The sequence below is a fragment of the Panthera leo genome, chromosome C1 (assembly GCF_018350215.1).
Source record: "Panthera leo isolate Ple1 chromosome C1, P.leo_Ple1_pat1.1, whole genome shotgun sequence".
Lineage (NCBI taxonomy): Eukaryota > Metazoa > Chordata > Mammalia > Carnivora > Felidae > Panthera > Panthera leo.
The window spans coordinates 36623971-36694016 of NC_056686.1; the positions used below are offsets into that span (position 1 = coordinate 36623971).

At 53.9% G+C, this 70046-nt stretch overlaps 1 protein-coding gene and 1 long non-coding RNA gene across 2 annotated transcripts; one reads left to right on the forward strand and one right to left on the reverse strand.

Moving 5' to 3' along the window:
- Positions 1-21219: 21219 nt before the first annotated feature.
- On the reverse strand, positions 21220-38070 carry LOC122227985. The gene is made up of 3 exons (XR_006206339.1): positions 37734-38070; positions 27422-27548; positions 21220-21406 (listed from the first exon to the last, which is right to left on the reverse strand). It is a non-coding gene; the product is annotated as an uncharacterized LOC122227985 (long non-coding RNA).
- A 2671-nt stretch (positions 38071-40741) lies between these two features.
- DMBX1 (diencephalon/mesencephalon homeobox 1) lies at positions 40742-60525 on the forward strand. Its single transcript, XM_042951628.1, has 5 exons — positions 40742-40904; positions 53113-53278; positions 56231-56409; positions 56668-57016; positions 57965-60525. The coding sequence occupies exons 2-5, from the start codon at positions 53125-53127 to the stop codon at positions 58405-58407; spliced, it is 1125 nt and encodes a 374-aa protein (XP_042807562.1). The 5' UTR covers positions 40742-40904; positions 53113-53124; the 3' UTR covers positions 58408-60525.
- Positions 60526-70046: the final 9521 nt, after the last annotated feature.

Sequence of the window (70046 nt, forward strand, 5' to 3'; positions counted from 1 at the left end):
GACTTCTCCACCAGACAATGAGTGTGGCAGGGGCAGGGCCTCGCCCACCTAGGCCCTCTGGAGGGAGCTACAGGGAGCTACATAAGTATTTGTTGAATGAGTGAATGGAGGAGTGAGCTGGTCTAGAGGGGACCTTGGTTTGGACTGAGGCTTGGACCAAGGCCCAGAGTTTGCAGGACAAGGCTGAGTGCAAAGCACTCTGTACAGATCATGTGGAAGGCTTCAAGCCACCTCAGTGCTTGGGTGAAGTCACCCAACTGAGTGTAACCCTTGCTATGCAGGGGATGGGGTGAGCAAGGGAGGAGCAGGGGCAGCAAAGGTAGGGGTAATGGTGGGTGGGGTGGGGGAAGCTGAGCCCTAACTCACCAGCACCAGCAAGTTGCTGCTGGAGCCCCCAGGACTTGTACTTCCAGATCCCTGGAATCTTAGGCCACTGCTGGAGGAGGTGGGGGATAGGGACCCCCCAGGAACTCTGAAGGAGGAGTGGGGGTCTAAACTGGGACAGAGAGAAGAGGCTGGGCTTGGGTATCAAACAAAACCCTTCTCTTCTAGCTATGTGACCTGGGGCAAGCCCCTTAACTTCTCTGAGCCTCAGGGTCCTTAATCTAGAAAATGGGGACAATGCTATCCACTTTCTAAGAATGTTCTCACATGTGCATAGCACTTTCCCAAGAGGGAAAGTAAAGAGTGAGAACAGCTACTATTTATTGAGGCTTACAAGGTGCCAAGTGCTATGATTAGTGGATTATCCCTATCTGCCTCCCAACCACTTTCCCATGTTGTGAAATCACTTTGCAGACAGGGAAACATGAAGAGGGGCTGGGACTGGGAAGTGGTAGCATCGAGGGTTGAAGCCAGGTCTGACTCCAGAGCTTCCTTAACCCCTGCACTACAGGACCTCCCAGACTAGGCCCAGTGTGTCCCCTGCCCTTTTCCCTCGGGCCCGTCCAGCCTGACTGAGCCCAGATCTACTGAAAGAGCTGCTGCACGGTGGGCAGGAGAGCTCAGGTCCAGCAGAGGTGGCCCCTGGGGTCCTGTTCCCACCATGGCGTGGGCTGGGCCGAGGAGTCTGCGGCCCTACCATGCCATTATCAGGCAGCCAGAGGGGGTGTCTGCAAACACCAACGCTGGGGTTCCCGTGACCGCTCGCCTATTAGTGGCTGGTGGCTTCACAATGATTTATTGGGGCTTCTTCATTTCCCCTTGGTCTGCTATAAACATATTTATACCACCAGAGTGACCGATAAATTTCCCTTATGAATCCCGTTATCTCCCCCATTAACCATCCGTCACCTTTTATGCGGCCACAATGGGCAGGGCCAGGGCACAGGGGCTGGGTGGGAGGCCCGAGGCCAGCGCAGCCTGTGGGCCCAGTGAACTCTTCACCTCCCCCACTGTTCCCCAGACGGTGGCCGCTGCTGCCTTGGAGCTACCTCTAGGATGAGGATATGGGCCAGGAACAGACTGGATGAGGCCCTTTGAAATGCGGCTTCCTCCTAGTTCTCAGAATAGGGAATTGCCTCTCAGGGGCTCACCTGAGTCTCTCCCACGCAGCTCTGGCTTTGTCTCCTCTAAGTGAGCAAGAGTCTTCTGAAGCTGCTGCCACCGCTCTTCCTCCTCTCCCTACCCCAAGCTCTCACTCTCATCCTTCCAAGTGCAGCAGAAAGCTAAGACACATCTAGCCAGAGGGCTAGATGCCAGCACCTTGGCGTTTGCCAAGCACCTCCTCTGTGCCAGGCATTTTAGATCCATGATTTCATGTGATCCTTACCATGGGTCACCATGGAACACCATGGAGTCCTGGAGCCAGGCCTTTACAGCTCCATTTGCCTGATGAGGAAGTAAGTCTCAGAGACATTAAATGAAGAGCCCAAGGTCACCTAGCCAAGGGGTAGAGCTGTGATTTTGGGCCTTTCTGGCCCTAAAGCTTGTGCTTTCAACTACTGCACTCTCCCATCTCTTCAGATGCCCTGGGCTAGGAGGGGTTAATCCAAGACATTTTTCAGTGGAGAGGGCTACTGAGCAGGGAGGAAGGAGAAGAGAGAGGGGAGGGGATGGGGCCTCAGTGGAAGGCTGGCAGGGAGAAGGGGGCAGGGCAGTGGAGTGGGGAGTGACCTTGGGCACCTGTTGAAGTCAAGCTGCTGGGAGTGGGGCAAGGTTTCTAAGAGCCCTAAGGTACCTGTCCTGCCCACATCTGGCAGGACAAGGGGCTTGGCACACAGTCTGGGCTAGTAGACTGGGGCTCAGACCTTCTCAGCTTATGACTAGGGTAAGGCCTCCCCTTCTCTAGGCATCAGCTCTTCTGCCAGAGCCTCAGCATGGAGGGTTCTGCCCTTCGAGTACCTGATATATCAGCTTCCTTGGGAGATGGCTGTGTGTGTGTGTATGTGGGGATACCTGAGACTCCTGTTTCTTCCACCTTCACCCACAAAGTCAGCCAGAATTGCTGAGAGCTCCTGGGGAGTTAAGATGACCCACATTCTCCAATGGAGAAGAATCTTGAGACTTAGGTGGACCAAAGTCCTGAGTCCTGGCATTGCTTCTCTGGCCCAAGGAGAATGTTATTATCCCCGCTTATAGATGAGGAAACTTAGGCCCAGAGGAGGAAGGTATCTGAGCAAAGAACAGAGCCCTGGGTTAAAATATGGTGACTAAGAGGGGACTCAGAGGCATTAGGGCCGGGAGGTAGCAGAATTAGGCTGAATAGGGGCGTGGAGTATAGTCTGCTGGGTAGGAGGTGGCCATGGGTCCGGATGGGGGTTTAGTTCTCTGAAGGATGTCTAATTACTCTTCTCTTCAGTAACATTCTGGGTGGCCTAGGGGTGACTAGGGTAGGGGGGGATTATGGGTTTAGTACCCCAAGGAAACAGATTCTCCTCTGACTTCATTTTATTTTTTGAGAGACAGAGAGAGACAGATCGTGAGAGGGGGAGGAACAGAGAGAGAGGGAGACACAGAATCCAAAGCAGGCTCCAGGCTCTGAGCTGTCAGCACAGAGCCCGATGCGGGGCTCAAAGCCATGGACATGAGATCGTGACCTGAGCCGTAGATGGGCACTCAACCGACAGAGCCACCCAGGCGCCCCTCTCCTCTCACTTCAAGAGGAGGTCATTCTGGCCATTTCCCTGCCTCCTTTGGTCCAGAAGGAGGAGTTGTTGGGGGTTGTTATAAGATCTAGTTGGTCTACTTCCTGGCTCCCCACACCCCAGAACCTTGGGGAAAACAGCCATGCTGGGAAGAAGAAGATCTGCTGTGCAACCCAGAGCATGTTCTTGCCCTTTCTGAGCATCATCCCTTAGACAACCTCCAGCTCAGATTCCAGACTCCCTGCTACCATACTCCAAGGGGACACTCCTCCCCTCAGACCAGAGCTCCTGAAGGGGCACCAGGACAGACACAAGCAGGCCCCACAGCCAGACACTCTCACCTCTCCCACGGTGGTTCTCAGCCTTGCTCTGTCTCCTTGTCTCACCTGCTCTTCTTCCCCTCCCCCCATTTTCCCTCTCTATCCTACCAACTGTCTGTCTGTCTGTCTGTGTGTCTTTCTCTCTCTGAGCTGGCAGCCCACTCCCCCACGTCCTGTCCTCTCCGCAAGGTTGGAGGGAGGGGGCGCAGGGCTGGGAGTGTGTGTGTGAGTGCAAGCCAGCGCTGGAGCTCCCTCCCTCTCCCTCTCCACCCTCTCCTGCTCCCCTTGCCACACACACACACACACACACACACACACACTCTCTCTCTCTCTCTCTCAGCCATTTTCAATGTCATAAATTTCCCCGTCTCTCTCCTCCACTCGGCTATTACCTGCGCCTCCGTCACCGCCGTGCGCTCGCTCCCAGATGGGCTAGGCCATCTCCGCTCCGCAAATGACTCAGGGAGAGAGAGGCAGGGAAGGAGGGAGAGGAAGGAGCAGAGAGAGACGAAGAGAGATTGAGAGAGAGTGAGAGGGAAGGCAGCAAGCAGAAGACAGGAGATGGAAGCAGAGAGGGAGAGAGAAGCAGCCCCCAGGGGCTCGGCCTCCTCTTCCCACCTCCTCCAAACACAAAAGCCGCTGCCAAAGGGGTGCCTGCCGGCCAGGAAGTCCAGGTGCCAGGGCAGGAGGGGGTAGTGCCAGAGTCCGGGGGTGGAGTTGGGTCACCCAGCTCTGCCCTTCACCCAGTGAAGCTCCCTCTTCAAGCTTCCCACAGGCCTCTATGTGTGCTAGTGCTGGTGGCGAACCAGACATCTGGAATTCCTTCCTGGGTGACTCACAGCCAAAGGGGCAGACAGACAGGAAGGTGAGCCCCCTTACTATGTGCTAGCCCTCCATGGAGACACTGGCAGGAGAGGGGAGGTGTTCAGAGTTCCCACAACCCAGGGTAAGCTGCGCCTCTCCCTGCAGAATTGGAGGGGGTGGAGGCTCTCCCCTAGACCTGGCTTCTTGCCACCAGTGTGGAGCGCCCCCCTCCACTCCAAGCTTCAGAGGAGCTCTTAGTTTTCTCTACCGGTTCCTGGGATGAGAATAGGGCTGGGAAGACTCAGGCGGTCTGGGGGGGAGACAGCATGTCCAGGACCCCATAGGATGGAGAGTGAGGCAGAGGGGGGATCTAGGCGGGGCTGGGTGGGGCTGGGTGGACGTGGGCCTAGGCCCAGAGCTGCTACCAGAACCATCCCCGCCCCCTCCCCGAAAGGTTTCCTGCTTATATTCTCAACACCTCCAATTTCTTTTAAAAATGCAGAGATGACCATGTTGCTCTTTTAGTTCAATCCTCCCACGTCTCCACAGCCCACTGGAAGCAAAACCTGTACTCTTCACACTGGCTTAGGAGGCCCAGTCCCTTCTGGCACCACCCCCTCCTGCTGCTGCCCTGACTTCTCTCTCCTGACAGGGCCTAGAATATGCCCAGAGCCTTTGCACTCACTGTTCTCCTCTTTCCACAGGGCTGGCTCCTCATCCCTCAGCTTGAATGTCACCTGCACGGAGGAGCTAACCCTGACCACTGCATCTAATGATGGGTCACCCCATTAACTCTATAGTGGCCTTCTGATTATTTATTTTGTGGCACTTTTTACCTTGTGTCAGTGTTTGCTTACTTCTCTGTTTACTCGTTCAGTGTCTGTCTCCTCTGATTGACGGACCTTGCATGAAGTAAGAACCATGTTTGTCCTGTTCATCGAAGATAGTAACTACCATATCGTGAACCCAATGAAGTATTTGTCAAATGAATGAATGAATGAATGAATGAATGGAGTTGATGTAGGTGCATCCTCCTCACCTTGGTTTGGGTTGGGATGGATGTTGGGGCTCAGCTGATGGCCATAGGGTTGCTGTCCATCTGGCAATTTTGAAATCCCAGTGCACTAGATTCCATTCCAACAGGGAAAGGCATCTTGCCCTAATGTTGGGAATTTAACCTGTAAACAGGGTCAGGCCTCGTTGAAGGGTTTTCCTCTACTACAGTCCACACATCAGAGTCCCTCCGTCTGTGGGTAAACAACACACACCTTCGCAGATGCTCAGACACACACACACACACACACACACACTCACCACAGGCATCCCCATACCTCTGTACAGAGTAACCTAAGATAAGCCACCCTCACATGCATACGCAGAATCCCCCATAGATGTCTGAATACATCAAGGCATACGTACAGAGGGGAAGCCCAGTTACCCACATTCCTGCACGCACTAGACACAGCCCTACAGGTATATTTGTGAACAGATGCACACATAAACACACATACCTACAAATATGTACTTATGTGTGTAGTAGACACAATCACAAAAACCAACATAATTAAACACTAAAATGACATCAGTGGAAGCATGCCTGGGTGGCTCAGTTGGTAGAACGTGTGACTCTTGATCTCGGGAACATGAGTTCGAGCCCCACATTGGGGATAGAGATTATTTAAAAATAAAATATTAAAAAATGACATTAACGGAGAAGACACCTGTTCACTTGCTAACTGACTCAGGAGTCCACACCGTGGAGTTAACAGACTGGGCCGTGAGCTGCCCTCCAGCGTGGGATGCACTATGCTGAGTGATCCACACATTCCCACCTCATTCCTCACCTCCTCTGCCCTACTGCCCCAGCTCTCATGGTCTTGTGAGAGGCTCAGGCTCCAGCAGACTCAATCTGTGGCCAGAGGCAGGGCTCAGCTGGAACTGGGGTCAGGACTTGGTCTGTGGCCAAGGTCAAGGTTCACTGGGTGACTGGGGTCAGGCTCATCTGGGACCAAGGTCAAAGGTCAGTCAGAAGCTGAGATTTCCTTGATGTCCTGTGTCTCTGTTCACAGGTGTGTCCCCCACATGTGCTATCCCAAGGAGCTGCCTGTGGGAACGAGACGCAGGGTCCTTATCGTGCGTGGGCCTCCGTGGCTGGTGAAAGGGGGGGCAGGTGGGGGCCGGCCAGGCAGATAGCTGTGAGGTACGTTTCCATCTCCGCGGGTCGGGCGGGCGAAGCCATTTCCAATCTGCTCTCTATCATTTTCAATATCATTAATCCCAGACACTCTATTTTCCATGCCTGCGCAGCCAGGCCCCCGAGTGTGCGCCGTGTAAAGTGACACATATTCATCACCGGCTCGTGGCGCCGGCGCCGACGCTGATACAATATTAGTGTTGCCCCCCCGCTCGGGGCCCGCTCCGCCCGGCTCCCCGATGGCACGAATCCATCACCTGGAGCCCGTGTCACTTTCCCCAGCAGCCACATTTGTTTGGGCACTTAGGAGGTAATTGTGGCACATTAGCCAGGGCGGGGAAGGGCGCTGGGCCCTCAGGAGGAGGGGAAGCAGAGGCATCTTCTTCCACAGCCTGAGCCCACCCTGGTCTGGTGCTCTTGGCTCGGGCTGGGGTTCCAGAAACGTGGGCTCTTGCTCAGCCTTGGAGACGGTGCCTCAAGGAAGGTCCCACGTGAGGGAGGTCAACTTGGGCCCCATCAGGAAGTCTCAGCAGGGTTTCTCAGCTCCTCTGTGAGCCCCAACACTGGGGCTTGGTCTAGATGTTGTCCCAAGCTTGGAGGTGATGGCTTTGAAAGCTTTTCTTGCCAACCAGTCCATATCCCAGCACTGAGACTCAGGAAGTGCAGTTCTAGCCCTCCTGGCTCTATTTCAAGTCACAAATGGGAGAGGGCGGTGGGAGGGGGAGCAGGAAGGAGGAGACACTCCCTTGCCCTTGGGAACCCAACTGTGGTGGAAAACCTGGCCCTGCCCCCCACCCCAGAACCTGGGTCTGAGAGGGGAGGCTCTTGGTCTGAGAGGGGGTGGCATGGCCCAGCCCTCAGGAACCCTGTCTGAATCTAGGAGGAGGGGAATGTCACCAGCCTGAGCAATAGATGATGGCCCAGGGCCCAGAGTTTTTGGGAAGACTGCCTGGAGGCGGTGAGCCAGACATACACGGACAGCCTCTGGCCACTGGGAGGCCCAGAGTGGCTGCAGTGGAGGGAGGAGCAGCGGCCAGGGTCATTGATCTGGGCAGGGGCCAGGCTGTGCTGGGGCATGGGTTCTCCCTCCTCAGTCCGCAGGGCTAACACCCATTAACCTCGTCAGCAGACAAATTGCCCGTCTTGTCAAATTCCCATTTAAAATGCAAACTCGATTTGACAGAGTAAACGGAGCGGAGGTGGGAGCGGATAATCCAGTGGAAGCTCATTAACAGGGCCCAGTGAGAGGGGCCTGCCAGCAGGCCCTAACACACCGGCCCTGATGAACCTCCTGGCCGTTTAACATCCCACCACCTGCTCAGCGCCCGATTTGCCTGCCCTACTGCCTAACGCCCCTCAAGGAGTCTAGGGACCCCAGGTGCCTGCCACTACCCAGGGGAAGGTACATCCAGGAAGCAAACAGAGCTGGGAATCAGCCTCTGCCTCTTTGCCTGTCTACTCAGTGGCCTTGGGCAGCAACGACAGCAACCATTTGGCCCCCAACCTGGGTTCCCATTGGAACCCTGTACGTATATTCTCCTACCTGGCCTCCCCCTCCCCTGCCTTCACTGTAGGGGTCCTGCGAGTTGGCATTATTAACCCAAAATGAGAAACCTGGGACTCCAGACGGTCGCCCAGTTAGCAATAGGCAGGCAGAGTGTGGGTTTGACTCCCGACCCATCAGTCATCAACAGTGACACTTGTAACCACTGCACCACTTGGCCTTCCTGCCTTGTGAATGGCTGTCCTCCCCTCTCTGCTTGCCTGGTTTCAGTGCTGTCACAAGCTGTGTGGGTCTAGGAAAAGTGACTTCCTTTGAGCCTCATTTTTCTCATCTGTAAAAAAATGGGCAAACGACAGCTGCCCAGCCCGAGGGGTAGGGTAAGGAGAATTTTAGTACATACCTGGTTTAATGAAGACATAACCACCCCTACAACATCTGCAGATAACTTAGCCCCAAATGGAGGTGTCTTGGGGCAGGTGACGGTTGTGCCCACCAGGCCACTCCTTCTGTCCTGTGCTGCAGCTAGGCTGCTGCAACCTGTTTCTGATAGTTGGAGCAAGGGTTGATTAAGAGGCCCTGGAAGGAAGCCTCCAACCAGCCAGAAGGCCACTGCCCCACCTCACCTCTGGGGCGCCCAGCCTGCTCCCCCACAGATACTCACAGAGCCCCCGAAACCAGACAGGGGCAGCACCTGTTCCAGCCACCACACGGAGTGCTGCACCATCTAGCTGTGCTGGGAGCCGAAGCTGGGTGACCTTGGGTGGGTGTCCTCATTGGGTCCCCTTGCCTGTTGCTGCCATCACAGCAAGAGCTTCCTCACCCTCAGTCTCTGTCCCCCACCCCATCAGTCCTTCGCAGGTAGCAGAGCAATGGCTCTTAATCTCACCACTTTCCCACCACCACTCCCTACCACTCCCAACGTAAAGTCCAAATTCCTCAGTTGGCATTCAAGGTCCTACACAATCTGGCCCTAGTTTACCCTTCCAGTCTCTCTCATGGCACAGAGTGCCCCGAGCCCTCCCATCTTTTTGCCTTTGCCAGGCTGTGAGTGACCCTTGTATCCTTGGCTGACACTACCTCTGGACTCAGCATCCACCCTAGGGGATCCTGTTCCTCTTCAGATCTTCTCCATCCCCCATCCTTGCCTGACTCCAGCAGTGAGCTGAAGAGACCCCTGTGAGGCTCTGGACCCTGTCTGGGGGTGGGGGTAGGGGTGGGCTGCAGAGGAAGAGGCTGCTGTGGTGGGGTGGGGGGGCGGCGGTGTTCTCAGCCTCCCTCCAGTTGTCTGCAGAACCATCCTCTGAGGCTGGCCTAATTCCCTTCAGAGCCCGGCTTCCATCTTCAGGGTGGTGCTTAGGGAGCTGAGAACCCAACGTTAATGCCTAAGAAAGTCGTGGGTGGATTAGAAAGCGAGGGGGATTAGGGCCAGAGCTGGTAGCTGATGCAGGAGCGGAGCCCCTCCCCCTGAGGAAGAGGAGGCTAATCCTGCTTAGTGACTGAGGAGCCCACAGTGCTGAGGAGGGGCCTTCTTTTCTATCTGGGCTGCCTAGACCTGCCCAGGAATAAGCCCTGGCCCAGCCCAGGCAGGGGCAACATGAAGACACTCTCACCACCTCTGTCTTCCCAACTTTTGGTCCACTGGTGTCCCCCCAAGCCACATCTGCCTGGTCCCTCACTCTACCCCAGCCCTCCATGTGGCTCCAAACCTTTTCATCCTGCGGTGCCCATCCAAACTGCCTTGTGTGGCTGCCCTCCCAACTTTTATAACACCCACAGCTTCACAGACTGAGCCATTCCACAGAGACTCCTGGTGCCCCGTCCGTCCATGTCGCCTAGTGCTCCGGGAAGCTGCAGTGCTTCCCGGCCTCCTCATTCCTGCAGCTGCTGACTGTTGGCTACTCATGGGTCATGGTCAGCTTCTTCTCTGGGGAACAGCCTTCAGCTGCCTCACCCAAGGTACACCCTTTCCCTGGGGGCGGTGCACAGGATGACTGGCCAGTGCAGGAGTACAAGGTCTGACCCCTTACCTCAAGCTTCCTGTGGGACTGGCTGAGGCCACTGTCGCAACTGAATCGTGCGGATGGACCTCTCCCTCTGTCTGGTCCTGCTGCCACTGCTTCAGAGGCTTGTTCCCCAGAGCACTGCTCAGCAAGCCCCTTGCACATTCTCTCCCTGATCGCTTTAGGAATTCTCCTCCTTTACTGGCTTTTTCAAGTTCCAAGGTCAAGGATGGAAGATTAGGTTGGTCACTGAAGGGCCTGGATTTAGGGGCGCCCGAACTAGATGCTCACAACTCAGCCAGGCGAGGACCAGCAGTCCCTTCCCTGAGAATTAATCCTGCGGGGCTTTGATTTCAATGGTTTAGGAAGTCCTGTGGACTGAGTAGAGAGGGAGGTCTTGCCCCGGAGCACAGCCTGGGATCTTGGCCTGAAAGAGGAGGCAGATTCTGTCTGGGGAGCTGACTGAGGAAAGAGAAAGACACTTGGTCTGAGAGTTTAATCTGAAGGGGGAGGCAGCTCACATCCTGTGAGCCTGGTCTGAGAGGACAAGTAGAACTCTGACTTGGGAGCCTCGTCTGAGGGGGAAGGAAGGAAGGACAATACGTGAAGAGCCGAGTTTGAGGAAGAAGAGCAGGCTCTGGACCAAGAGAAGAGGCAGGACTCTCCCCAGACTGCCTGCTCTCCACCACACTGTGCATCTAGGTCTTCCTTTGCCAGGCCTGGCTCGCCTTCCAAGAAGTCAGCCAGCTGGTGTGATGCCTGAATGTGGGAGGACTAAGTTTCTAAGTTAATGACCCAGGTGTGTGTGAGGAGAATAGGAAGGACGTCTACTACCTGGCTCCTTAGTTCCATGAGGCTTGAAGATGTGGCATGTGGGAATACAGAACATCCTGGATGCAGGGCCTCTGAGAAATTCTAGTCCTGGAGTAACTTGAGAGCCGGGGCAGGAATCTGGAACAGGACAGACTGACCTCTGAGAGTCAGTTTGCAAAGCGGGGGTCAGTCGGTGGGGGGGAGTACTCCTACTCTGTTCCCTACCTTTGATGGACAAATGCTAATGACATTACCAGCGATTGACCAGAAACGAATAAATAATTCAGTCTGGCCTGAAAATGGGAGAAAAGTACTTAAATGCTATTGACAAGCCAGTCCCTGGCCTCATTACCCATGCAGACTCAGGCCTCCACATCGACCCTGCCCCCCAATTTCTTCAAACCCCACTGTGGGCAGCCTCAGGCCTCCCTCCCACCAGCCTGGCCTAAGTTGAATGTGTGGAGAGCAACGTGAGGAGACCAGAGGAAGGGTTAGGGTTTATGGCTAGAGGCACCCCCAGAAAGAACCCCAAGCAACCCCCCAAGTCCTTCCCCTTTCCTCAAACCCTTGCAGCAGCTTCTGTTCCCAGGAAGGGTGGTCCAACCCAGCCCCAGGTGCACGTGCACAGGGAGCACAGGCGTGTGCTTACACGCACATGCGGAGCCCAGCAGCTGCCGCATCCTCTTCCAGGACAAGAGGAGTGGTGACCCCCGGGGCGGCTGTCAGTCACTGCGCTCTCGGGGGTACAAACTCATTAAACGTTTCCCTGCCTGGTCACAGGGGCCCAGTCCCGGAGTCAGGCCTGGGGAGGAGGAGGAGGAGGGGGAGGAAGAGGAGGAGGAGGAGGAAACAAATGTGCAGCTGATCCTTTAAAAGCACATCCTGTATTGTCTGACCCCTGGAGAAGAGAAGGGGATTGTGGAGGGTGGGGATTACCCGGGGAAGGGCCTCATCATGGGTTTCTCCCGAGTCTGGGATTTCCAGCTCCTGTAGCACAAGGAGCTCCCCCCAAGCAGTAACTTTGCAAAACAAAACCTTTTCATGTTCTCTAAGAGTCTCCCTCTCTCTTCCTTGGCTGCCTGGGCCTGACTCCCCTTCCTGGGGTCTCCTCTGGCATCATCAGGTCTCTTCAGGGGGACCTAGAGAGGCTACCTTCCTCTGGCCCCATCCCTGCTGCCCGCACGTTTATGCCAGTCAGAAGCCTCCTGAAGGCTCGACAGTCAGAAGCCAACGTCCAGTCCACAGAGAATGGGGAGCCTCAGAGCCCCTCTGGCGCAGCAGGCAAGCCACCTCCTAGCAGGACACAGTGATGGGGAATTTGGGAGGGAGGGCTGTGATGTAGGCCTGGAGGTGCTGGATGCCTCAGAAGGTATGAAGGGCCTGGGTCAGAAGGCACACTTCAGCACAGTCCAGGATGTAGTTCTTAAAGGGACCCTGTCCCTTTGTGAGCCCAATAATTTGCTCCTGGGTGTGGGCAGAAGCTCCAGTGGCTTCCTCCTTGCCTATCACAGGTAGCTTGACTCATTCCCTCACTTCCTTTGGAGACTGGAACCCCCACGCTGCAGTGTGTTCTGGCTGGGGTCACCAGTCCTGGCCTCCCTCCTGGGCTCCTCCCTCCTGGGCTCCTCCCTCCTGGGCTCCTCCCTCCAGGGCTCCTCCCTGCCGCTTGTCAGAACCCTGCCCTGACTAGGGCCTGAACTTCCCTGGACCAGCTTCTCCCTTCCAATTCCCCCTCTCCACAAAATCCAAGGGCTTCTCAGCTTTCCCAGGCACTGTACCCCCTCCCACACTCCTCTGGAGGGAGCTGAAAAACTCTGCTTCCTGCTTGTCATCCATAAGGCCCTTTCTCCTCAGTGTCTCTTCCCCCACTGGAGTCCCACAGGGAGTCATTTATCCGGATCGACTGGCTCTCCTCAGTGCAAACATTCGCAGGAGCATTAACAAGCCTAAAACCCAATTAGCCTTCAATTACTCAGGCCTCAGCCAGATTTTCTGTGATGGGGACAGGGGTAAGGAATGTGTTTGGGCACTTTGGGGGGCGCTGCTTGGCTGGTAGCCACCTTCCCCCCCCTCCCCCCGCACCTCCTGGAAGCCAAACACCCCCCACCTTGCACCACTACTGACCCAGCCGGCCTGCTTTCCACCGCTCTCCCTCTGGCCCTGCACCACCTTCTTTCCTTCCTTCTTCCTGCCCTCCTTTCCTTCCTCATCCCTCTTAGAAAGTTATTATTGTTAAGTATACGTAACTAATATATGGTTCAAAAAACTCATTCTAGGGGTGCCTGGGTGGCTTAGTCGGTTAAGCGTCTGACTTTGGCTCAGGCCATGATCTCCTGGTTCGTGAGTTTGAGCCCCGCGTTGGGCTCTGTGCTGACAGCTCAGAGCCTGGAGCCTGCTTCGGATTCTGCCCCTCCCCCATTCATGCTCTATCTCTCTCAAGAATAAACACATTAAAAAAATTCAAAAACCTCATTCTAAAAACATAATGCAAAAGAATACAAAGTGAAAAGATAATACTCCCCCATCCCTACCCCATAAATCTCACTGACAGTAATTGGGGGTTCTCCTTCCTTCCACATTTGATTCTATATATTTACACACACACATCTCTCATATAGGTTAAAATTTTTTTAAGTTTATTTATTTTGAGAGAGAGAGAGTGAGCACAAGCGGTGAAGCGGCAGAGAGAGGGAGAGACAGAATCCCAAGCAAGCTCACACCATCAATGCAGAGCCCCATGCGGGCACTTGCACTCACAAACTGTGAGGTCATGACCCAAGCCAAGAACAAAAGTCAGATGCTCAACCAACTGTACCACTCAGGTGCCTCCCCCAATATAGTTTTAAGTGTTTTTTCTTTCAACATTTCAAACTGGGACCATACTATTCATACTGCTTAATGACTTACTCTAGTCACTGAACAATACGTCTGCTGCATCTTTCCATGACAGCGTGGGCGGATCTAGCTTCTCCTTCTTCCTGGGTGCATAGTATGCCATGGGATGGCTGCAGTGATGTACTCAGTCCTTGCTTGTTGGACTGCATCATGGCTGCAAGTACCTCTGTCCTTACACCGCTGTGCACACAGGCCAGTGTTGCTGGGGGACAGATGCCTAGATGTGGAATTTTCGGCCTCCAGGGATGCATATTTAAAATTTTGATGGTTATTGCCAAAACGCCCTCCACCTCCAGAACCTCCAAGGTTGCGCCATTGTACCCCAAGCATCCATGTCCCTACTGCCATCAACACTGGGTATTAGCTTTATAAAATTTTATTTTTTTCTCAATCAAATAAGACTGTGACATCTCACTGAATCCATTCTTCTTTTTCCTCATCCACTTTTTATCTTCACCTTTACTTCCATGTCACTCCTTTCTCACTTCCATCCCTCCTGCCTTACCCTCTCCCCACCTTCTTCTCTCCCTCCTTCAGCGCCTGTCTTTCTTTGCCTCCTTCTCTTCCCCATTTTTCCTTTCTCTTCTCCACGTCTTCTCATCCCTCACCTTCTCCCTCTCCTTCTCCCTCCTCCCCCTGAGTACTACAGTGGGGGGGGGCATCCAGAGAAGCTATTAGCTCTGCCCCCCTAATACTCTGAGTCCCACTCGCCTCTTAACACCTCCCTGAGCCTCTAAGCCCCATCTCACTCTCGTCTCCCTCTAATCACTAAGGCTTATTTCTGATTTTCTGAAGTGACAAGAAGCTGGGTTTGGGGGAGGGGGGCTGTCAGCCAGCATCTCCCAGGATTGAGGGAGGGAAGCCTGGCTCCTCAGATGTGGTGGGTAGAGACTCCAGCGAGGTCCTCCTCACTGTGTATAGGCCCAAATTCCCCAGCCCTTTCTGCCTTGGTTTATGGCCTAATTTTCCCCCTCAGGGTGTTCTTTTAGGCTACTTTCTCTGGTCTCTCTTATAAAAAAGAACGTGACTCCCCACCTTCACCTAAGGGAGCTCCTGTGGCCAGGGCCTCAGTTTTCCAATGTTCACCTCTTCTCCCTTCCCTGCCATACCCCTGCTGCACCCACCTCCTTCTGCCCCACCCCTTTGATCCTGAAGGTGGGAAATGCCTCCGTGCTGCAAACCCCTTGTCTTCTGCTTCCTACCCCATGGAAATCGGGCTCTCTCCTCCCCTGTCCCAAATCCCTCTCTCCAAAAGCTCTGTGAATTGGCATAAATTTAATTAAGGACAGCAGCAAATCTCTTGTCGTTTTAAAGACATTTAAGGTTTAAAATATGTGCTGAGAGTAGAGGTCTCAAGAGAGGTGGGATGAGGGGGGCCAGAACTAATTTCGAGGAGTTACACTCGAGCCGCCCCAGTTCTAGCCCCTCTGTGTGACCCTGTATGCTCCCCTTGGTGTCTCTGAGCCTTCCTCATCAGCTCTCCCAGAACTCGTAGGAGGCTCAGCAGGAGGAATACCTCGCTCCTGCCTGGAAATGTTCTCCCTACGCTAATTTAATTACATGGCCTAACTGGGCCCAGGCTGGGGAGGTGGCTAATGGCAGCTGCAGAGACAGTGGGTAATCAAGAATTAATTAGGCGTTTCTGGGGATTCCTGAGTCTGGGCTAGGGAGTTCTGGGAGTCTGGCTATGGCTGGGCAGGGTACGTGGCCCCTCCAGCTCCGCCTCCTGCCCTGCCCCTGTCTCCTCTGGAGAGCAGCAAGTGGCAGCCCTAGCTCCAAAAAGGCTCTGGGTGCTGGGCTGTCGGCCAAGGCAGTCTCTGATCCATGGATTATGGAAGTGCCCGGGCTCCAGCACTGATAGGCCAATCCAGGAACCCGCAGTGAGCTGTGCAGAGACGGGTGCCTGTGCCAGTACGTCTGGACATTTGTGTTAGGGGCTTAGCCTGTGCTGAAGATGGTGCTTGGTCTAGGCTGGGCAAGGTGGAAAAGGAAATGGGATTCAGCCTCTGGGCTCTGGAGTTCAGCCCTGAGTTTTCTGCCTCAGCTCTACTACCTGCTAATGGCTGGTCCCTGCACAGGGGCCTTCCCACCTGTCTTTCCCTCTGCTCCAGTGTCTGCCCCACAGCTCCTCACCAAGCGGGTTCCTTCACTCCCAGCTTTCAGGTTGCAGCTGAAGCAGCCCCTCCTTCAAAAGAAGCCTTCCCTGGCCACTCAGTCTAATTTACCTCCCCAGGTGCTATCACAACATCACTTTGCCGTGTTTTCTGTTCATGTATTTCTTTGTTTCTTGTGTGTCCACCTGCCTCTTTCCTTAGAATAAGATTCCATTTGGAGGCAGAGACAGGGTCAGTCTGGCTCCAGCTGGATCCCCAGAACCTTGCTGCCCATGGAAGGTGTTCCGAGAAGGAAGAGCGCTCTCTGAAGCTGTTTCCTCACCTGTAAAATGGGGATATTAATACACTGCAGGCTCTGAGGTTGGGAGGAGGATTAAAGCGTGGACTCAAGAAGCAGTGAGCACCGTACCTGGTCCAGACCTCGCCAACACGGGCGGTGACCACGCGATCCACACCATCGGACTCGTCGTATTGGTCACCAACATCACTGACGAATTTCGTGCTCCAGCTTCCCCGGCCCAAGGACGCGGCTGCCGGGTGGAAGGCGCCTGCCGGGCAGGGGCCTCGCCAGGCCCAGCCCGCCGACCCGCCGCGGGCCCCGCTCCTTCCCAGGCGCCCCCGCGCCGCCGGCGCTTTGAAGTCCCAATCCGGCAAATAGAGTCAATCAATTATGAAGGGAACAATCTGGCGGCCCCTCGGGGAGCGGCGGCCGAGCGATCCCGGGGGATTAGGCCGCAAATCGCGCTGAGCCTCCCTAAGTGACAGCGAGAGAATCGCGCGCGGCGGCGGCGGCGGCGAGAGCGGGAGGGAGCGCGGCCGCTAACCCGATTATGCAGATCCGCGGGGGGCGCGGATTAGGCCGCGGGGGCGGCTTCGCCCTAAGCGGCTCGGGGATTTGGGAAAAGTTTACTCGGGCGGAGGGGGCGGGGACTCCCCCCCGGCCGGCGGCCGCACTGCTCCCAGCTGGGTGAATGGAGGCGGGTCGGTTGGGCCGGGAGAGGAGCCAAGGTGGGGCGTGCGCCTACTGAGACGCAGCCACAGCCACACTTTTTCAGGCACACGCGCGCGCGCTCGCACGCACGCAAAGAGTTACACACCAGGGCCTGCAATAACCGTAAGTACACAAGCCCCCCCTCCCACCCACCGTCACCCTCCCCAGTGGAAAAACAGTTGAGAACACATGGAGGTGTGCGCACGTACACGCACAGGCTCAGCATCACACATAAACCAGGTCCACCATTGCTCACGCAGTCATGCAACACTGGCTCCTGGTCACACTCACAGACACAGGCAGACCCTCTACCACGCAGACACACAATCCTGCATTCAGATGCAGTGCCTCCGGTGATCCTAGTGGAAACCCCCATGACACAGCGCTATGATTTCAGCTACACTATGTATGGACCATGCAGGGACGTGGCCGGGTGCACAGCCCCCCACTTGCTCTCTCTCACAGACCTCCCCCCCCTTTTCCCTTGGAAGGCCTCTAAAGACAAGTGTGTGTGTGTGCGTGTGTGTGTGTGTGTGTGTGTGTATGCTTGAGTGTGAGCCTGCCAGGATAGCCCATATTTCTGCAGTTGAGCTTACTCTTGGGCTTTTGCAACGGGCCTTCTCAGGGCAGGCAGGAAGGAAGGAATGAGGAATGGCACTGGGCTGGGAAATAGACTGATTTGCCTTGATTACTCTGGCTGGTGGTGGTGGTGGTTTGGGGGGGGGGGGTTGGTGTCTGGGATTCTCTCTACAGGCTGGGGGTCCAAGACTCACTCTCCTTGCCAGTTTCTCTGGGCCTACTGCTTTCTTGAGGGGCAGTCAGGGAGGAAGTTGGAGAGAAAGGGTGGTAGCTTTCCCTTCCACATCTGGGAAAAAGACACAGAACCCAGCTATAAGCCAACCCAAGGCAGGAAGTCAGGAAAGCCTCAGCCTCTTTTTATCTGTAAAATATTCAGTGTATGTGATCAGTGTGTGTCTGGGGAACATACATGCTTTCATGCTCAGTGTATGTCCACGGTCTTTGTGTACATCCATGGTAATATGTGTGCTTTTGGACAGTGTGTGTTTCTGGTCACTGGTATGTATATCCCTAGCCTCCACTCCTCACACAAATATCACAGCCACACATAATAACTGTAGACACACATTGACCGTAGAAGGTACTCACCCTGCACACACAAAATGACCATGGGCACACACTTTCACACACACACATACAAACACACTGAGCCTCTGAGAGAGGCCAATCCTTTGTATGGACAGACAGTGAACACTAAATGGAGTCAAATTCTTAGGTCCCACAGCTGCTGGAGGGCACCCCATCCCATGCCCTAGGCAGTGATAGAGTGACCCTGTGGCTGGCTCAATCAGTGGGGAAGAGGGGCAGGGTTAATGAGTCCTTAGCAAGCAGGGCACTGGCTGCTGCCACTCACTCCTGTGCTGTATGTACATATGTGACTGTGTGTTGGTCACATGCACCATTGTTGTCACTGGGAAAAGTGTGTGTGTGTGTGTGTGTGTGTGCGCGCGTGCGAGGGTGGGGGAGAATATTATCCTCAGAATCTCAGAACCACCTTGAGGTGGTCTGGACTGACCCCTGGATCCTGCTCAGTTGGGGGAGAAGGGGTTCTATGGTAGGGTCAAGATGTGCTCTGGTATTTCAGGCTGCAGGGGATGGTAGGAGGCTAGTCCCCTTCCTGTGTAACCATAGCAAAGCCCTGACCCAGTCTGGGCCTGGTTCCCTCATTGGCCTTCCCTGATCCAGCCTTTCTGGTCCTGAATCCATTGGAGGAGAGGCTGGAGTAGTCAGACCCTCAAGAAGGAATTCTCCTGGGCATCCCTGACCCACTGGACAGGATCTGATAGTAGGCCTGGCCCCTCACCCCCATGAAGCATGTTCCATGGGGCAATCAGGCCCGATTTCAGGCTCAAGAAGGATTCCTCTGATCACCAATGGGGCAGATCCGATTCACTGGCTGCAGAGAGGGCTTGGTCAGAAATAATCAGCAACCAGGCTATGGAGAAGGGCCTCCCAGACAGGATCCCATCTGAGGAGTACCAGGGGGGAGGCCTGTGGGACTAGAGGGGATGAGGATAGGAAAAAGCCTCCCTGTGTGCACACACCCAGGGGGCCTCCAGGTCAGGGCTCAGTGAGGGCTCAGTGCCACCTCAGTGGTCCTTAGCTGGGCTGGGCCTTCCTTCCCCCCAGCCTGCCCTGGCCCAAATCCTGATGCATTGCTTAATGGATGTGTACCCTTGAGTAAGGTATTTCACCTTTGTGTGCCTCAGGGCGCAAGTTTAATATGGGGATAAAATAATACCTTCTTCATAGAATCCATATAAAGAAAATGTAAAGCATGTAGCAAAGTGGCTGGCAGATAATAAGTGTCCAAGCTGTGGGCATCATGGTACTATTACTATTAGTTCAGAAGAGCAGAGTACAGAAGGAATCCGACAGCCAATGATATCTTGACACCCCCTCCCCCACAGGAGGGAGGCTAGGGAGAGGGGACACATGGGGATCCACTACAATTCCTCCCCCCCCTCACTCAAGCTTATTACCTAGGAGAGCGCAGAGGGGATGGGAGACAGTCTGGGCAGCCTGCCCTGAGGGGAAGGGAGCCTGAACTACTCCCTTCTGGTCCAAGTACATGTCTACGAGGAGTGGATGGGGAGGGGAGAAGCCATCTGAAGTGGCTCAGCGGATCAGTTGTTTCAGGCCAGAAGCCATTACCTTCCCGGAGAGAGAAGCCCATGGCACATCTGAGGCTAGGGGCAGGGGCGAGTGGAGTACAGATTGGAATGAGACTCCAGGTCCGCCTGAGGCCTCCTTGCCTTCCCCCTTCCCTTTCTCTGACCAGAGGAAGAGGCAAAGTCCAACCTACTCTTCTCCACTTTGGGCACCAGAGGGGGTGGGGACTAGCAGAGAGAAAGTGGTCCCTGCCCACAGCACCTCCATAATTGATTGCACCTACTGTGTGCTAGCTGGGCCCCCAAGCATCTCCTGTTTACTTTGTGCCTTTGCCACAGCTGGAAACCAGCAGGAGCCTTTTCAAGAAAGTCATCCGATTATCTAGCCCGCAGGGCAAGACTTGGCAGTGGGAATCAGGATTTCCATATAGGGGGGCAAAGGCGTGGCTGACTGGAGGGAAGGGGGCTGAAGATCCTGCCTGCTGGGTTTGTATAGCAAACATGCTGTTTTATGAAGACTCCCTGCCTCTTTGGGGTGGCTTGGCATTGCTGGTGATGAAGGAGAGGGCTAAAGCCTCCAAGCCATCAAGGCACCACCCCTGGGGTCAAGCTCAGGGAAAGCATTTGTCTACCAAATTCCAGGCCCAGAAGCCACTAAAGTTCAAAGTGGTGATCTTCTGAGTCACCCCCAACGTGGGTGAAGAGGGACAAAGATGAGCCTAAACCCTGGGCTTGGGCTGTGTGTGCATCCTTACCCAGGACTGGGGTTGTATCCAGCAGATTCTTCAAACGCCTGCATTCAGAGCATCCTGGAAAGGACTTCTTTTCCCTCTTCCTTAAGAGCCTCACCTTTGCCAGGTGCTATGGACCCCCTGATTTGGGCCTGAACAGGTGCTCCTCTCAACTGATGCCACTGAGTCCTCTTCCACCTCATGCCCTCCTGGCTCCTACCCCCTTCCTCTGCTGCTCTTGGTCTGTCTGTGTCTCTGTTTGTACCTCTCAGAGTCTCTCCATGTCTGACTCTATCTCTCTGTGGGCCTGTGAATCTGTGTCTCTGTCTGTCTGATTCTGTATCTTTCTCTATTTGTATCTGTGACTCTTTCTCTGGTTTTTGCTTGTCTCTCTTTGTCTCTGATTCCCTGTCTCTGAATCCTGGTGTTTCTCAGTCTGTGTCTCTCTGTCTCTGTCTCCTCTGTGTGGCTCTACGAGGTCTTTACAGTCAGGTTCGAAGGTCACTGTAGCTGAAGAACTGAATGGAGAGGGAAAGCTGGCTTGTCCCAAGGCTGGGAGACAGGGTGTCCTGGATACTCTGTGTTCCCTCTGAGGAGCTTTGTCCTCCAGAGTTTGCACTTGTACTCAGTCTGAGTCAGGCTAGAGGCACTCTGAAAGCTTTCAAAGCCTTAGCCTCCTGCTTTAGACTATTTCAAAGGCAGGGCTTTGTCTTTTTATTCAGACAGGTAGCCAATCTCTCAGTACCTCCCACTTCCATTTTCCTCCATTTTTACCCCATGAGAAGCTCTAGGAATGGCTTTTGGAATAAAACAAACAAACAAACAAACAAACAAACAAACAAACAAACAAAAATCCAGATTCAAATTCTGGACCTGCTATTAATAAGCTCTATGATAATGGGTAAATTATTTGATCTCTCCCAGTTATGGACATTCTTCTCACAAATGGGGATAGGAACAGTGCCTATCTCCCTGGATTGTGGTGAAGATAAAATGAGATCATGACTAAAGGACTTAACACAGAGCCTGACTCAAGAACTGGAAGTCACTTTTTATTGCATTTCCCCATTTGTTTAAAGAGCCTAACAGAGGCATTGGCCCATAGGAGTCTTGTTGAATGGATACAGATTTCCTCATTGTTCATTTCCTTTCTTTCCTTCTGTCTTTTGCTGTCTCTATGCTTGGAGAGGATGGGTGATAAGAGCCACTTGAGCACCCTCTATGTACTCAACCTTGATCCTGGCTCTGCAAGTGGGGTCAGGCTCTGTAAACCGTAATGAGATCCAAATTTGAAGTTTGCCTCTGCAACTTAGGATGGTCTTTGTGAAGTCTTAGGCTCTGAAAATTTATAAGATACTCTGAAAATTATAATGGGATCTGTAACAGTGATAGGCTCAGAAATCAGGGATGGGATGTGCTCTGCAGATGGTAATGGACTCTGTAAATACTGATGAGTTTGGTATACAGTTTCAGGCTCTGCAAACAATAATGGGCCTTGCAAACAGAGACAGGCTCTGCAAATGGTAACGGGCTTTGCAATAGTGATGGGAGTGGCAAGTTGATGGAAGGACCTTGGAAAAATTGAAGACTAGTTCTTACCTGTAAAGGACAAGAGGGAACTTGTGGGTTCCTAAAGAGCAAGGCTCTGTCTCAGTACCATGGACAGCAAGATCCACCCCTTTCAGGTTCAACTAGGCTCATCTGTCCATTGTTTCATTGTGTGTTGGTGTGTTAGGGGTAGGGATGGGGGCTGGGGGTGTACTGGAAAAGAAATGGGACAAGGAAAGGAATGAGGCTGTGTCTCCACCCTCAAGGCTTTCAGTAGGTTGAGAAGACAGACTTCTAAGCCAAGTGGAGGGGATTGTGTCTGTGTTGACAAATCTGTTTTCAGCCAAGCTATTTGTGAGGTAGAAGGTGTCTTTCCACATCAGAGGCTCTTGGAATGCTAAAAGGGTGTTTAAACCACACTGGGCCTCCTGGGGGAACTGAGAAGTCAGCTTTGCAAAGAACATCTTGCAGGCTCCAGCTGACCTTAAATTCTAGCTGGCACCTGAATTGCTTTGTAGCAATTTAAATTTCTCTGTCTGTCTTTTCCAGGTCTGGCCATATTAACAGATCTGTATCACAGGGAACATTTAAACCTCTCAGAGCATGGGGCCTAGGGAGGGCAGAAGCAAGGCTCTGTTCTGGGTATGCTGTGAGTAACAGTGCCGAGGATCTGTTGGTGGCTGAGACTGGCATGGGGATGGTGATTATGGAGATGGAGACGGCCATGGACGTTGTGGTGGTGCTAATGTGCTAATGGCAGGGGTAGGGAGAACTGGAGTGTTGACAATGGTGGAGGTGATGAAGACGTGATGACAGTGGCTAAAAGGTGGCAGTAAGGTAGACAAAGAAGTAAGCCCTAATGGGAGAGAGCTTGACACAGTAGCTAAGAATTTGGCCTGGGTTTGACTTCTGACTCTGATATTTGCTAACTGGGTGACCTTAGGCAAGTTATTTAACTTCTCTGTGCCCCAACTTCCTTATCTGCAAAATAGGGATAATAATAGTGTCTACCTCATAAAGGGTTAAATGAGTTAACATGTGAAATATTTAGACAAGTTCCTGGCATGTGGTGAGTACTATGTGGGTGATAGCTGCTATTACTATTAAGGAAGGCAGTGAAGGTGGTAATGATGAGGACGGAGATGGTGGCAGTGAAGTTGATAATGGTGACAGCAGGGATGATAATAACAATGATACAATTTATGGAGTACTAAGATGTGCCCTGAACTATTGTAAACACTTGGTATGTAGCAACTTTTATAATCCTTTTAACCCTGTGAGGTAGCTAATGTTATCCCCATTTTAAAGCTGATAAAACATAGGCACAGAAGGGTTGAAATACGTGATCAAAGGCAACACAGCTAGTAATTGGAGGAGCTCCAGAGCTGTGCCCTTGACCATTTGCTGACTGGAGACCATGATAGAGTTGTGGTTGGCAAGAGTGAGTGCTGGGTGCTTGTGGAGGATGGTAATGGAGGGAGCCGGGCACTGGTAATGGCGACAAAAGAGGTGAAGAATGAGCACTGCTGGGGTTCCAGGGGGAGGTACAGGGGCAGTGAAGTCCTGCTCTAAGAACACCCACTAGCCAAGCTCCCAGCAGAGCGGGAGGCTCTGCCAGGTTTCTCTGGGCATTTTCTCTTTAAAGTTCTGCTCTGCAAGCAGGTAGGAGAGCAAGGACCTCCCTTCTGTTCAGCAGCAGGAGGCTTTAGGTCCCAGGCAGTGAAGTGGGATGGAAATGGGCAGTTTTGGGCCACTGTGTGGCAAAGGGGTAGGCTGGGGCTTTCCATTTTTCCTTCACCCTCCTTCTGGGATTTGGCATCCTCTGACCACATAGCTACCCAGTCCTCTCTAGCTCCCTGCCAGTACCTGGTCTGCACTAATGGCAGAAGCAAGACATCCAGCCCATCATAGAACTCTCCCTGCCTCGTCTTCCCAGTGCCAGCTCTGGCCTGCCTTTCGCCTGCTGCTGTGCTGAGAGGGGGAAGCCTTAATAGAGAATCCGCCTCTGTGCCTCCTGCTCTCCGCCTGCCATCCTGTCCCTATTATCAGCACCATCAGCAGCGGCAAATGACACTCTCGGAATCTTGACTCCAATCTGATGCCTGGTCCCCGGGGCCTCAGAGAGGCGCAGGCCAGCCAGGCTGGGGGGCTGGGGAGGGGCTGTGCGGTAATAGGATGTGGCTGAGGATGGTCTATTAGTAGTATTGCTGATGAGCCCCCTTCCCGGCCCTGTGGCGTCCCCATCCCCACTCAGCCAGGCACAGCAAGAGGCCATAGTGGGGGAGCAGGGAGGGAGGCTGCTGGAGGTTTAGGCTGGGCAATCTTTAAGCCTAGACACCAGGCTCCCTTGGGAACTTGGGGGTAGGGGAAGGGATGTTGGAGAAATAAGGCCACCCAGATACTTCCTTAGACCATGTAACTGGGGAGAAGAGGAGTAGAGGGCAAGGAGTTGGAATGAAGGACCCTTGGAGCGTCCTAGGGTTCAAGGTCTGCAAGGAGCCTCAAGAAGCATCCCATGAGGTCTCCTTTCTACAGCCTCTTCTTAAACTCTCCCAGGCATGGTAAGCGCAGCATCTCCCCAGCCACTTTATTGCGTCGTGCTTCCTCATTTGGAATCCTGATTGGCCTTTCTTGGTACCAGGGCCCTGAGGCCCCCTTAGGAGCACTAACCCCATGACTAAGACAGGCTCATGGGATCTGGAGACAGAAGATCTGTATCAAGTCTGCTTACTTGGGTCCTCACCCCTCCTCATGGCCATAGATCTTCTGGCCTTTGTGTGCTGTGTGTGTGGAAAGGCTCTAAGAGGCTAGAAGGCAGGTGAATAGACCCACTCCAGGGCGCCCTGGAGAGCCAGGGGAGATAGTGGGCAGAGCCCTGGGTGAGTGCAAGACATCCAAGTCCTAGCCCAGCTTGTCTGCTGTGTGACCATGGGAGAATTACACGTTGCTCACTTAGCCTCCCTTCCCCACCTCCACCTCCAAGGGCCCTTGCTGAGAAAGACAAGTAATGAAGCTTGCTTTTCTCAAAGGGGATGGGCAGATAAATGCTTTGGGGACAGAAATCATGAATTTGGGGCTGGACAATCTGAAAGTGTGGTCTAATTAATACTCCCTCAACCCACACATACACAGCACCAAGTGGGTGGAGGAAGATGAGACCAAGAGCAGAAAGTGAACTTGCCTCTTCTCTTCCTTGGGCCTGGCTATCTGTGCGGGGTGCACCATGAAGGGATTTGTTCTGCCCTGAAGGGTACCTGGCAGGCTAGAAGCCTGAGCACCCCTGATTCCAGCCCAGCTGGATAGGGCTCCCTTCTGGTCTTTGACATAACAGAAGGAGGCTGAACCTGCCTGGAGAAGGACCCCTGGGCCAAGCAGATGGTGAGGAGTGGGAAGGAGAGGAGCCCAAGGCCTGGCTCAAAACCACAGACCTTCCACCCCCATCCCCCAGGCTTGGGCTTCTGACCACAGCACTGAACTCAATGTGTTCTGCCCACACAGAATGAATTCTGTGTGTGCCCCACAGCCCAGACATCCCAGGTGTCTTCCTCTGCTGAGTGCCTGCCCTCAGTGTCCTACCAGGGGCCTGGCCATCAGTCACAGGGCTGGCTGGACACATAGGACTGGATGTGGCCCAGTAGATGGCAGGAGGCAGGGAGCAATGACTCCTGCTCATGAGCCCCTTGGTGGCCTCCATTCACTTTGCATCTTTTCTTCCCTCTTTGCTCTTCTCCAGATCACCTGTGTCCTCACCTGTACATCTCCCTCTTTTTCCTATCACCTATGCCCACCTCACCTGTCCTGTTCACTGCCTTCTCTCCTGTGCCCCTCTAATCTGCCCCCTCTCTCCTCCCTCATCAGATTCCTCTCCCTTTGCCCCTCCTCCCCAGTCTCTGGGTCAGTCTTCTCCCTTCTTAGCCATTTTCCCATTAGTCCCCCTCAGTCCCTTAGGGACCAAAATGCCAAGAATCAGCCTGTGAAAATCCATCTCCCTAACAACCGCGCCTACCACGGCCAGGCTATCCCCTTTTCCAGGCGGCTGCCAGTGGGAAATTGGGAGCCCAAGCAGGATAGTTTCTTTGACCCAATCAAGGGCATCTGGAGGTGGGAGGTGAGAGGAAGAGGTCTTGTGTGATTGGGGTTGGGGTTACAGAAGGATCCTGGTTGGGGCGCCCTGGGGAAATGGTGCAGTTCTGAAGGTCAGACAGCAGGGGCGCCCGATCCTTTCTCTATCCTCAGAAACCATCGCTGAAATTACTCATAGCTGGAATAATCCAAAGGGGTAAATGTTGAGTACACCAGTACACTGTGGGTGGGAACCTTCAGGAGGGAGCCAGCTTTACCCTGGTCTGAAGTTGGCCTTGTATTGTTAGCTTCTTAAAGAAACTCTTGCCTCTGGCTCAGAATAACTTTCTATTTGAAATCATGCAAGGGATGAATGAACTTGGAGCCTTCAACCTCTGAGGAGAGGGGGAAAGAGGTGCTGTCATTCCTCTGCGGAGAGCCACCTCCACTGTCCTCAGCCCCCAGGGAGGCTGGCAGCCCCTCCCCTCTAGCCCCTTGAAGAATGCTTCCCTCTAATCTACAGGCAGTGTCCTCCCTCTACTGCACTCACACCTACATCAGCTGGGGGAGGGAGCAAGCCCAAGCTAGGCCCACTGTGTCTGGTGTTCAGTGGTACAGAAGCAAGGGAGGGCCTGGGATGGGTGGACCTTCCCTGTGTGACAGTGTGCCTGTGTGTGTGTGTGTGTGTGTGTGTGTGTGTGTGTGTGAGAGAGAGAGAGAGACACACACACACACACACACACACACACACACACACACCAAGGTTTGTCAGGTTTTTTTCTCAGTGAAACCTGAGACAGGTGCTGCACCCCTCCCCCTTCAAGAAGGGCCTGAACCTGGGTGTGGGGTCAAAGCAAGTGTGAGTGACATTGACTCCAACTACATGGAACAGCCTCTTGGGGACTGCACCACCATCCTCTTTGTCCTCAGTGCCTAAAAACCCATACAAACTTAGGAAGGAAAGCACTGCCTCCAGACATGAATAATGTCATAATAATTGTGGCTCTGGGTGGGACAGCATGAAAGCCCAGAAATGGCTTGGAGAGGACCCAGGCATCTGACAGAGGGTGGCAGCGGAGACTTTCTGAAGAAGGCTAAACTTGATGGGGAAGGGTCTTTCAGACAGCCCTGGGACCAGGCAGGCAGGAGGGATGGCCTGGTGCAGTCATTTCAGGGGCCATAAACACCTTTCTGGGCCTCCCATTATGCTGGGAACTGGAAGGGAGATGGAGATCCTCGATCCTCCTCGGTGTAATACCCCCCTCCGCCCCAAGCAGGCTATGGGAGGTTGGTAAATATCCTAATCAGATTAGCGGAGTGGAGACAGCAGAGGCTATGGTGGGAAAGTGCTTTGGGCTGGCCTGGCCCCCGCCCCTCTCCTGGGAATTCAACCCTCTTGCCCTGTCCAATCCCTCCCTGTGGGCCCCAAAGTCATCTTGGCTCTTCAGTGGCCTCTGCTGGCCTGGGTGACCCCACCTGGCACCTGGCGTTCTCTAGATCTGGTGGAGATTTCTGCATCCTGGGTCTCCTCAGCTTAGGGGAGAGATGGGGCAGCAGACAGCCCAGCCCTGCTGACACCTTCTGCTCCAGGAAGCTAGCCCTCTGGGTCTCTTTTCTCAGCCTGCTGAGCCCACCATGCTCTTTCCTCTGGCCACCATGATGTGCTCACCTGTGAGCCTGGGATGAAGCATCAGGATTCCAGGGTGATCATGGTTGGAGGGAGTCTGGTGGGAGACATGGGTTTCATCAAGGTTGAGTCCGAATCACTTCCTTCCTCAGTCTTCTCTGTGGCCAAGCTGAGTATGGGTTAGATAGAATGGAATGAGGCAGAGACAGCCACACACACACACCCATGGAACAGCAGGGGCATCAGGTCAGGAGGGGTTGGGGAGGAGGGAGGAAAGGGCCGGGAGAGCAAGGGTTGGCAGCTCTCTGGAGGCGGGAGGTGGGGACTGGGGGACACCAAGAGCCAGAGGGCCATGAGACTGGAGAGTTAGGGGCTGGGGGAGAAGAGGTGGAGACTGGGAGTTAGGATTGGGGGTAAGGAATTAGGGGACAAGGGATTGGGAGCTAAAGGATTTGGGTCTGGGATACTGAGAAACGGGATATTGGGGGCAATAGGCAAAGAGCCTGGTGTTGAGGGACTAAGGTACCAGGGACTGAAAAGAGGTTAAAGTATTTGGGGCTGAGGAAATAGGGGCCAGTGGAGCTGAGCAGGGAGAGAAAGGAACTACAGGAATGTATCTTCACAGACAGGGAGAGGGGTCCATGGGTGGACAGGAGGAAGTGCAGAGGCCAGGCCTCCCTCAGCCCCCGTGGCCAAGCTGGGGCCACTGGGGCGGTAGTGGGCCTCTCCTTTTCGGGCTGTCAGAGCGGGTTAGGCTCCAGGAATTGGTTCCCTGGATCATCTCCTGGGAGCCAGCCCCTCCTGGCAGCTTTGTTTGGCGAAAGCGCAGGGATTAGTGGGGCTGCCCCCACACCACCTCCCGGCCGCCAGCTCCTGGCGCTTTCATCCCTGAAGGTCGCTAAAGCCGCAGTGCTTTGAGATTAGGCCCCACAAAGGGGCCCCTTGTGCTCCAGCCAAGCCTTGGGGGCAGGGAGGGGAGGGGGGTCCCTCAGCCTAGACCAAGCTCCTGAGACAAATCCTTCTCTCCCTCCCTGGCGCATCACGGAGGGTCCCCCTGGCCAAAGGCCGAAGACCCCTCCCATCTCTCTGCCCCCAGCTCAGAGACTCCAGTGGAGCCTGGCAAAGGGGCATCAGGCCAGTGAGGGGTGACTCCCCTGCTCTGCAGCATGTCAGCGTCCACCTGTGGTCATCTTAGGTTGGAGGTGGAGGGAGGGAGTAGGGGCAGGGAGGGGTGGGGGTGCCCAGGGCAAAGGTCAGAGTGAGTCTAAGATCATAGACTGAGAGAGAACATCTGTCCAATAGCCCATAGAGAAGATGGGGAGACCAACCGGAGCTGGGGAGAGGAAGGGACTTGTCCTCAGTCAGTCCAAGTTGCTGGCAGAGCTGAGGCAGAAATGAGGTGGGCTCCCTCTTTCACCTGGTGTTGGAGCCCAAGTTAGGGGTCAGCAAGTGTTTGAGGAGGTGGGACAGTTTTGTGCCTCCTACATTGAAGAGCGTGATATTTTAAAAATATGGGTTCCATGGGACATCTGGGTGGCTCAGTCTGTTAAGCCTACAACTTGGGCTCAGGTCCTGATCTCACGGTTCATGAGTTCAAGCCCAGAGCCTGCTTTGGATTCTGTGTCTCCTTCTCTCTCTGCCCCTCCCCTGCTTGCGATCGGTCTGTCTGTCTGTCTTTCTCAAAAATAAAAATAAAACATAAAAAATAAATTTAAAAAGATGTGGGTTCCAGCATAAAGTTGCCAGTTATTAATTTTGCCATATAAGGGCACTGAGGGAAAGCTACCAACTGCTCTCAGCTTCATTTCAGAAAAGAAAGGATATGTGAATGTCAAAAAAGTTGAAAAGACAATCTCAGAATGGAGAGGATAGAGGTTCACATTGAATAGATGTAGCTTTCTGCACAATTTTCTCCCCAAATTTTACTTTTCTCCTTTCTTGTTTGAGTGAACCATCTTGGGACTCCTAGACCAGGCGAGCTTGGAGAGGATGCCTGCCCCAAGGGGCTGAGATCTCCTGGATCCAGGTCTGCCTACCCCTCTGTGCCAGCGATGGGAGGGGGCGCCAGCTGCTTCAGGTCCTGCCCTGGGGAGGTTGAGGGCAAGGGCACTGGGACTAGGCTGTTCCTTGGGGGTTCTGCTGTGAGGGCAGTCTTCACCTTGTCCCCCTCATCACCAAGGAGACCTATGAAGAGGAGGCGGAGGGAGCAGGCCTGACTGCGGTCGATAGAGGAAAATTTCTTCCTGTCTTCTTGCTCATAAAATGTTTGTGGCCAACATATTGCACAACATTCCCAGAGAGGCCACAAAAGGCAGTGCTGGGCTGGCAGGGTCAAATGGAGCTCATGGAGCCCAGCCTGTCTGCTTAGCCTTCCACCAGGCTGGCCTGAGGGGATGGGGGCAGGGAGGGGCCCAGAGTCACTGGGGTGGTGGGTGTATGGGCTTAGCTTGAGGAACATCAAAGGTGCTCAACAAATTCCTTGTGAAAAAGCGTTCACAGGGAGGGGGTCTGCCAATGAGAGGTAGGAACTGATGTATTAGCTGAAACTCACATGGCCTTTACAAAATAATCAGGTACTGTCATTTAACCTTTATAACAACCCTAGGAGGTAAGTACTGATATTTCCCCCATTTTATGAATAAGAAAACAGAGGCCCAGAGGTTGAGTGACTTGCCCAAGGTCACACAGCTAGTCATTGCCAGAGCCTGGATTTGAACCCAGGAAGTCTGGCTCCAGGGTCTATGGATTTAATTATTGTGCAATTATACTGTTACACTGTGGTCCTGAGCAAGGGTTACCTCTGAGTCTCCATCATCACCTGGCCATGCCTTCTCCTCTCAACTTCAGGATGCCCCAGAGTTTTCCTGGGGTTTGGAGTCACCAAGAGATGCTTGTCATTTTGCAGACACCAAGAGATGCTTGTCATTTTGTAGAGTGGAAGTGTCCCCTTGCCTAATTTGGTAGTTTAAAAAATGTGTCCACAAATTCTTTGGTACTTCTTCCTTTGAGTGGTGGAGTTTAATTGTCCTCTCCTTGAATGTGGGTTGGACTTAGTGACTTGCTTACAAGGACTAGAACATAGCAGAAGTGATGGGATGTCACTTTTGAGATTAGGTTTAAAAAATGACAGTCTGTATTTTGACCTTTCTCTCTTGGACTTTTTTTTCTCTCTCTCTGGCTTTCTCTCTCTCTCTTTCTCTGTCTCTCTCATCCCAGCTACCATATAAAGAAGTTCAGGTTATCATGCTGAAGAGGCTATGTGGAGTAGAACTGAGATGCCCCAGCTGACAGCCAGCACCACCTGCCAGTCATGTGAATAAGCCTTCTTAGAAGAGTATCCCCCAGCCCCAGTCAAGACTTCAGAGAATGTAGCCCTAACCAATATAACTGCAATCTGTAAGAGACACCCCCCCCCACAGGACAGAACCACCCAGCTAAGCTACTCCTGGATTCCTGCCCCTCCCAAACTGTGATATAATATACACATACCTCATTTTATTGAGCTTTGCTTTATTGCACTTTGCAGATACCGTGTTCTTTTACAAATCGAAGGTTTGCCACAACGCTGCATCAAGCAGGTCTGTTGGTGCCATTTTTTTCCCAACAGCATTTGCGCATTTCATGTCTGTGGCACATTTTGGTAATTCTCACAAGATTCCAAATCTTTTCATTATTATTATATTTGTTGTGGTGATATGTGATCAGTGAGTATGACTTGCTGAAAGCTCAGATGCATTTTTTTAGCAATAAAGTATTTTTAACAAAGATATATACATTGTTTTTTAGACACATGGCTATTGCACAATTAATAGACTACAGTATAGTGTAAACATAACTTTTATATGCCCTGGGAAACCAAAACATTCATTTGACTGGCTTTATTGAGATGTTCACTTTATTGCGGTGGTCTGGAACTGAACCTGCAATATCTCCTAGGTGTGCCTATAAATGTTCGTTTTAAGCCACTTGACGTTTAGGAGTAATCTGTTATACAACAATGGATAGCAGATACACTTAGCCAATCTCATGGTCTGGAATCTCCCCATTAGAGCTTCATCCATGGATTGGTTAAGTCACTGTCTCCTCCATGTTTCTCCCCAGCCCCGAGTTAAATAACAACGAGCTAATGCTGATTTGCTGAATCAGACAGTGGTCACAGTCCAGTCTGGTTAGGTGATGCCATTCTGGAAATGGCACGTGGCCACTTAATCATTCTGAACCCACCCAGGCCAGGGGTGTTCACCAATGAACAGTGTTGACAGAATTATGTGACGTCAGCTTTCCTATACAGAAAAGCTACATCCTCTGCTTTAGTTGGGAGTACAGGGCAGTCATGGGGATGAGTGCTTGAGGAGAGCTGGGCTGAGTGGAGTAGGGCCCAGTTTCCACAGATCCCATCTTTGGGCTCTGACATTCCTGGCCTCTCTCCATTCCTTGCCCAATAGTGGCCAAAGCTTCATTCAAGAGAAACCTGCCCCCCTTCAGCATCTTCCAACCCCCTTTCAGAGTCCCCATTTTTGGCTGGCCACTGACCCAGAGTCACAAGTTAGCACAATGTGATTGTGCATATCTGAGGGTCATGGTGTGTATGTGTGAGTGTGTTAGGACATGAGGTGGGAGAAATTTGTATGTAGACATATGTGCTGGTGGCTTTCATGTAGCATGCACTCATGCACATGTGCAATTGATTTGTGGGTTTCTGGGCAGGAAGGAATGTATTTGCTGCTATATTTCTGTGTGTACCTGGGGAGAGTGTATGTACACATATGTGAGAATCTGGGTGTCTGCACGATGGTTTTATCAGCATGGGGGCATGTATACTTCAGTCAGTGTGTCTGTGTTTGCTGTAATTGGGATGTGTGTCTGGCTTTCCATGGGCAGGTACCAGCACTAGGAGCGCCTGGGCTGCGGTCCTTAAAGGGTTAAGGGAAACAGGAGCCACCATAACTCTTAATCATAGCTTTGCAAGCTTAGCCAGTGCCCCTGTTGAAAAATGTTTCAAAAAGCAAAATAAATGATCTTTTAGTTACAGAAGTATTGATTTTGCCCACATCTAGTAATAAAGAGCAAGTCACCTGTAGCTAAAACTCTTGTAAAATATATTTTATACTCTAATAGTCTGCAGATAGAGTCACCCGCTGAGCACAGATGACAAATCTCCCCAGCGCGGCCTGCGCCCCCCATATTTCACGTCAGGGACGCAGTGGTGGCGCAGGCAGCGACAGAGCTGGGTCTCCCTGCGGGTGAAGACATGGCCTGGCTGGCTAGAGGAAAAGAAGACCGCCAGCTTCCTGGTACATGGTCCATTCCCCTGCCCCTCCCTGGGCACTCAGCACCAACCTGGGTCATGGTAGAGGTTCAAGACCTCCTGTCCTTTAGATAGAATGTCCCCTCCTATATCTAAATCCCTCCAAAGAAGCTCCGGCAGGCTCTCAGAGCAGGGCCACGTCTCTCTCCGCATCACCCAGGTACAGAGGCTGACAGTTTGGGAATGCTGAGGATCTAAGAGAAGAGTGGGGTGGGGCTCCTTCCTGGTTTGAAGCCAGTTACCCTGGGTATGCACAGACATGTTCACATATATGCCACACGTTGGCCCCTCCCAGGCCTCCATGTACACCTGAAAGGACACACTCAGCCTCCAACACACACATATATTCAGAGGGACACACGTGGCACACCCCACCTATGCAAGTACACACATGTCGGACACTTGGCTTTATCCATGCACACAGACACACACACCCGGGAGCTCACCTAGTGCGCATGCAGTCCCTTCACATGGACCTGCTGTATATCTAAAGAACCAGACCACATCCACCCTACCTAAGGAATTTTTTAAAGGAAGACTTCGGTCTGAAATGACCAAATAGTCATTTTGCTTTTGGGGATCTGAATGTGCAGAATGCTCTTCTCCCTTATTATCTATCATATATAGATAAATCTGGCCAAGCACACCTACTTTCATTTATAGCTCTCTCCACCCCTCACTGCAGGTGGGAGAGGAGTTGCTTAGGGAGGGCACCCTGATCTTTTGGCCTCCTTTATTTCCAGAGGGGATGCAGCCAGGAATGAAGCCCAGGCCTGGGAGGCCACACACCTGGCTCCAGTAACCTCTTCTGCACTGCCCTGCTGTCTGGCCCTGAATTTCTCTGAGCCTCTGTTTGGATGGGGACCAACATTTCCCCCTGGCATTCATAGCCTCTCCTCAGAGAAACTCCGTTCAACTTACCGCGTCCCTCATCAAGGTACCCTTGGAGAAGTCAGAGTGTCCTCTCACCTCCGCAGGCACCCAGCTGGCCACCCCAACCCCCACAGTAAGGCTACCTGGGGGCAAAAGTGGTTGGAGGAAATTCAAAAGCACAGTAGGACACCCCTCTCCCCCCAAATCCGGGAATGAGTTGGGTTTTCCAATTCCTGATGGCAAGGGGGTGGGTAGAGGAGGTGAGGAAGGTGTTCAGAAGAAATGGGGAGACCCACTGAAGGTGAGGGACAATTCAGGTAGTATTGGGAATAAAGCTGATAGATGGTGGGAAGGGGCCAGGAGTACTGAGGGGATTGGGGGAGCTGGCTGGGGGCAGGAACCGGTGGGTCAGATATGGACCCCCGCTAGGGGAGGCAGGAATGCACGGAAAATTAGCAGGGTGAATGTGTGTTGAGGGGGGTGGGGGTACTCTGGGGTGGTTGGAGGAGGCCAGGAATATGGGCAGTGGGTATCTTTGAATGCCGCCGAGGGGCAGTAGGCCATCGGAGGGAAGGGGCAGAGCAGGTAGCTGCCCTGCGCTGGGGTTGGGGTTGGGGGGAGGGCTCTTTAAGCGGCGGCCGCGCTAATAACCTGTCCAGGAGATGGCTCGTGGCAAATTGCTTTGTTAGTCTTGTCAGCGCGGCCGGGGCCGCCGTCAGCGCGCGCCATGGATCAAGATGATGAATCGCCGCGGACCGCGCAGATGCGGGCGGCCCGCGGCCCTGCCCGGGGGTGGGGGGTGTGGGGGGCGGAGGGGGCCGCGGGGGGCCGGGCCGCCGCCATTAACTCTCGAATTAGCTCTAAGCCGCCCACCACCTAGCTACTGCCCCGGGGAGCGCCAGCCGTGGGTTCGGACTGGGGAGTGGGCCCCGCGGCCCCCCATCTGGAACCAGGACACAGGCCCCCCCCCTCCACTGAATCCCGGCTCATAGGGACGCAGGGGAAAGTGGGGCTCCGGGAAGGAGGATGGAGGGGCACGGTCACAAATCTGCCTGGCGAGCCTCTTCCATGGCAGCCGGGTGTGTTCCTGCAATTCGGGGATCTGGGGGCTCCTACAGAGTGGCCTCATCGGCGCCTGCCCCCTTCGCTCTCGAGCTGTGAATGGCCAAGGAGGCTTAGAGTTCTCTTTCAGAATGTATGTATGTGTGTGTGGGGCGAGTACGGGGGGGGGGGGGGGGGGTTGATTTGGCATTGCTCTCTAAACCGAGCTCAGAGATGGGGCTTTAGGGAACCTCCGACCCTCATTTCCCAGATCTTTCTGCACAGATGGCTGGGACCGGTGGTCTCAGAGTTTTCAGACCTGTGAGCACCCAGTTTTCCCAAGTTCCCAAATTAACCCATCCCTTGCCTACCCACTACCTTGGTCCAATTTAGAAACATCTTCCCCAACACCCCATTTCCCCTCTCCCCCCCACCCCCAGTACACAAAGGCACAGTCTGCATTCATATATTACATATTTAAACATGCACACACATATGTTATACACAAATACAGGAGTATATACACATAACTACTCATACACACATAAACTCACAGGATAACGAATGCACACAAACATACAACCACATCCCGAAATGCACTGCTTCCTCCACTCCCAGCCCCAGCAGCCCAGGAAAGTCTATTAGGGGCGGGACCCCAACCAGTCTGGGGATGCCTTCCTTTTAAGCCCTTTGAAGGTGTCAGCCACAGACACCCCCCCCACCCCTGGGGTAAGCGGGGAGGGTGGGGAGGTTCCAGGAGCAAGCCTGGGTGGGAGGCCCTGAATCATTTCTACTTCTTAGCTCCTGTCTAGACGGTGGCACCTTTAGAATCATTTTGTTAAATCAGTAAAACCCACCCACCTTGTGGGTTGCCAAGCTCCCCATCACCCCCCCCCACCCCCCCCACCCCCCCCACCTTCCTAAAGGACACCTTCCCCTTTTCCCTCCACCCCATTTTCCTCTCTTTCTGTCCCAGCATGTGCCAGGGATTTTGCCCTGCCTCCATACCAATCCACAATCAGGACGCCTGGGTGTCTCAGTCTTTAAGCGTCGGACTTCAGCTCAGGTCATGATCTTAATGTTCATGGGTTCGAGCCCCACATAGGGTTCTGTGCTGACAGCTCAGAGACTGGAGCCTGCCTTGGATTCTACATCTCCCTCTCTCTCTTCCCCTCCCCCACTCATGCTCTGTCTCTCTCTCTCAAAAATAATAAACATTTAAAAAAAAAGAATCCACAATCAACTCAGAGCCCAACACTGTGCTGCAATGTCTGTGGAAGTACACCAGGGTGGGAATATGACAGAGACGATTTCCACATCGTCCCCTTGTGTGGAGGCCTGTGAGTCCCCGCAAGGCAGTATGGGATTCTCCAGGTGCCTAGGAATTCCAGTCTGTGAAGGCCCAGTGTGTTCCACGAGGCTTGAGATATACTGGCCACCCAGCCACCACCTCCACACCTCTGGGACTGGGACAGCTGGCACTGGCAGGCCCTGAGATAAGAGGGGTCTCCCCAGCTGGCCTCAGAGTCTGTATGGCAGACAATTTCCCTCAAGGAGCAGGTGCTCCCATCACCTGGAACCCTCAGTAACCCTCGGTTCACCAGCAGAACCTGTGCTATCCTCAACAGTCTTGCTCTGCAAGTCTGGGCCTGGCAGACCTGGCCCCAAGTCAGGCCCTGGCTGGGTTGGGGTCCCCACCCCTTCAGTCTGCCTGGCAGCCCCTGTCTTGTCTGAGGCAAGGACTAAGGGGGGATGAATTGGAGAGCTGGGTCCCTGGGCAAAGAAAGATGAAGCCCCTTCCCACCGGGAAGGGAGTCCCAAATGAAGCCAGGATTCCTCCTGGGGGGGGGAGTGCCCTCAGCAAACCCTCCTGCTACCATCAAGCAGAGATGGCTTGAGGCTGGGAGAGAGGGATTCCACATCTGTGCTACACAGAAGGGACTTCATTTGTGCATCTCTAAATGGGATGCTCCACGTGTGCACCCATATCTAGGTCTCTGTGTGTGACTGAATAACTGTATATGTGTGTAGGGGGTTACAATTTTCTCCAGGATGATCTTTGCTCATTTGTTTGTGTGTGGAGGGCAGCCAGGTGGGGGCGCAGTGTCCTTCCCACCATTTGTCCTGCTTGTGGAGGGCCTGGCCAAAGTCTGGATAGTTTAAGCCAAAGAGACAGGCTTAGGTACCCCCCCCCCCCCCCCCCCCCGCTTCCCTCTCTTCCCTCCTCCTCTCTCCCCTCCCTCACAGGGCTGGATCCCTGAAGGGAAATTAAAAGGTTATTTAAAGCCCCCGCCTCCACCTTTCTTGTCCCTTTAAATGGAGCCTAAACGGTTTTGCTTTGGCAGAAGAAATCTTTTCTGGAGCTTTGGGGTGGGGGTGGGGGATCCTGGTGGGAGAGAAGGGTCTAAGCAGCCTAATCCTCTTACCACCCCCTCCTCTCCCCTCCCTTCTGAGGCCCACCACTCCCTACCCCCCCCCCCCCCCCCGCCTGAGGCACTCAGCCCCTAACTCTGCCTGGGGATCAATCCTCAAATCTGTCCATGGCCCCTTCTGCCCTGCCTAGGCCCAAATTCCTGACCTCCTCTACCCAGTCCAGGACTCTGAAACTTACTGGTAGCATCAGGCAGCCAACACCTCCCACCTTCTTTGTGCCTTTGCCTCTAAGTAAACAGCCCAGCTCCCAGAAGCTTCTCTTACTGGAGGGAATGCCAGAACCAGGGTCCAGTTGCTCCAGTCCCAAGTTTAAGACCATGTGCTCATCCTGTGTCTGTCTTACACGCAGTCACCTGGATCCACAATCATGCTTGGACTCACAATTGCACAAAGATTGGTTATACACACAGAAAGGACTTACGGCCACAGTTACACATGGACTTGCGGTCCTGGGAGCACTTGTTACAAGGACACACTCTATATTCGACTCGCAGTTGCTACCACTGTGGCCAGAGACAGACTGCACAGAATCCCAGCCACACAGGGACACACACTGTATGCACCCTACATCCTACACACACTTGGCCAAGTGCCTCTCTAGTCACCTCCACGGACAGCCACAACACGATCAGTCGTCACTTGGGCACCACCAGTAGCGTCTGCATTTACCTGCCCCTCTGGCACACACCTCAGACACACCTTTCAGAAGGCTGGGCTCCTTCACCACCTGGCCCCAAAGGCAGCTCCCAAACGTCTTCTTCCTGTGAGCCGGTCCTGCCTGCAGGGAGTAGGGCACTGGCAGGAATGCGAGGGCCCCAGGCCCAGGATTTTCCCCATGTGGGCCAGGAGCCGGGTGTCTGTCCCCCTTGAAACAGGTGCGTGTGCTGCGTGTGAAGCTGAGTCCCACATCCACAGCCTCTCGAAGAGGCCTCCAGCTTGCCAGACAGGAGGCCGGCGGTTAGGAGCGCCATCCTGTGTATGGGCTGAGTGCGTGAGCGGCGAGTGCTGATTTCGGGTTGTAGGGTGCTGTGGTGGCGCGGGGACGGCAGGGCGGCCGGTGGTGTGGGACCCGTAGGGAGAGTGCGTGTCTGTGTGCGCGCGCAGCTCAGGACCCATCTTGGAGGGACGGTGGGGGGCGGGGGTCAGCCAGAGAGCCCCCATGCCAGCTCCACTAATTCTGGCGCTAAGCCCCCAGTCGCGGGTGCGGCCTTTTGAGGGAAAGGTTTGTCAGGACCCCTCCTCGTCCCAGGGATTGGCCTGCGGCTTTTGCAGAACCGAGAGACGCAGAGATCCCGGGACTGGAAGACCGAAAGATGAAGATTCGGAGGAGCTGACGGACGCTGGCCGGGCCCACAGACCCACCGACGGTCGGACCCTCGCGTCCTAGGCCAAGAGTGGTTCCACTGCACCAGCAGGGCGGGGCGGGGCGGGGGCGGGAGCGACGCGTGATTGGCAGCCACCGGGGCCATTAGGGATCGCGTGGGCCCGCACCGGGCGCCCGGGAAACGCCGTTTAAAACTCCAGCCTTGGCCGCGGCGCGCGTAGATGGCAGCGGCGGCGGCGGCGTGGCCCCGGAGACCAGGTGCGAGCGGGCGGAGTCGATGGGGCCGGGTCGGGAGGGGAGCGGGGCGGGGAGGACACGGCCCGAGAACTCTGGGGACCGCCTCCCCTCCTGTGGCCCTGCAGTCCAGTACCAGCTGGGAGGATTGGAAAGTTTGCTTGCGGTCAGGGACTTGGAGACAAGACAGACTGCGCAGGGACAGAGGAAGCAGAAGGGAAGGCCATAGACGCAGATCCGAGGAGAGAGGGAGACACACAGGGTCAGACAGAGACGATACTCAGGGCTGAAAACGGAGTCAGAGCGCGCAGAACTCGAAATTCCGAGGCAGAAAGAGAGAGGAGAGCCGTGGGCAGAAACACGCCGCGGCCGAGACGGAAGCTTGGCCCGCGGAGACGCAGGCACCCGCAGAGAACGCTTCAGATCCGTCACGGTTTTGCCTCATTTGGAAGATATTACTTCGCCCTTGAAAAAAAAAATACAAAAAAGGTTTGGATATTAAGCGGAGACAAATCCTTCTCAGTTTGGAGGGGGGTGGGGAGGAGGTGGCCGGGGTAATGCGGAGCAGATGCGCCCCGGGCTTCGAGAAGCCCGGGGCCCAGGCTGGGGAGGGGGCGCGGCCCGAAGCCCAGGTTCCCGCTTGGGGAGCGCAGGGGCTGCCCACGCCTCCCCGGCTTCGGCGTTCACGCCGCCTGGTGAACCCCTCGGTGCCCGGGAAATTACCCGGGATCCGGCTCAGGTCCCGCCCGCGCGGCTCCGGCTCAAACTCCGCCGCCGGCGAGTGCGCCTTTTCTCTCGGGATTGCGATTCTGCACGAATTTTCCAGTTAGGGATTGTTCAGCGCTCAGTCTACCTCTGTCCGCGTAAACGCGACCTTGGGCTAGGGTACCTCAGGTGGATGTTTGGGGCGCGGTGGGCCCAGTCCCGTAGAATTCGTTTTTGCCTTTTGCGGCCCCGGCTGGCGTGGGTCGGGTGAGCTCAGGCGGGGAAACGCTGGCTGGGTCTAGTCCCTGGAGAGGCTCTCACGGTGCATTGGGAGGAGAGGTCAAGGGGCTAGGGAGCTGCCATGGTCTCTCGTCTTTGGGCCTCCCACCCCGGGTGGCCGTGATCCGGTTCTGGACGGGAATAGGCGGTGTCCCGGACACCCATAGCTTAACTTTGTCGCCCGTCACAAGTTCCCGGGCTCTGCGCTGGGGCCGCGACGGCCCCGGTGGTGCGGTGGGGTGCCTAGGCGCAACCTTTCCTCCTCCAAATTCAACCCGAAATTGGGGATCGAACTTTTCTGGATTCTGGCGGCGGCAGGAGGGGAGCTCTTTGGGCTGGATGTTCAATAAGGAGGTCTGGATGGGGTGCTGGGATCCTCGGCCTTTTTGTCTTCTTTCGGTTTTGGAATCCCCCCAAGCAGGAGACCCGCGCAGTCTCCCGCGCAGTCTCAGGGCCGGTTCTGCCCGGGACACTGGGCGCCCTTTTTCGTTTTAGAAAAGTCTGCAGAGGCCCTTGGCCAGCTCAGCCTGTGCTTGTTTTCTGAGGCTTCCCTGGTTTAAGGACTTCGGGAAGAGAGGAGGGCTTTGCAGACTCGGTGGGCCTTGCAGAGGTGGGGGTGGGGGTCGGGGGAAGGCAGTTCGCACCGCGGAAGTGGTTCGCGCCGAAGCCCTGGAAACTGCAAGTTCCCAGTTCGCCGCCGCGACGGCGGGGCGGCCGCTGTCTCTTCCACTCATGGGAGCTCTGGATTCTGTGCGCTGCAGGCGGGTTGGCCGAGTCTAGTATCTTCCTGGGAGGTCTTGTCGTCTATTAGTTTTAGGTGGGGTGGAGTGAGTTGTTTTCAATTTTGCAGGGATTCGCGTTTCACGTCCCCGCATCCCCAGTCCTCCCCAAAAGGGAAAGCAGTCTGACCTAAGGATGGTGAATTTAGTCCTCCCCTCTCTGCCAGCCAGCTGTGCTAATGTGTGTGAAGGCGGTCAGAAAAAAATCGAATTTGCTACCTAGTGAGAGCAAATTATCCAGATAATTGGTTCAAATCTCTCTCCTCTGTGGCTGGGGTAGACACAGTCTTTGGATCAGAAGCAGGGAATCCCTACTCAGGATAGGGGTAACCACCCCCACCCCTGCAGACCTTTCCGTCGGGGACTCCTGCTACCACCTGAGAACCTGGCTGCGGTTGCAACAAATCCCGAGTGGAAATCCGAACAGGGCAAAGGTGCAGAGGAGTGGAAACCCGCTCCAGGCGAAGTCAACCGGGAAGGCGACCACCCTGGGCCTCTGGATGGGTTCTGCCTGTGGGCCGGCTTGCGGGTCAGCTTCAAGAGGAACGGGTGAGTGTCTGGGGGGCCCCTGCACCCTGTCACTGCCACTTTCACGAGTGGCATCCAGTGTGGTCATGCAATTGGAGCCATTTCTCTGCTCAGATACAAACGACTTGCTCTGGAGACCTGGCACACCCACTCACACTCTGCCTGGTGGATCTTGAGCAGGAAACAGTTTCCAGGGCCCCTGGGGGCCAACGCTATTGTGGACTTGGAATGAGGGATCAGTTACAGCCCTCTTTGCGAGCTTCCCTGAAGCCTGGGTTCTGGGAGACTGGAGCACCCTGACCCTGGCTGTAAGTTGAGGAGGCAAAGGGGAGAACCTGACCAAGGGGCACAGACTCCCACCTCCATCTCTGAGCTAATCCTGCACACACACACACACACACACACACACACACACATGGAGCCAGACACACATATGCTGACTGCCACACAAAGTCAGACGCTTGGGTTAGAGTCACCTGGGCTAGGGGTAGCTAAAATACACCCAGGTGAGAAGTTACACAGGTAGAGGAACACACACACTTAGGAGCACACAGGCAGATCTGCCGGATGCACACTCACAAAACCCCTCTGACAGACACAGGTACACACTGGTTAAACTCACACGGACACTCACTGCACATCACACATACGCATGCACTGTCCCCCCCCCCCCCCCCCGCCCCCCAACGCTGGGATGCGCAACAACCCACTTCTCCCACTTTAGCTGTGCAGCCCAAGGGCCTGTGCGTCTATGACTGGCGTCTGGCCGCTGCGCTCCCAATTCCCGGGCCTGCTCTCTCTGGATCTCTGGTCCCTGTGGAGCCAACCCCCCCTCCCTCTCGTTCCCATTCCTCTCCTCCTCCCCCGCCCCTTCCCCGCAGTCCCGCTCGGCCGCCCTGCGGTGCCCATGTAAATGACAGCAATAAATATCTAATCAAGGCCCGGGGCGACGCCGCCGCCCGCCAAAGCCCATTACAGAGCGGGCGGGCGCAGTAGGGAGGGGTGCTAGGGGGAGGCGGGTGAGCTTCTAGCGGAGCGTATGGTCCGGTCTGGACCTTCGTCCTGCACTGAGTACCCCTCATCTCTGACCTCGGGTGAGTCACTGCTCCTCCTTGGCCTCAGTTTCCCTTTCAGTAAGAACGGCACTGAGCCGCGTCCTCCGTTACCCCGTCCGGCCCCCTGCCACTCAGCGATCTCTCTTGCTGTTTAGTGACTCGTCCGTTCTTCGGACAACTTATTTAACACAGCCCCACTGCTGCCGGATGGGCGGAGATCCCAGCTCACACAGACACGGAATCACAGCTCTGGCTCCGACTGATTTTCGAACTTAAGCCAGGTTTCCGGCGGCGGCAAAGTGGAGAGTTGTATGGATCCGCGACAACCAGGCCGGAGTGCCTTTCCCAGACGGGGTCACTCCTTGCGGGTCAGCCTGTGCCGCTGCGGGTGTTACTTCAGTGCGTCCAGGTCACTGGAGCCGGCTTCCAGCCCCCACAGCTCTATCCGCCAGGGTTTGGTTGCATCCCGGGGGCATTCGTCTGCGCGCAGGGCGGGAACCAGGCTCTCGGAGCCGGCACGACTCACTCCTTCCCGAGTTCCTCTCGCGGTCTGAGACCCAGAGCCGGGCTTGGAGCAGCGGCTCCGCAGGGACGCCGCAGTCCGTGTTCCCCTGCACCGGCACGGGCCTGGGTCTGGACGAGCGCGGGGAGGCCCACTCGTCCCCCCCGGAACTCTGGTCCGGGGCGCACCGGGCGAGCAAGACTGCCTCCTCTCGCCCGGGAGAGGCGGGAACATGCTGACCGCCGCCTCTGCAACACCCTGGCTCCGACCAAGTCTCTTCGGTCTTCTCTCATGTTCTAGCTGCATCTGTGCTGGAAAAGAAGTGGAGAATCCAGCAATTATTTCGAGTTCTACTCCCAGGGCCTGCGGTCAGGCCTCCCCTGCAACAGACTGTCCTCAAGAGCCCACGCTGCACGGGATCTTGAGAAAAAATAACAAAAATCAGCCTCTCTCATCTTTTCTCCTCTCTGCCGCATTTCACTGCCTTAAAATTAACTCCAGCCGCCTGATTTCTTTGCCCCCCCCCCCCAACATTAAGCACCTCAGAAAACCAGAGGAGGGTAGGCAGAGTGGCCTCCCTTAGTCTCAGCCCATTAGCCTGCGGGGGGCTAATTACCCCAATTAGCTTCTGATTTATAATTAATGGCTCGGACCAAGGGATAATTGGATGTTAATGGATAACAGTTTGTGTAGGGAACTAAGCTCCTGGGCTCCTCCAGAGGGCCATGGGGGTGGGGTCTGTCCTGAGACCTACCTCAGACCCTGGAGCTCTCCACACTGGCCGGCGTTCCCCATCCCTAAACTAAGAGGGGAGGTAAGAATCTCCTTTGAGGAACTGATGAGCTCTAGGTGCCAAGAGACCAGCATCCCATCTGATCTGACCCTTGCAAAGCTACAAACCCTGAGGCCCACCTGAGCTCTTTGGCTCCAAATCCAGGACCGCTTTGGGGGCCCGCAGCTGAAGGGGGCCGCTGGGATTTCTGGACCTCAACAACAGCCCATTCCCTACCCACATGGATCAAGCAGTGTGGGATTAGTGGTAGCAATGTGGGGTCATGGTACCTGTATCAAATGCCACTGGGGGATGGGGCATGGCCAAGGTGAGAGCAGTGGCCAGGGCTCCATTTGGTACAGGGTCAGAGCTCAGTCTGTGGCAAGGTCAAGGTCACAGCTGTGGCCAGAAGGTGGTTTGGCTTCTGGTGGGGACATGCGGTCTTTCCTGATGCAGTAGGATAGGGCAGGCAAGTGAGGAGGGGGACTCTGGGCCTTGGCTCACTCAGTTCTGGGCTCTACTGCCCTTATCACATCTCCTAATGCTGGTCTCTTCTCCAGGGCATCTGACTATCTGACCATTCCCCTAGAATGGGGCTGGAACTCCTTACATTACCCCAGAGTCCATTACCTGACCAACAGTGGCTCTCTTTACTTGAGGAATGAGCATCTAATGTCCCCTGTGCTAGGTACTGAGTACTGGCTCCGGAGCCAGATCTTGCCCTGCCGGAGCCCCCTAACTGATGAGTTCTTGGTGAGCATTGAGTTAGACTCAGCACTGTGGAATTGGACTCCCTGGATTTCATCCTGGCTAAGCTGCTTAGCTGTGTGGCTTTGGGCAAATGACTTCACCTCTCTGAGTCTCAGGTCCCTTATCAGCCAAATGGGAATTATGAATTTGTTATGAGGATTAAATGAGATGCTGCCTGTCAGGTCTCTATCAGGATGGCTGGTAAAAATAGTTATTATTATATCTTGGGTGAAGGGCAGGCAGATGGACAACTAACTATAATCTGGTGAGGTAATGCTATGGTAGGAGTTCAGAGAAGTCACCTGACCCAGGCTGGGGTGTCAGGGGAGGCTTCCAGGAGAAGGGGGTGCCTAAGCCTAGTGTGAGGGATCAGGAGTTTTTCAGGTAATGCTGGTAGAGGAACAGTGTTTCCAGAGTGGAAATGATGAATTTGGAAATGCCTTTCAAGAAAGTTGTCTTTGAAGGGACCAGAGAGGACTGTTCTGAGAGATGAGTCCTTTTGTTTTAAAAGAGGGACATGGAAACAGGTTTAAATGTGCACTGATAGGAGCGGTGGGGCTGGGGTTGGCAATCCAGGGGATGAGGATCTCAGGGAGGGGCATGTGCCCTAGATTCCCTAGCTCTTAGACACCCAGAAGCGAATGATGCCACGTTTCCAGCCATTAGCCCTTAGATGTGTCTCTAGAATGTGTCCTTGGCCATTTCCTGTGGTCTTGCTGGCCACCTTGAGTCACTGATTTGTTGGTGCCCTGGCCCATCCCCTTGGGAGGGAGGCCATGCGTGGGGGAATCTGGCCCCTGGCAAGGCGACAAAGTGGCTGGTTCCTGGGCTCTCTGCACCTTTGAGTACCTGATGCTGACGGCGGAGACTTTTGGAGTTGGAGGGTTCAGCAGTGACCTGACAGTGAAGCTGTAAAACAGCATCTGAGAGGGAGCAGCTAGGGATGCTTCATCTCAAGTCTGCCTTCAGACCTGGTGGCTGCAGGCTCCTTGCTCAGGGTAGGGCCGGGCTCTCGGTGGCCCCCATACAGCATATGCTCCCATTGCTCTTTCTGGACAACTCAGGACTAAGGACTGATGTGGGAATAGGGGCACTTATTAGGATGGGGGCTCAGCCATTCCAGTTCCCAAACAGGTCAGCCAAGGGTAACTCACCTCCCTTGAGCCTCAATCCCTCCTCTGTAAAGTAGAGATGACAATAGTGCCTCCCTCATAGAGTTGAGGTAAGAAATTGGTGAAGTTACCGCAGTTGAGTATCCAGCATGTGCCAGGCACAGAGCTTCTCTTAAAATCTTGGACCCACCTGCTCAGAGCTGGAAGTCTTTAGCTTCCCACCTCCGACACACACACACACACACACACACACACACACACACACACGTATGCACACACATGTACACATATGAAGGAATCTTTCCTCCTTAGCCTCCCTCAGGTGGCTGGCCAGCCCTGGGTTACACACTTCTCATGATTGAGGTTTCTTTCCCTTCTGGGGCAGCCATTTGGTCAGTAGTAGGGAGGACCCTTGCCAAGGTCACACAGCACCCTGGGGTTGGGGCAGGAGCTCTGGCGTGGTTCTCCTGGGCTTGTGTATTTATGTTCTGCTACCTGCCAAGCAAAAGGCCTGTTGGTCTCCAAACTGCTAGGTAGGAAGGATGGCTGCAGGGGGCCTCTCCCACAGAGGATCACTGGGGATCCTGTGGGGCTGAAGGGCGGCATTTCTCAGGGAAGGAAGTCTGTAGCAACAGTCTCCCTTCAATCCTTCCTGCTGCCATTGACACCCAGGACTAGCCCTCACTAGGGCCAATTCCTTGGCCACACTTTGGAGATGAATCCCAGATAGATCCTCAGTGACCTGGGCTTCCTGTCCTGCCTCTACCACTTAACAACTGTGGGACCTGGAGCAGGTGGTTTTACCTCCCTGAGTCTCAGTTTTCTCATTCATATAATGGGGATAATAATTCCTACCCAGTCGGCTTGTGCTGAAGCTGGTGAGTGAGAAGGGGGCTTGGCTCACAGTGGGTGTCACTGAAAGGAAGCTGTCATTGTTAATGAGATAATGTGTCTGACCAGGCTTGCAACAGAGGAGGCAAGTCCTCAGAGAATGTTGGTTCCTCCCCTCCTGCTTTCTTTCCTTCCCTTTAAACACAGTTGTTCTGCCCTGCTCCCCACCGTGTGTGGGAATGAGAAGAAACTGAGGGGGAATTAAAAGTTCAGAACAGGAGAGGAAGAGGTGGAGAGAGATGGCGTGGGTCTGTGGAGGTGCTGAGCTGGGTGTGACCAAAGGAGGGGTCCACTTTCCTGTTAATCAAAGACGCCTTGCGTGTGGTTTCCTAGCGGTCCTGCTGTTAATTTATAAAAAATGCCCCCTAATAAAATTCTGCTTGATTCTTCGATTGGCTGGGCATTAGGCCGCAGCCAGCAGCGACGCGGGGACATAACGGATGCATTTGCAGATTTGGAAAATTAAAGCCATCTATATGGCGCCTGTGGCGGGAGATCCGCCGATCTGCTTGCTTAATGAAATATAAAGATTCTTTTAACCAATGTAAGCACAATTCGACAGCTTGTGAAACGCGGCCGCGCCGTGATGGATGGCTCTTCTGGCTCGCCAGGAATTGCGGGGCGGCACCTTTTAAATATATAATTGATTCTGTTTGGAGTGTGCAGTGGGCTGAGCCCGTGCAGGGCCCGGCCTGGGGCCAGGAGTGCAGGGCCCTGTTCAGAGGCTCCCACAGGCTCTGCAGGACTCCAGCGTGGGTGGCTCTTGGCCTCACCATGGGACCTGGATGTGGGTGGTGTTCCAGCCGCTGGGCCTGTCTGAGGACCCCAGGGCCAGGTCTGGGCTGCCCTGATTGCTGGAAAAGGGCACATTGAGCAGGGTTCTCCCCAAACCCTGGCTTCAGGTCCTGGGGACAAAGGAGGTGGTGGGACTGGGGCTCTAAGTGTCCATTTTCTGGCCTGAGGACCATAGCCCATTATGGTGGCCCTGCTTCTTTCACTATTCCCTCACCTCTCTTAGCCTCTGGTTCTTCGTCATCCATTCAGCATTTATTAGTTACTGAACACTGGCTGTGTACCAGGCTCTGTGCTAGGTGTTGCCGAAACAAAAAATGGAGAGGACAAATCTATTCATTTTCTCTGCGTTGCTCTTTCTGTCTCTCTGTATCAACTCCATCTCCTTGGTTTTTCCCCTTTTTCCTCCTTGTGCTTCTCTCTTGTTCTCCCTCAGACCTTTTTCTGAGGGTCCCATTTAGTGTATGTTCCTCTAATCATACACACACACACATACATTCATTCATGCACATGGGCCCCCAGACGTGCACACACAGAGACATAAATAACTGCACATACGCACGTAGACACAGATTCACATGCAGGTATATGGCCAATCACACAGACATGGGCACACATGAACAGAGATGAACTGCACGCTGTGTGCTACCACATGTGTGTAGCTCGGGTGGTAAGTGGCGTCCACAGATCTGGGGCCCTGATGTCCACCTGGAGTGAGGAGGAGTGTGAGGCTGGGGGGAGAGGAGCTCGGCTGGCAAGATTTGGGCTCACACGCAGCCTCATCTCACAACACACGCACACACACATTTATACACACGTGGAGACACGGACACACACACGCATGCATGAGCATGCACACTGGGGAGATGTGCTTTTTCTCTGCTGTCGTCCTGTTGCCTTGGATCAAATCAGAGATGCTGGAGGTCAGGGAATGGAACAGACCGGAGTAAGAGCCTGCGTGACTGGGGTTAGGAAACACTAGCTGGTGGGAAGAACCTCACTGTGGAAACCTGTTCCACCACTTCCTAGCTGCTTGCCCTTTAACAAATTCAACAGTCGTTCTCACCTTCCTTTTTCCGCATCTGATAAAAACAGTCCCTACCTCCCATGGTGCTGGGAGGATTGATGGAGATGGCTGCTGATGTATCCAAGGCACTTTATAAATAGTTGTTATTATTAATTTATTCATCCAGTCCTCATCTCCTGAGCCCTGCCTCTGTGCCAGACCTTGTGATCTGGGCTGGGGTGGGGAGTCCAGAAATGCATGAGATACGCCTTTTACCCTCAAGGAGTCCAGTCTAGTAAGGGAGGTAGGAGTATCACCACACTATTCCGATTCAGGTGCTAGAAGAAGAAAAGCCATGGAAGGTGCTTTGTGTGGTGAGCATGGGCTCAGAGAGTGTGTTCAGTAAACAGGAGTTGTTTTCGTTGCTTTCTTGTTATTGTTATCATCATTTCCCTGACCCGAGCTTAGTTATCTGGAGCCTAGAGAGAAGAGAGATACCTTCTCAGGGACGAGGTGGGAAAGTCCCTGTTTCCAAGGAGGTTGAACTAGGTCTTGATGGAGAGGGAGGGATTTGTCAGGTGAAGGGGGCGGAAGGGAATGGTGTTTCAGGTGGAGGGCCCAGCAGCAGCAAAGGCATGGAGGTGACAAGAGGGAGTGGCAGGTAATCCGAGATTGCTGGGTGCTGGGGAGAGGGAGGGCATCAGGCTGAAGGGGTGGGCAGAGGCCAGACAGGGAAGGTCTTGGAGACCTTCAGAGGACCAGTGAGCTGGGGCAGTTGTGGCGCCGAGAGAGGTACCTCTCTTGGCTTTAGTTAATAAAGACTTGTCGTGCATCAAAAACTGTGAGATCAGCAATAATTAAGTCAATTAAAATGTCACCACATCAACAGCAATGAGTTTTAAAGCAACAGAGCCCTGCAGAGGTGGGGGAAGGGGATGGATAAAATTACTTCTAAACTCTGTTCCGTCTTCCCCACCTGGAGCTTGTGACACATCCTGGGGCCTGGCTCCATCCCCACATCCACTGAAACATGTGGATAACCCTCCCCAACTCCTCCCTCAAAAAAGGAAAGAAAGAAAAAAATATATACATGTGGAAATCACCAGTAATCCCATCTGCTATCTCCCAGAGATAACCCCTGTTAACATTTCAGGGTATAACCTTCTAGACTTCTTTTCTATGCATATTTATACATACATTACAAAAATGGGATCATATCATGCGTACTGTTCCCTATTTCTTCCACTCAACGATGTATTGTGAACATCAGCACATACAGATCCATATCATTGTTTCAGACTGTGGCACTGTATTCCATTGTGGGCATGACTGTCCCCTCATTTACTGAACTAACCCTCTCTTGGGGCAGGAGCTCTGGCGTGGTGCTCCTGGGCTTGTGTATTTATGTTCTGCTACCTGCCAAGCAAAAGGCCTGTTGGTGAAGTTTCCAGTTGTTTACCATCGTAAGCAGGGCTGTGATAAACATTCCTGGACACACATCTCTGCATATTTGAAGGATATGTTTCTGGAAATGGAATCATTGAGTCAAATGATGCTCTTTCTAAACGCTTTTGATGCCAGGAACTAAAGCTCTTTTGTCAGCAAAGTCGGAGGAGGAAAGGATCATTTTCTACTCCTCTAGATAATCCTGGGTAATAATTTTTTTTTCATATTTGCTAATCTTATTGGTGAAAAATATTGTGACTTATGGTTCCTATTTTTATTTCTTTGGTTACAAGGAAGGCTAAGCTTTTTGTCATAGATCAGATGGCTATTTGTGTTTTTCCTAATAAGTTGTCTCTTTAGTTACTTTGCTGTCTTTTAAGGTGACCATCTTTTTGTTTCTATAGAAGAACTTTTTATATATTATGGATGTTCTCTTATTTTTATTTGTGTTATTTATTTTTATCAATTTTGCTATGTCATATATATGGTAAATATTTTTCCAGGTTTGTTGTTTGCCTTTTAGCTTTGTTTATGGTATATTCTATTATACAGTATTTAAATTAAATTTTAAAAATGTTTATCTTTGAGAGAAAGAGAGAGAGACAGAGTGTGAGCGGAGGGCAGGGGGCAGAGAGAGAGAGAGAGAGGGAGACACAGAATCCGAAGCAGGCTCTAGGCTCTGAGCTGTCAGCACAGAGCCCGACGTGGAGCTCAAACTTGCAAACCGTGAGGTCATGACCTGAGCCCAAGTCGGAGGCTTAACCTCCTGAGCCACCCAGGTGCCCCAGTATTTACATTTTTTAAATGCTTATTTAATTTTGAAAGAGGGGGAGAGAGAGACAGAGAGACAGAGAGACAGACAGAAAGGGAGACAACGAATCTGAAGCAGGCTCCAGGCTGAGCCACCCAGGCGCCCCTCTATTATACAATATTTAAACACTATGTCACCATGTCTGTCCTTCTTCCCTCTTAGATCTCTGCCTTTGGGGTCATGTTTATAGTGTGTAGAGTGGGCTTCTTTAAGTAAAGGTTGTTGGGAGGTATTTTGTGGGAGTGTCAGGTCAGGTATCTATAAATCCTGCCCTCAGCTCCTGGCTTGTATATGCAACTGCTAATTCAGCATCCTTACTTGGAAGTTGGATCCCTATTTTCACACTTAGCATACCCCCCCAAAACCATGATTTCCATTGCCCCCTCCCCAGACCCCCTTCTCCCTCAGTGTTTCTGATTCAGGAAAACACCCATCTTCACTCAGTTGCTCAGGCCAAAAATTTGAGTTAACCATTTTTTTTTTTTTAAGTAGGTTCTATGCCCAACATGGGGCTTGAACTCACAACCTCGAGATCAAGAGTGGCATTCTCTACTGACTGAGCCAGCCAGGCACCCCCAGTCATCCTTTTTTGACCTCTTTCCCTCACATCTTATAACTAACCTATCACAGTCATGTCCATTTTACCATCAAAATATGTCCTGAATCTGGGGTGCCTGGGTGGCTCAGTCAATAGAGTGGTTAAGCGTCTAACTTCAGCTCAGGTTAGACTTTGGCTTGGGTCATGATCTTGTGGTTCGTCATGGTTCATGATGGTTTGTTGGGGCTCAGCATGGAGCCTGCTTCAGATCATCTGTCCCCCTCTCTCTCTGACCTCCCTTCCCCCGCTTCTGTGTGTGTGTGTGTGTGTGTGTGTGTGTGTGCACACGCACGCGCACTCTCTCTCTAAAATAAGGGGGGGAGGAGCCTGGGTGGCTCAGTCGGTTTAGCGTCCGACTTCGGCCCAGGTCATGATCTCATGGTTCGTGAGTTCAAGCCCCGCATCAGGCTCTGTGCTGACAGCTTGGAGCCTGGAGCATGCTTCGGATTCTGTGTCTCCCTCTCTCTCTCTCTGCACCTCTCCAGCTCATGCTCCCACTTTGTCTCTGTCAAAAGTAGATAAACTTAAGAAAATATTAAAAAACAAATTCAGAAAAACATGTCCTGAATCTCACTACTTCTCACCACCTCCCCCCTACCGCCTAGCGGAAGGCACCTAGTTGCTGGCCTGGCCTTCTGCAGTGACCTGGTCTCTCCACTTTTCTTCTTTACTCTCTGCAGGCTGTTCTCTCTAAAAGGTGAGCTTTTAATGACAAATTGTATCATGTTACTCTTTAGTCAAGACCCTCCAGGAGCTTCCCATCATGGTGGGGATAAAATTCAAACTCCTTGCAATGGAGCCGTGAAGCTCTTTGGGGTCTGGCCTCTCCTCTCCCTGCACTCGCTCGTTCCCTCTCTGTGTTCCAGCTACCCTGGCTGTCTTGCTGTTCCACATAAACACCAAGCTTCTTCATGCCTCAGGGCCTTCATCCTTGCTGTTCCTTCTGCCTGGAAAGCCTTCCCTCCAGAACTTTGCATGGCTTACTCCAAATAGCAGAGTGCCTTTCTTGACCACGTGTTCCATAACAATCTTCCCTTTTCCTCTTGTTATTCTCCTCCTCTGTCTTATTTTTCTTCAGAGCACTTGTTTCTCTGGCATTAGTACCTATATTTATTTTTTTGTAGTCCTCCTCCCTTGGAATGTAAATTCTACGAAGGCAAGGACTTTGGTCACTTAGTAGGTGGATGCTTAATACATATTTATTGAATGAATACATGTAATATATAAATGTGTGTGAGTGTAATGTTTGTGTGTAGATATATCTGCTGCATGGATAAATACCCGTGAGAATGTCTGTGTGCAGAGCCATGGGGAATAATGACATAGAATTTGTAAATTTGATGAGTTTGTGTGTAACCACGAGTACTTCTGTGAGTGCCTCGCTGAGAATGTCCATGTGTGTGTATTTGGGCATGAAACGTGTGTGCGTGTGTGTGCCGTGGATGTTTGGTCACGTATAGCCTGAGTGTCTACGTCAGCGAGGGTGGGGAGCTGAGACACTTGGGCAAGTTCTTCCTCTTACCAAATGGACCTGCCGTTGCGCCAACCCTCCCCCGTTCCCTCCCATGCCCAGGACACAGGAAGCACCTATGTGTCTTTGGGAGCCTGCAGACATTGGGTCACGTTCCAAAAATGACACTTCAGGCCAACACAGGTGGGCACTCAGATGGGGACTGTGAGGGTCCAGAGGAGACCTGGGGCTGATAGGACCTTGGCAGCCTTGTGCTGAGCTGGGCCGTCTCAGCAGGAAGGATGATAAATTAGCCACCAAAAAATGAAGCTGAAGCAGTGTGGGCGGGCTGGGCCCTGGATTGGCTGTGTGGCCTCAACATGTCACTGCTCTTTCTCTAAGCCTTGGTAGACTCATCTGTAAATGGGGTTCATTGCTCTTGTGAAAATGATAAATAGAGGGAGGTAATGGTAGTGAATATATACCAGTCATAACAATAGTGTCCTTTTGTCTGTGTAGCGCATTAAGGTTTTAATCCATTATCTCAGAGCAAGTGCCTCAGTGTCCCCAGTCCAGCCCTGGACTTGGCCCCATGTGGGCCTCGGTAGGTGTTGAGTAAATAATATGTGTGTGAGTGAATCAGTGAAGGCACAGATAAGAAAGTGCCTGGGTGACTAAATGGAGATGGCTGCATAAAGCAGCAATTGGACTGATAAATCACAGTGACTGACATTTTTTAGCACATACTGTGTGCCAGGCCCTATTGTAAAGACTTCTCTTATTAGCCCCCTTTTGCAGATGGAGAAACAGAGGGGCAGAGAAGTTAAGTGACTTGCCCAAAAGTCACAAAGCTCCTAAGTGGTAGAGTTGAGATTCCAGCCCGGGCAGTCTGACTCCAGAGCCCAGAGCCCAGGCCACTTTCTGATGGAGAGGCAGAAGCTCTCGGGGGTGAGGTGAACACCCAAGGTCTAGGCTAGGGATGTCTACCCCAGGGTGGAGTGTGATACCCTGGTTCAGGTCTCCTCTCCTCTTCCCCGTCCGCAGGCACACGCCGCGATGCAGCACTACGGGGTGAATGGCTACTCGCTGCACGCCATGAACTCACTCAGCGCCATGTACAACCTGCACCAGCAGGCGGCCCAGCAGGCCCAGCACGCCCCCGACTACCGGCCATCGGTGCATGCGCTTACGCTGGCTGAGCGCCTGGCTGGTAAGGGCCATGGAGATGGGACCTTGGGGACAGAACCGTGGGGCCTGCAGTGGAGGAGAGGTCTGGGGGAGAAGGCTCTGGAAGTTGAAGATAGGAGGGAGGGAGCACTGGGAAATTTTACTCTGGGAGGCTATGGAAGACCCAGGTCACTTAGCAACACAGAAAGGCATCAATTTAAAATCTATGTGTGACCATCCAGAGCGCTCCTTGTTTGCCAGGACTGTGCTGGGCACTGGTGCTGCCCTGGCCTTTGGATTCCCTTAACGACCCCATGAGGGAGGGACTCATCCGCCTCTCTGCCTATCTTGCAGATGAAGACTGAGGCGGGAGGGTAAGGGACTCGCCTTGAGGAGTCGCTGCAAGAGGAGTGGAGTGCCCAGGAGAGGGTATTTCAGGCACAGGGAGTCATACAAGTAATAACAGCTGGTTGTGTGCCAGGTGCTGTGTGAGGCTTTCTCTGTGCATCAAATCCAACCCCATTATAAAGGAGGTTATTATCTCCATTTTATGGACAAGGAAACTGAGGCTCAGAGAGGTCAAATCTAGGTGGGGTGGGGCTGGAGGGTTTCAACATGACACTAGGGCTAAAAATATAAGCTTTGGAGCCCCAGGTCTGTAGTTATTGGGGGTCTGCACATTCACCTCTCCTCTCTGAGCCTGTGTCCCCTTTAATCAGAGGGGACGATAGGATGATCGGGAAGTTATTTGAGGTAACATAGGCAAAGGATTCAGCAGAGACTGGTAAGTGCTCAGAAGTCATTATTCCTCAAGTCCCAAGGTAAGGGCCCATGAGGGAGCTGCAGTCCTGTGTCCCCGTCTCCCTTCTACTGATTTGCTGCCCTGCCCTGTAGCCCCTCGCTGGGTGTGAGAAGGATGTGACCGCATAGGTGAGGGGCATGATTCCCTGGAGGTGGGGCCGCCCATTCTCTCCTGTCTCAGATCAAACCTTGAGCAGCTAGTGAACACATGTGGGTTCACTGCCCTGTGCCAGGCAGTACTCAGAGGACTTCAGGGCACCCCCAGGGAGAGCAGGTGCTCACAGAGCCATAGAAGAGCACGGCAGGAGTGTGGCTAAGATTCAGTGGCGGGGCAGCTCAGAGCAGCGGCATCTGGTGTAGTCAGAGAAGTCTTCCTGCAGGCTGTGGGGCAGGAGCCAGGCCTTAAAAAGGAATGACTGGTGAGGGCACCAGCATGAGCAGAGGCACAGAAAAGGGATGGGATATGAGGACCCTGCCTGGGAAGAGGTGTCGGCCTGGGGGAGGGCGGGGCAGTCATTTCCACTCCTTGAGACCCTGCGGGGCCTTGGGGTAGGGCTCAGTGAACAAAATCCCTGGGCCCCTGGTTGTCTTCTTTAGATCAGTGTGGGGCATAAGTCTCCAGTGTGGGAATGTGGGTACAGTCCTGTCCTGGCTATGGCTGCATCTCTGATTTGGAGTGGATTCCCTATCCTGAACCTGGTGGTGACACCAGCTCCTCACTGTGCTCTAGACCCAGAGAGGAGTCAGGGGGTGGAGGCTCCTCTCTGCTGGTGGGGGCAGAGGAACGGGAACGTTTAGCACTCCACCCCAATTCTCTTAATTCTTAAGAAGGAAGGACATGAGCTCTAGGTGGGCCTTTGTTTGGAGGCCTCGCCTTCTGGCAGAAAGTTTTGCTGACGGTACAGACAGCCCGGCCTCCCCTGTGATCACCCACCTGTATGGCCCCTGGAGCCAGCAGCAGGGTGCTGAGCCGCTGCTCCCTCAACCAGGGTTCAGCTGACTGAGGGGTCCCCAGTCCCCAGGTAACCAATGTGAGCTCAGTCCAGGCTGGGATTAGTGCCAGTTTGTGAGAGGTTCAGGGCTCCCTCTAAACTGAAGAAGGAGCAACCCAAAGGTAGCCTTTCTGGATACCCAGTTGCCTCCTTCCCCATTTAGAGTGCCGTGGATGACTCCCCAGTCCCTGGAGTACAGGGGAAGGACTCTGGCAGCCCTATCAGAGGCTGACCCAGCTCAGGTTCACTTCAGTACAGGCAGTCCAGGATCCATTTATGGGCTATGGGAGGCAGGGGAGAGAGGTTACTGTCCATCCACCAGGATGTACTCAAGCAGAAGGGCTGGATCCTAGACACTAGCCCTAGGCAGATCTCTATCCTTAGTGGTTTTCATGTTACCAACATGTGAGCAGGACGGTAGAAGCAACAGTCCATTAGCTCTGTCTCCCATCCAAGCAGTGGTTAGAACCTAGTCTTTTTTGTCCTTTGAGGAAGCAGGCAAAGGGGCCAAGACTAGATGCAGAAACTTTCCCGTGCTCTGAGGGCCCTGCCAGTGCCGGGCTTTCTTTTGAGGAGACATAAGAGCAGGAGCCTCAGGTCTTGCTATCAGAGACTCTTAGGCCAACTTGGATCCTCAGAGTCATACGCAGAGGACATGGAATCAAGTGCCAGTGAATTGTGTACCAGTCAGACCTCACCTAACTAGACCTTGCAGATACCATCCCTGCTGCCAGCCTGGCTTCTCACGGTCAGGGGCCAATATTCTGTTGGTATCCAGAATCTAAGGGTTATAGGATGTTATAACCTTTGTGACACTGGTAAACAGATTATTAGCATCATGTAGTCTCGGAATATTATGCTCAGCATCCTAGGACTTTGAGGATCTTAGGGCAATGTCCACCTATCTACCCATACACCCTCAAACCAAATGAGGAAGACTGCTCTGAGTCACGTTCCTGACAGCTGTTCATGGAGACGAGTTAGACCTCTGTGGTCCTTATAGTGAACGTGGGCAAGGAGAGATCTCAAAACCCCAGCCATATGGAGAGAAGTTGCGGGGTTTCCAAGGGGAAAGGGCCAGGACCCGGCTCTGCAGGAGCCTGGGTGTCTGCAGCGGGTCAGGGCAAAGTAAGATTCAAAACCTATTTCCCATAATTAAATGGGCGCCCTCTCCTTGCCCTCCAACGGCTGTACATTTCAAGACATCATCTTGGAGGCCCGTTATGGCTCACAGCATCGCAAACAGCGCCGTAGCCGCACGGCGTTCACTGCCCAGCAGCTCGAGGCCCTGGAAAAGACCTTCCAGAAGACTCACTACCCAGATGTGGTGATGCGGGAGAGGCTGGCCATGTGCACCAACCTGCCTGAGGCCCGGGTGCAGGTAGGTCCCTGCTCCTCTAAGTGGACCTTGCAGACAAGCACCAGCCCACCGACCTGGCTTCCCTCTGCCCAGGAGCCAGCATTTTTATCCCTCAGTGCCCGTGTAACTACTCTCTCCATGAATGCCTGCGATGACAGGAGTGGGGTTTTGGAAGGGACTGGGGTGCATGTTTCCTGTGGGGTGGGAGGCAATGTTATCATGCACGTCCCCTCCCAGAGCACCCAGTTCCACAACCCACAGCTGCTCTCCCATCCCCAGGTGTGGTTCAAGAACCGCAGGGCCAAGTTCCGGAAGAAGCAGCGCAGCCTGCAGAAAGAGCAGCTCCAGAAGCAGAAGGAGGCTGAGGGCTCCCATGGGGAAAGCAAGGCTGAGGCCCCAGCCCCAGACACCCAGCTGGAGACTGATCAGCCCCCAAGCCTGCCCAGTGGCGACCCCCCTGCCGAGCTTCACCTGAGCCTGTCTGAGCAGTCGGCCAGTGAGTCAGCCCCTGAGGACCAGCCAGACCGGGAGGAGGATCCCCGGGCAGGAATCGAGGATCCCAAAACTGAGAAGAGCCCTGGGGCTGAGAGCAAGGGGCTGGGCTGCAAGAGGGGCAGCCCCAAGGCAGGTGAGGCTTGGCAGGTGCCATGGGCGGGCTGGGGCCCAGTGGAGGGAAAACAGCCAGATCCTGCTGGACAGGGCCCTGGGTATGTGAGGTGGATCAGGGCAGGGATAGAGTCGGCTTTTAGCACATGGCACTAGGACATGATCCCTTAGAAAGGAGTTGGCCAGGGCGCCTGGGTGGCTCAGTCAACTAGGCATCTGACTCTTGATTTCAGCTCAGGTCCTGATCTCAGGGTCATGAGGTGGAGCCCCACATCAGGCTCCACATCGGGCTCAGTGCTGGGCGTGGAGCCTACTTAAGATTCTCTCTGTCTCTCTGTCTCAAAAAAAAAAAAAAAAACAAAACAAAACAAAAGATAAAAAATAAAAGAAAGGAGTTGGCCGTAGCAGGCCTGTGCCAGGTATTTTCCAGGGAGGGCCGGGTGGCAGGGGAGGAGACTTAGGGAGCCCAGGGCAAAAGCTGTTTATCAACCATTATGGAAATACTATGGTATTTTAACAGCCAGCACAGATGCACCAGTGCCTATCGGGTGAATTCCACACTGGTATCGGGGACTCTCACGTGCAGCAGAGACTCAGAGCCACGTTTCTGAGGGAACAGAGCTGTGGGGTGAGGCATAGCTCAGACACAAATCCTGAGCCCAGGCAGAGAGCTGGTGAGGGGCGGGAGCCACAGACAGGAGAGGGGAAGGGGAGGTGACAGTCCTCCCAAGAAGTCAGACACGGGGGCCCTGGCAGGGTCTCTGGGACTGCCCTAGGAAGAAGCCTGGCTCCCCACCTCCCAGGATTCTGAGGGGTGCTTCAGGACACGCCTTGGCTGAGATGAGTGGATATGGTTTCAGCCAATGCCTGTCTTATCTGCAGTGCCAAGGGGTGGGAAGACTGAGGGAGACCCTCCTGGCAGACCACTGTCCTTGTCCTGAGCCCTTGGTTCTCGGTTCTCTGTTTGCAGATTCCCCAGGCAGCCTGGCCCTGGCTCCTGCAGCACCCGGGGGTGGCCTCCTGGGCCCCTCCCACTCCTACTCGTCATCCCCGCTGAGCCTCTTCCGTCTGCAGGAGCAATTCCGCCAGCATATGGCAGCCACCAACAACCTAGTGCACTATTCATCCTTCGAAGTGGGGGGCCCGGCCCCTGCCGCCGCTGCCGCCGTCCCCTACCTGGGTGTCAACATGGCCCCGCTGGGCTCGCTGCACTGCCAGTCCTACTACCAGTCCCTGTCGGCAGCCGCTGCTGCCCACCAGGGCGTGTGGGGGTCCCCGCTGCTGCCCGCGCCCCCAGCAGGCCTGGCACCTGCCTCTGCTGCCCTGAACAGTAAAACCACGAGCATCGAGAACCTGCGGCTTCGGGCCAAGCAGCACGCAGCCTCTCTGGGACTCGATACGCTGCCCAACTGACCGCTGGCCTCCAACCCAGCCAGGGGTCTTGGGTGCCCCCTCCCAGCCCCAGGGTTACCCCCAGACGGCTTGCATGGAGTTAACTCTATGAGCCCGGGGATCCTGGGGCCTTGGAGTCCTGCCCCCATCCCCCTCCCTGAGTCCCAGCCCCTGGTGAAGCCCACACTTGCACACCTTCTGCATGGCCCTGCTTGGATCCCATGGAGGCCGAATCGGAGGAGGGGAGGCTGGGGCGCCCGCAGCCTCTGCAGGAGAGCGAGGCCCTCCGTGGCCAGATCCTCCCCTCTGCACCGCCTCCTCCCTGCCCTCCCTACCTCCCCTTTGCCCCCTAGTAAGTCGATGTGTGGAATGTGAGGTATAAATATAAATATATAAAGCTATATTTTCAGGCCCCTGCCTGCCCCAGCCCCCCCTGCCGTCCTTGCCTCCCCGTACAGCGTCCACATCTCTCTCTGGCTTTCTTCTGTCTCTCTCTCTCCCCTCTCCTTCCCTGACCTGCCTCTGTCCTGTTTCCTAACCCACTCTTCCCAGCCTCTGTCTTCCCCACTCTGGACCTTTGCCCACATCTCTTCTCCCTGTTCCTCCTTTCTTTCTTTGGTCCTGGCTGTGTGATGTTGTCAGTTCCCAGGCTATGTTTTGTTTGGGATTGTGACTTCTTAGTTGTAGTGATTTTGCTTTTTCCTGTTCTTCCTCCTGCTTCTTCCCACCTGCCTGTCTCCTCCCTGCACTGCACCGGCCTCTCTAGGCTGTTGTTCCTCTCCATCCCCAGTAGAGGTGGTAAGGCCCTAGCTGGAGACCCAGTGGAGGCCCACTGGAACTGAGGGCAGGAGCTGGCATTGGCCTCCTTAGCCGTCCTCCCTCAGACCTGTCATCTAGAAGGGGTCACAAATCACATTCTCTTCTCTCTCTTTTCTCAGCTTTGAGGCCCCACCCAAGATGGAGGAGGAGGGGAGTGGAGGCAGGAGTCAGGCTGAGGCAGGCAATAGGATGGCGGCATCCCTGCCTGTAAGACCTCCAGGACAGAGGACGGCCGCCAGTGTTCATCCAGGACTGACCACAGGGTTCTAGGTCTCTCTGGTGAGACTTCTCTGGCTGGAGGGAGGCAGCAGGGGAGGGGGGCTCTCAGAGAGAGGTCTTTTCAGAGGAATGTGGCAGATTCTTTTCTCCCACTCCTGGCCCCTAAGTCCTGCAGTTAGAGTCTGCTGCAGGGGTGCGTCTGAGCCAGGAAGAAAGGCTGAACCCTAACTCCTGATCACAATAAGTGCAAACCACACAACAGTGCATAGTCTCAGGCTTCTGTTGACATGCCGTCCTGGAGCTAATTGTTGAAGTCAGGGCTTCTGTCCAGCTAGTCACTGGCATGGAAAAGTGGGTTCCTGTTTATGCCCAGGAGGCCAGCTCAGCAAACTTCCCTTCAAAGCAGTGTGGCCTTGAGTCAGCCCGTAGCCTCTCTGGGCCTGTTTCCCCATCTGGATTAGATGGTCTGTAACGTCCTGCCCAGCTGTAACATTCTGCATGTCTGTGCTCACAACCCTTGCAGGGTGGAAGTTTTTAGTTAAACTAACAACAACAACAACAACAATAACAACAACAACAACAACAACAACAGCAAAAAGGCTCTCAAAAGTACAGTGGATGAATTGGAAACTTACTGTTGCCTTGCTGTGGAGCAATGAGTGTTGTACGTACAAGCCTTTGCATGAGCATGGCCACAGTTTCTGGGTCTCAGTTTCCCCATAAATATAATGGGTCCCTTCTAGTTGAGAAAATGTGGATTTGACCCTGATTTTCTTGAGTCATAGTGCCAGCTTTTGAGGTTGCCCCGTCTCCATGCCTTTACAGAGTGTCAGGGACTCGGGGCAAGGGGAGGGGAATGGCTTGCACAGATTCTGAGTCATGATCCTCAACCCTTTGTGGCTCACCACTGAACCCTCAACACTCTACTTACAGGAATTGCATCTGGAAACCAGGGTAAAGATTCCTAAGGTGTGTCTCTTCTCCCAGTGGTAGGAGGCAGAGGCCCCTGTTGGGGCCAGGTAGGACTGGTTTGCAGAGCAGTAGATGCCCATCATTCTTGGCGTTTGTGCGGGGATGGTGTTTTTCTGAGCTGGGGCGGATGGAGGAGGCTTTGCGGGGGGGGGGGGGGAGTGAGGGGGATGGTCGCCTGGGCCAGGAAAGCTATTTTAATAAGGCAACGGAGTGAGACTAGGTGGATGGTGGGGCAGGGGGCCCTTGTTTCATGAGAGGTGGGGCTGAGGGCCTTGAATCCAGGCTAAAGACTTCACCTTGATGTGGCAGGCAGGTGATGGGGATCAGTTGAACCAGGATCTGGGATCTGGGATTTGGAAGGTGAATTTAACAGCCACTGGAGCATCAGAGGAAAAGGGACTCAGGCAGGAAGACTGAAGGATGGAGACTCTCTGAGACAGAAGGGATTTTTGGTTTGTCTTCTGGGATCAGCTCCAGGAAGGTCTGTTTCTGCAATGAAAGCAGTCTCATCTAGATCAGGCATGGGGACTGACACCTTTTGCAGTCCCTGGATGCGGGTGACTGTCAGTAGGCCTTGGAATCCAACAGCTCTAGATATTACCATCTTCTCCAGGAAGCCTCCCCTGACCTCCTAAAGGGCAAGTCCACCCTGGAGTCATGTTCTGTCTTGGCTGGAGCTCAGCCCAGCTTCTCTCGGATCTTTGTCGACATTTCCTCGTTCAACTGATCCAATTCCACTATTCCAGAAAAGGCAGGGAAAGTATACATGATCCCCTGCCCCTGTGCAGATGTCAACCTAGTTTAGGGGACCAGCCTGTTACTGAAGACAGCTAGAGAGCTGGAGGAGAGTGTACCATGTGTCTCCTACAGGAGTCAGAGGGTATGGGCTTGGCGTGGGCCCCTTGTACCTGAGATTGAAGCCTCCCCTGGGGCCTGCTGGCTCACCATGAGGCTCTATCTCTGACCATTCCTTCCAGGAAAGCCTCATTCCTCACCTCTCCCTCTTATTTGAGGTCTCCATTTTCCCTGCTTCTTCGCTTCCCCTGAGCATGGTCCAGGGGCCTGGGCCCCCAACCCCGACTTGGCAGCTGGAGGGCTGTACAGACTGCTTTCCAAACCAGCTGTTTTGTGACCATTTGTGCTTAGAGGTTGTGCCAGGCCGTGGCAAAAACACTGTGTACTGTATTTATTTATTCTGTTAGTTGAAAAAAGCAAGACTCAAATTTCCCCCTCCCTGCCCTGCCTCCTGCGTAGTGCAGCATGACACTCTGTCCTGTGATCCGTCCGTCTGTCTGATTTCCTGTGATGTTGTGACCTGTTCTTTGTCCTTCTTGGCTAATAAAAGAATCCGGCAGCACAGCCCTTGGTCCACATTCATTCCCAGAGATGCCTGCGGTGGGCTGAGCGTCTCAAGGTCTATTTCCTGCTTGTCCAGCACTGTGGCCAGTGGGGGTGGGAGGCAGGCATGCCTCATGATTGGCCACTCCCATACTGGCCTCGTGGCTCTCTCCATGGCCCTTACCAATCGTGGCTGTTGTCTGGAGTGGTTGTGGGGAACAGAGGGACCAGGGTGGGGGAGGGTTCCATCTTCTGTGGCTGTTTAGACCACAGTACTTGTGGCAGGTGCAGGGCACTTGGGGGTATTCAGGGCAGCCTGGGATGATGGGTCTGCAGGATAAGGAGAGGCAGGGGATTCTGTGGGAAACAGCAAGTAAGCCAGGCCCAGAGGGCGATGACAGACAGGTACATTTGCACCTAAAGCCAGAGCTGTTCTCCAGTGGGATGGACGGCCTCTGGAGGGAATGAGCTCTTTGTCCTCAGAGATGAACAAGTAGAGAATGAAGAAGAGATTTCTGCTATGGGTGGCAGGATGGATTAGAGATTTATGAAGGTCCTTCCAGCTTAGGGTGAGCAGTGTGTGTGTGTGTGTGTGTGTGTGTGTGTGTGTGTGTGATTATAGCCTATAAGTCTATAAGTATGTATGAGAACCTGTGCCATGAATTCATAAGTGTGTGTGTGTGTGTGTGTGTGTGTGCGCGCGCGCGCGCGTGTGCATCCATTTCTGCTGCATTTCAAGAAAAAGAGTACAGGCATCTTCTCTATTCAGCTTTCACTGCCCTTCCCTGGGGTTCCAGAGTGTCTGTACAGGGCCCTTGAGCCAGCAGGGGTAGTACAAGCTCAAGGCCGAGGTTTGGGGGTGGTGAGAGTCCCCTCTGAAGATTTGCTGGTAGAAGCCCAGCAGGCCTGAATAGTGTGCGGGGAGCTGTCTCCTGGGTTTCTAGGGGGCAGGTGCCTCAAGCTGCAGGGACCCTGGGAGGGCCGTGACCTCCCCATTTCCCTGTGCTGACCCAGGAGACACATTCCTCTCTCCCCAGTAGGGCTGAGGATTAGGCAGGACACCCCCCTTCACCTTGCCTTCCCACCTCCCTAGGAGGGGCTGGCAGATCAAATGTCTGCCCCAAATCTCTCACTGCTCCCTCCCAGACCTGAACCACTGTGTGCCTCCTACATACTTCAGCCCTGCAGCACACGCATTCCCTGGTGTAGGAGGTGCCCTGGTAGCCCTGCAACCCGAGTCACTCGTCTACTCAACACTTACTGAGCATCTGTTGTATGCTTGTCCCTGCGTTGGGTGCTGGGTATAGAAACAAGCGAGGACAAAGTGCTCTCAAGACAGTTACAGCGCAAGGTGATTTGGGGTTGAAAAATAGAGAACTAAGGGAGTACAGAAGAGGCATCGCTCGCTCAGCCTGGGGAGGTCAGGAAGGCCCCTTGGGAGAAAGACTTCGGAGCTGTGCTTCATGGGTCCAGTGTTCACCAGCAGGGCAAGAGGGAAGGGTGTCCCGGGAGAGACACAGCACATACAAAGCTGCAAGACTTAGCTGGCTGGGTGAGCCCCTGAGCCCTGAGCCCTGAGCCCTGAGCCCTGAGCCCTGAGCAAGGGGCTGGTCTGGGTGGCACTGAACATGGTGGGGATGGGGGGGGGGGGTGGCTAGTCAGAGGTTGAGAATGGAAAGAGAAGCTGTGAGCTTGGATTCAAGCCTGAGAGCTGTGGGGGCCATTTGGAGTTATTTCCGGTGGGGGAGGGGGCTGATCAGACTGCATTTTAGTAAACCCATCCCCCCATCTCTTTGTAGTATGGTGGTTCATGAGGAGGCTGGGGGACCGGAGGGGAGGCCATTGTCATGTCCTGGTGAGAGGAGGGTGGCATCCATGTGGTCTGGGAGTAGGGGTCAGATGGGTGAGAAATCTAGGAACTAGAATTACTGAGGTGACTGTAGGAATAGGAAAGGTCAAGGTTGCCGCTGAGTCTCTGGTTTGGCAACATGCTAGACGGAGACCCTTGGGCTGGGGTGAGTGTTGGGGAAATGAGCCTGAGCTCAGGCTGGCCTTGTTTGCTGCATCTGAGGAACCTTCAGTTTATTCAAGGGAAGATGTTGGAGTGTACTGGACCAGGGCTCAAGGGACGGATCTGTCTGCACTGCTGACCTAGACTTTAATTTCTTTAACAAATACTACATAGCCCTTTCTCTGTGCCTGATACTTTAATTCTCACACAACTCTATGCAGAGGCACTATTATCTCCATTGTATAGATGAGGAAAATGAGGCACAGAGCAGTTAAACAACTTGTCCATGACCATGCAGCTAGTAATAAGTGAACCAAGGTATGACCCTGGCTAACCTCGGAATCCATGCTCTTCACCTTGGTGGTTGTCAACAGAGACATGGTGGATGAAGCCTCGTTATCATAAGAGAGCACACAGAGTGACGGTGAGGATGGGACCTCAGGGAAATCCAACGAAGCAGAGAAGATTCTATTATGGGGTTGGGACAAGCTACTCTCAGTGTGTTATTTACTATGGCAAATAACTGCCCTCTTTGGTCCTCAGTATCCTCTTCTGTTGAATGGGAATCGTTAATTATGACCAGCCTGCTGGCTGGGAGGCTCAGATGAGCTAAAGAGGAGAAAGCCCCAGAGGAGGCTGGGGTGTTGGTTGCCTGGCATGCAGAAGGTGTTCAGATAGTATGTGGTAGGTGAGATGAGAAAGTCAGGAGGGGGGTGCTCCCTGAAACTTCTCCCCAAAGCCTCCTTTTCTTAGGCCTTGGCCCCAGTGTTCTTTGAGTCCAGGAGTCTGGCTCCTCAGCGGCCTAGGGGATAGGGCACCTTCCGAGAGGTCGTGGGGGATGGACGGCTTTAGGGCCGCTTTAGGGCCATTAGGGCTAGGCCTGCCCCTCCCCCCCTTTTCCCACAGAGCTGTGGGGACTGGAGCGCCCCCCCCCCCAATCTCTCATTCTCCTCTCCCTTCTGGGAAAGCCGATTAGGAGGTGGCCTCCTGCCCGCCCCCCTGACAAGTTTGTCTGAACTTCCAACAAAGGCCCTCAGAGGGTTGCAGAGGGAGGGCCCGGCACCACCGGGAACCTGACACCACAGGCCCAGGATCACTCCAGCAGCCTTGGAGGCAGCTCTGTGGTCTGCCCACCCTATGGCGGGGCTGGAATGTCTCTGGGAGGGTTCTGGCCCCACAGAGGCCTGGGGCTGGGCCGGGGGACACGTTCACCTGGGAGTCCCTCACAACAGGGAAGGCAGCACAGGCCGGTGCCCAGGGGGGTGGGTGGAGATACGCACACGTCCTCACACAGTCACACACACACTCCCATACACTCACAATTACACACGCACCTTTTCTCGCACTCACAACCACATACACACATACCCTCTCTCATGCACCAATGGGACATGCTGGCTTCCGCGTGGGTTGCACAGTCTCAGAGTGTCTGTCTCTCTCCTACTCACGGACACACACCCCCCGCCCCCATACAAGCCCTCAGACCCAAGCCCGTGGTCTGTTGCCTGGATGTTCCATACACACTCGCCCCAGCTCCCAGACATGCATTCTTAGTTTACACTCTAGATGGGCGCCCCTGAACACCCTGAGCATGGCACCAACCCCCCTCCACACGCGGGCCTCCTTAGCTACGCTGCCAGCTTGCTGTCCAAAGATACTCCGTGACTGCTGCCCCGTGCCTGCTGAAGATACGGCCCGAATGCCCACGTGAGTCCGTCCTTGGCTGCAGCACCCATGTTCCCTGATCCACACACGTCCATCCTCACACACTGTCCTCCCTCTCAGGGCTGCCTTCGTGGACGTGTGACTTGTGGCCACACAGGGCTCTGGGCTCAAGCCCTATAATGTTCTGACGTTGCCATCTTGAAATCCTTAATTCGTAAACAAGCGTCCCGCACTTTCATTTTGCCTTGGACTCCACACATTACATAGCCGGTCTGGCTCCCTCATCACAATCTCCCTCAGTCCAGCCCTTCTGTGGCTTCAGAAACTCGGTCTCTAGAAAGCCCTCAGCTGTTCCCACCTGCCCAAATGCCTCCACTGCCTCTTACTTCTGAGGCTTCCCTCTCGGCCCCCTCCCCTCACCAGGCAGCTGAGTGTGATGGATAAGAGAACTACTGAGAGCATCCTGTACTTCCACACCCCTCCTCCTAGTGTGGCCTTGGGGCTCAGTGTCCTCATCTGTAAAGTGGACTCAGGATAACACCTACTTCAGGGATCTTTGTGAGGATTCAATGAGACAGCATCTGTAAAACGCTTAGCCCCGAGCCTGGCATTTAGTAAATGCTCAACAAATGTTTGTTATTATTGCTATCACTACACTATTATAAGTGCTGACAAACAAAATAGACTCAGCCCCCTAGCCCTATGTATAATCTAGTAGGTAAACTAGAGATTACTTGAGTAAACACACACTTAGAAATGTAAAGCAGCACAGGTGAATGAGAAGCACAGATCCCTGATCTCATATGAGGCTTACAGGTAATAGGAGAGGCAATCTGAGGCTAGGATCAGGGACCAGTCTGGGGTACGGCATAGTTCTGTTAGGGGCCAGGGTCAAAGCTCGGTGTGTAGCTGGAATCAGGGATCAATTGAGGCCAGGGGCAGGGCTCAGTCTAGGACAAATCACAGCTCAGAGGTCAGAGTTGGGGCTCAGAATGTGGCCAGGGCAGGGCTCAATTTGGGGTAGGGCTGAGCTAAGTCTGAGACGGGGGCCAAGTCACTCTCATTGCTAGCATGAACTCACGGTGGGGCCGTTTAATAAACTCAAGGCTTCTCTGGACCTCTGTTTTATCACTGTAAAATGGGGAGATCTCTGCCTACCCCCAGGCCTGTGGGAATTGAGTGAGCTAATAATGGAAGTATGGAAGTGGAGGATTATACTTCTGTTGGGTGCTCATGACTCCAAGCCTGGCCCCCTGGGGCTCTCCTCCCCCCTGCCAGGCCCAGGAGGCCATGCCATCCTCGCCTATGTCTCCAGCTGCGGGAAACCGCCACCTCAGCCCGGGATCTGTTCCAAGAGGAGTCTGGAGATTTCGCAAAGCCCTTTGAACAACAAAGGCCACAGGAGCGATATTTCCTCCTGGGGTCTGACCGCCCAGTGGCTCCTTTATCTTGGCAACCAGGCTTGGAGAGCCGTTCTTGGAAAGAGCTTGTGTGGGGCGTGCGCGGGTGCATGTGAGCGTGAGCGTGTGTGCACAAAGCCGCTCTTTGTCGGCATCTCCACCTGAGCAGCCTGGCAGACCTGGAAGCCTGGGTCCTTCACAGGGTCACCCCCTCCATCCCCCCGCCTCCATGCAGATGTGCTGGGCGGTCGGGGGTGGGGGAAAGACGCTTTGGTTTCTCCCTTAAGATTCTCTCGGAGGGAGAATTCCAAGAAACAGGAGCTCCATTACCTCAGGAAGAATCCAGATTAGGCTGAAGTGGATGCTTGACAACACGGGAGAGAAGGAAGAGAGTTTCGGTTCTTTTAGAAGGTACAGGATATCCTCAGACCCTGGGGCCTCTCCCTCTGGAGGCAGCACCGACAAATGGCCCGAAATGCTTCCCTCATTCGGGCTCACCTTCAGTCTGCTCTTTGCAAGCCACCTTCAATCTGCCTCTCGGACTGTGGAATATGGGAAAAGTCCCTCTCAGGGTCTTAGTCCTGTTTTTAAGTCAGGCTTGGACTCAAGTACCTTAGACTGGACTGGGTGGACGCTACGATACACAGACAGGACCCTGAGTAGCTGGAGCTGCAGGAGGAGTCTATCTGCCTGCCTTCTCATCTCCTTCTCCCCCATTCCAGCCACCAGAACCCCGCCAAGCCCAAGGGAATGGACAAGGGTAGGGGTGGCAGCTGGCCCGCTGGAGGAGCAGGCTTAGGGATGGTCTGGAGGTTCTTGCTACAGGTTCTCAGAATAGGTATCTGCAGGGATCTCTAGTTCAGTCTCCATTCGGGCAGGGGTCACTAACACCCAGCCCCTGCTCACAAATCTGCAGGGATGGGGAGCTCCTTGCCAGGTCTGACTCTTGTGACGTTCTTCCTCCTGCTGTGCTGAAACCTGCCACCTCCTCATCAGGCCCCGGTCTGGGGTGGGGGTGGGGGACTGTGCACACAGAGCATGTCTCTTCATCTTGTTCTGGGATGTCCAACCAAATCATGTGGGGCCTCACACACTCACTGTGCCCTTTCCCACCTGCCTTTGCTCCTGCTGATTCCTCCTGGGGAAAGTCTAGTCATTATACAGAACCCACTCACAAACCACCCTCTCCAGGGAGTCTGGCCTGATAACACCAGGGGAGAGGAAGCCCCTTCCCTCTCTTGAACCCCCTTGGCTACTGCGTAGTTCTTACCCACACGCAGATGGAACACCCCGGGCAGGACATGGCATGGCCCAAAGCCTGGCTCCGAGTTAGTATTCAACCTGAATGCCATTCTTGTCAAGTTGAACAGTATGAAGGACAAGCTCTGCCTACAATCTCGGGCACCTGATTCCTGTCTGGCCTTGCTGTGCGGCCTTGAGCAAGCCCTGGCTTTTTCTAGGCCTCTGTTTCCTGTGTAGATGTTGGAGGGTAGTCTATACAGGCTGCCTGCCTGCCTTAGGGAGCCTTGGTTTCTGAATGTCCTGCTTGGTTTTCTTTACTGTGTGATATTCACACCCCACCCCCACCTGCCCCAGTTTCCTCAAGTGTTCCTTCCAGGACCTCTTTCTTTTTTTTTTTTTTTTTTAACGTTTATTTATTTTTGAGACAGAGAGAGACAGAGCATGAATGGGGGAGGGTCAGAGAGAGGGAGACACAGAATCCGAAACAGGCTCCAGGCTCTGAGCTGTCAGCACAGAGCCTGACACGGGGCTCGAACTCACGGACCGTGAGATCATGACCTGAGCCAAAGTCGGCCGCTTAACCAACTGAGCCACCCAGGCGCCCCTCCAGGGCCTCTTTCTATGCTGGGTATGGCCAGTTGTAGGTGCAGACAGGGCTTAGAGGGATTTGTGTAGCAAAGGCCTAGCAGCAGCCTAAGGAAGTAGGTGAAAGGGTCTTCAGGGATGGCACCCAAGGATGGGTGAGCACCCTCTCCCTTCTCTTGTCTCACTCATGACATCCTTATGAGATGAAGCTGGCCCTGAGGCAGAGCAATAGCACAGCCCCCTGTCTCTTCTGGAGGCCATGGCTCTGTCCCGGCACAGGCTTTAGCTCCTACCTCTCAGTCCCGAGCACCAATGTCCAGAGTTTAGGGACCACAGCCCAAGCTTTGTCAGGTGGACGGGAGGCACTTCAGTCAGTTAATTTTATTGAGTACCGTCCACAGGCCAGACAGAGCTGGGGTGCTGGGGATACAGTGATGAACAGACTGTCTCAGCTCCAAATGCACTTAGTGCTAGTGGGGAGAGACATAGATAAGCAATGAAACAAATACATCTGGGATGCTGATTAAAGGTTATGAAGAAACTAAAATAGAGAGTGGGGTCAAGGCTCAGTGCATGGCTGGGGTCAGGGTTCAGCCCAGGAGACCGGTGGAATGACCAGACTAGACTAAGAGTGAGGCCAGAGATGACCAGACAGATCCATAGCCAGGTGGACAGCAGGTGAGTAAAGAGGTTGGCCCGGGCCTGGAGGAAGGACTGAAGGCTCCTGGGAGAGAGGGGGTGGTGGTAGGGGGGGTGGGGGAGGTGGGATCTATTAAACTGATGACTCCAGGCCCTAATCCTGTGCCAGGCCTAGGCGGGTAGTTGGGGGGGGGGGAGCACCCCTGCTGGGGTGTAATTTCACGCTGAAGGGTCTGATGGGGCATCCCACGGACTGATCCTTTCTGGATCAGAAAACCCACTTCCCTTTGTCGCATGCAGGGCGATTAATGCCTTAACCCTTTATGGGCTGGCCTGGGGCCAGTCCTGCCCCATCTCACTTCCAGCTCCTTGGGATCTAGTCAGAGCCCTTTGCCTCCAGCCCCAGGAGCTCCTGGACCTGCTCTTACTTGCAGAGAGGGAGAAGTTGTCACTGAGGAAAGCCAGGGGTTGGGTCCAAAACCAGAAGCTTGAGGTCTAGTCTAATCCACCAGGAAGCCTTCCCACGTGTGCCATGGTGAGGCCCTCACCACCTTCCAGGGGAGCCCCTCCCACTGGCAATAAGCAACAAACCCATAAAGTCCGGAGACCATCAATGAGGAACGAACACTGGATGCCCCAGTGTCCCCTGAACACTTACAAGCCATGCCTCCGGTAACACCCCAGGGACGTCCCTGCTCATTTTGTCCAATGGCGGCATTCCAGCCTGGGCAGGCCATCACAGTCAGCCCCAGCCTCTCTGTCCTCCCTTG

Coding starts and splice junctions, on each gene's coding strand:
- DMBX1 (XM_042951628.1), top strand. CDS start 53,125: ATGCAGCACTACGGGGTGAATGGCTACTCGCTGCACGCCATGAACTCA. Junction 56,410..56,667: donor TGCCTGAGGCCCGGGTGCAG/GTAGGTCCCTGC, acceptor TCCCATCCCCAG/GTGTGGTTCAAGAACCGCAG. Junction 57,017..57,964: donor GAGGGGCAGCCCCAAGGCAG/GTGAGGCTTGGC, acceptor CTCTGTTTGCAG/ATTCCCCAGGCAGCCTGGCC.